This window comes from Sarcophilus harrisii, chromosome 1 (assembly GCF_902635505.1).
Source record: "Sarcophilus harrisii chromosome 1, mSarHar1.11, whole genome shotgun sequence".
NCBI lineage: Eukaryota > Metazoa > Chordata > Mammalia > Dasyuromorphia > Dasyuridae > Sarcophilus > Sarcophilus harrisii.
Genome location: NC_045426.1, coordinates 291,968,153 through 292,031,122, shown reverse-complemented (window position 1 = coordinate 292,031,122; position 62,970 = coordinate 291,968,153). Strand labels below are relative to the sequence as shown.

General features: G+C 34.2%; 1 protein-coding gene across 1 annotated transcript; it reads right to left on the bottom strand.

Moving 5' to 3' along the window:
* Positions 1–13,916: 13,916 nt before the first annotated feature.
* Positions 13,917–32,756, bottom strand: LOC116420429 (transmembrane channel-like protein 1). The gene is made up of 4 exons (XM_031945321.1): positions 32,559–32,756; positions 29,840–29,921; positions 18,918–19,024; positions 13,917–14,175 (listed from the first exon to the last, which is right to left on the bottom strand). Exons 1-4 carry the CDS (start codon positions 32,754–32,756, stop codon positions 13,930–13,932), a joined length of 633 nt encoding a protein of 210 aa, XP_031801181.1. The 3' UTR covers positions 13,917–13,929.
* Positions 32,757–62,970: the final 30,214 nt, after the last annotated feature.

Sequence of the window (62,970 nt, the reverse complement as noted above, 5' to 3'; positions counted from 1 at the left end):
ATACATATATACATACATACAAGCAATTTCACAAACTCTATATGCATGAATATACTATATGCATAAATGTAAGCACTGCCAAAATTATTTAAGCTTCCTCAATAGGTCATTGCAAATTTTAGCAAGATTAATTCATGGTGCTATGTTATTCAACATAATAAAAAAAATTGTAGAAATATAAAAAACAATAAATTTGAAAGGAAAAGGGAAATATGGAAAGACTTGTGAATGATGGAAAGTAAATTCAATATTACCAGCGCAGTGAATATAGAATACAATCATATTTTGAAGAAAACTGAGTGAAAAACAACAGTTTCTGATATTCAGAAGAAGACCCAAAATAAATGTGTGTGTGCGTGTGTGTGTGTTTGTGTGTGTGTGTGTGTGTGTGTGTGTGTGTGTGTGTGTGTATGTGTGAGTATGTAAAGAAGGCAATTGGGGTTAAGTGAGTTATCCAGTTAAGGGAGTCATCCAGCTACTGTCTGAAATTAAATTTGAACTCAGGTCTTACCCCAGGGCCATTGTACATATCCAATTAACTGCCCCTAAACAATACACATTTAAAAATTTTTGATACCAAGATATACAACATAATATCTAATTAAGATATATATTGTTTAAATAAAAAAAAAGTTGTACTTTGTGTTTGATTACATTATTGGCTAATTGTTAATGGTTTTAAATATCAAATTTAAAGTAACAATAATAATCATAATTTCTCTAACAAGATTCTTTCATTGTCTAGACAACTAAGTATAACTATCCCCAAGTGACTCCCTCAGGGAAAATTTCTCATTTCAGTACTTTAAAGATCTGTTATCAGGATGAACATACCAGCCACCAATACAGACCAAAATTCCTTACTAAAAGGTAGTAAATGATCTTCATGAGGGGGCAAAAATTCTATTACTCTGTAATTTACTTACTTAGTAACCTCTTCAGCCTTAGCTAGGCTGATTCTTAAAATAGTAGACAAATAGTATATAGTTAGCCAAACCTTTGTAAAACTCTACTTCAATTAATTTATAGAAATGCCATGATGATTTTTACAATGGAGTCCAATTAGAGCATAAAAGTAAATCTCCCTCTTTATGAAGACAGTAATAATTATTACAATTCATCCTTTCTGAATAATCAAAAATGTGAATTAGACAGTCTGACCTCTTGTTTATCATAGTAAACTCATGTTTACAACTTATGAAAACAAGAGTTTGTAAGCAAATAAGTGTAAAGGTATTTTAAAGTAAATATTTAACTTAAAGGAATGCTGGGGGTGGAGGGGAGAGAATGATTGTATAACATCTTTCATTCATACATTTACTATCTGTATCAATTTGGCAAATTAATCCACCCCTTAGAGATCAGTTTCTTCTTTTGTCAAATAAAAGATTAGGTTAGATAACCTTTAATGTCCTATCTACTTTTAAATCTATGATCCTATACTCAACAGAATAGCAATTATATGGAGCAGAGAATAACAGTATTGAGTTCAAATCCAGCATCAGACATTTATTAGCTATGAGACCCTAGATAAATTACTTAAGTTCTGTAAATAAGGGTAATCATTTGCAAAATAGGGATAATAATGGCACCTCATACTCATAGGTATGAATATAAAATGATATAATACTGTGAAATGTTTTTAAAGGCTTAAAGTGACATATTAATGCTGTTATATATGTGTGTGTATATATATATGTACACATATATATCTATAGATATAGATATGTGTGTGTATATGTGTATGTATGTATATATTACCAGAGATAGTTAGCTACCTGGATTTATTTTAGGTTCCTTTATACAATTTTAATGGACAAGAAAGGAAGCTGCAAGATAAAGGCAGAACGATTCAACACCACCTTACTTCCAATAATGACCTACACATCAGAGAACTAGACCATTCTAACAAAAGACAAATAAGAAAAACTCTTGGGGATGAATTATGTATAATGAGGTAATTAAAAAAAGTGGGTGAGAAAAGGTAAAAAGGAGAAATTAATAAAAATGGGGCATGAAAGGAAAAATTAGGGAAGCTGATAGGGGTGGAGGACTAGTAATGTTGGAACTCTCCTCTGGATTGAGAAAGAAATAATGTAAACATCTGAAGAGATTTAGGAGTCTTCTTAACTTCTAGAGAAGTGAAAAAAACTGGGGGATAGAACAGAAGAGGGACTTTTAGAGGGGTATATAGATTAAGATAAGAAGTGTAGGATGAGTAAGATAAGGGAGAGATTTTTAGAGAAGTGGCTAAAATGAGTTTTAGGTTCCTTTATACAATTTTAATGGACAAGAAAGGAAGCTGCAAGATAAAGGCAGAACGATTCAACACCACCTTACTTCCAATAATGACCTACACATCGCAGAACTAGACCATTCTAACAAAAGACAAATAAGAAAAACTCTTGGGGATGAATTATGTATAATGAGGTAATTTTAAAAAAGTGGGTGAGAAAAGGTAAAAAGGAGAAATTAATAAAAATGGGGCATGAAAGGAAAAATTAGGGAAGCTGATAGGGGTGGAGGACTAGTAATGTTGGAACTCTCCTCTGGATTGAGAAAGAAATAATGTAAACATCTGAAGAGATTTAGGAGTCTTCTTAACTTCTAGAGATGTGAAAAAAACTGGGGGATAGAACAGAAGAGGGACATTTAGAGGGGTATATAGATTAAGATAAGAAGTGTAGGATGAGTAAGATAAGGGAGAGATTTTTAGAGAAGTGGCTAAAATGAGTAAGAGAGAAAGGGGAAAAAGGGTAAGAGGGCCAGGTAATAGAAATAAGGTAAAAAGAGACTGAAAAAGGAAATATGAATAAAAATAAAGATGGAGGGAAATTCAAAAATTAGTAATTAAAAATTTGAATGTGAATGAGATGAATTTACCCATACAAAAGAAATGGAAAGGAGAACAAATTAAAAATCAGAATCCAACAATATGTTATTTACAAGAAACACATTTAAGAATAATACACACACAATTAAAATAGAGGGTTAGCAAAGAAAGAACACTAGGAAATGAATGTAAACTGCTTGCATTTTTGTTCTTCTTCCCAGGTTATTTATACCTTCTAAATCCAATTCTCCCTGAGCAACAAGAAAACTGTTCAGTTATGCACACATATATTGTATACAAGATCTACTGTAATCTATTTAACATGTATAGGACTGCTTGCCATCTTTGGGGAGAGGGCAGAGGGAGGGAGAGGAAAAATCGGAACAGAAGTGAGTGCAAGGGATAATGTTGTAAAAAATTACCCTGGCATAGGTTCTGTCAATAAAAAGTTATTTAATAAAAAAAAAGAGGGTTAGAATAGAATTTATTATGCATCAGCTGATGTAAAAAAGGCAGAAACAGTTATCATGACCTTAGACAAAGTTATGGCTAAAATAAATTTAATTAGAAATGAACAGGGTAACTACAGTTTGATAAAGATAACATAAACAATGAAGCAATATTAATATTGTATCTATATGCATCAAACACTATAGGATCTAAATTTTTAAAAGAAAAGTAAATGAGTTACAGGTGAAAATAGATAGTAGTGCTATAATAGTGGGAACTTTAAACTTCTCCTCTGAGAACTTGATAAATCTAAGCCAAAAATAAATTTTAAGAGAAATTTAGTAAGTGAATAGAATTTTAGATAAACCTGATAAGATAGATATCTGGAGAGAATTGAATGGAAGTAGAAAGAATACATCATTTTCCTAATGGTTTATGGTACCAATACAAAGACTGACCATCTATTAGTTCATAAAATTTTCATAGTTAAAAGAAAAAAAGCAGAAATTTTAAAAGCATTCTTTTTGGATCATAATGCAATAAAATTAAATTTAATAAAAAAAAACTAAGGAAACATATATTAAAAAGTAATTGGAGATTAAAGAACCTAATCTTAAAGAATGGCTGGGTTAAAGAACAAATCATAGAAATAATTATCAATTTCATTAAAGAGAATGACAATAATGAGAAACATACCAAAACCTATGGGATATAGCAAAAGCAGTAATTAGGGGAAAATATATTTGTCTAAATGCTTCCATCAATAAAACATAAAAAAAAGCTAATAAATTGGTCATACAATTAAAAAAAACTAGAAAAATCTAATTAAAATTTCTAATTAAACACTAAATTGAAAATCCTAAAAATTAAAAGTGAAATTAATAAATTGAAGAATAAAAATAACTCATTGAATTAATAATTAAAATTAGGAGTTGGTTTATGAAAAAAAGGGATAAATAACTGGTTAGTTTAATTTTTAAAAAGAGAGAAGAAAACCAAATCACTAGTATTAAAAATGGAAAGAGTAAATATAGCATTAACAAAGATGAAATTAAAACAATTATAAGGAGTTCTTTTACTCATTTATGTGTCAACAAAATGTAACAATTAAAGTGCAATGGAAGAATATTTACAAAAATATAAATTGCCCAGATCCGCAGAAAAGAAAATAATATATGTAACTAGACTTATTTTAGAAAAAGAAATTGAAAAAGAATTTAGAAAAAGAAATAAATGAGCTTCCTAAGATAAAAGCATCAGGAGCAGATGGATTTACAAGTGAATTCTATCAAATATTTAAAAATCAATTAATTTCAATATTATTAGGTAAAAAAGGACTTTAACAAATTCTTGTTATAGAACAAAAATCACATAAACTAGGAAGAGTAAAAACAGAAAAAGAAAATTATAGACCTATTTCATTAGCAAATATGGAGGCAAAAATTCTAAATAAATCTCTAGCTAAAAGATCACACTAATCTGTTACAAAGATTAACCGTTATGAGCAAGTAGAATTTATATCACAAATCCAGGGTTTAACATAAGAAAAACTATTAACATAATTGTATCAATAATAAAAGTTTTTTAAAAACCACATGATATCAATAGATGCAGAAAAAACTTTTCTGCAACACTCATTTCTATTAAAAATACTTGAAAGTATTGGTATAATTGGATTTTTCCTTAAATTGAAAAAAATTATCTTAAAACTGTGTGGGATTTAGAAGACCCTTACCCAAAATTACTACTCAAAGAGCATTCAAAATAGAAAGCAGAAAGGTCATTTATTATACCTCCAGAGGATGAGCCCGTTCTATCACGAGATAAGGGAAAGAAAAAGTTCGTGGTAGGAGGGCTCATCCTCCGGAGGTATAATAAACAACCTTTCTGCTTTCTATTTTGAGTGATCTCTGAGTTGTCTTTTTGGGTAAGGGTCATTTAAATCCCACACAACTGGGGCTCTCTGGGATGGGGTCTTTGGGAGAGATGGCTGTGTGTACCCCAAACAGGGACAGGCACCCTTGAGTAGTTTTCTCCATGGTCTCTGGTTCTGGGTGAGCAGCCACCCTCCCCTCTTAGACAATGACCTGAGGCAGGGATACACAGTGGAAAGCAGAATTGAAGATTGAAGGAAGTAGAGTCCTGATGGCCAGCATTGCAGCCTGAAAGATATGTATATGTGTAAACTCCAGGTAACTGCTCTTGGGAAGTCTGGGGTTCTATTGGCTGACTTGAAGGAGACCCCGAGGGATTAGCCCTCCTAAATTTGTTTTTGTGTTGGACCCCAAGGAAAGGATTTTTCTGAGGAACCTCTTGGGTGGCTGCGGGGCATGAGGAGAAGGGTCTCTGCCAACACCTGGACTGGGTCTAAGGCAGTAAAATGTTGGAATCCTTACAAAGTGCTAATTTAAGCATGGTACTTAGCAAATCCTCTAGCTCACTAATGTATTTAAGTACTCATTGGAGTTCACATGTTTGGGAGATTTCAGGGTTTAATATGAGATATCCAAATTCACACCTCCCTTAATCCCTGCCTCCAGAAGGAGGAGTCAACCTTTGGGAGATCATATATATAGGTAAGCTCTTAGAGCTTCAAGTTAGTTACTTTGGAACATTGCCAGGGCTCAGAGAGGAGCACTCTCGCAGATTGAGAGCCAGGAGCACTCAGGGAAATACAAAAGCCCACAAGCCCACTCTCAGAGGCGAAGTCAGATCCATTACATCTTCCACTTTTGTGCTGGCTGGAGGCTGAAGGGAGCAGAGGCAAAGGACTTGCGGCAAGAGCTCTTGGAACCAAGGAGAGAGAAGGCCTCCAGAAAACTAGCCGAGTCACAAGTGAAGGAGATAAGATTTTGGAAGAGACAATAAAAGACTGTACTTTAATTCCTGGCTGCATTTGGGGTGATTATTGATTTGAACATCAGTTCAAATCTTGGGGCTACTTCCCCAAGAAACCTGTTGCCAGAGAGAACGTTCATGTTATAAAAAAGAAAAGAACACCACAGTAAAATGGGATAGAAGTAGTCCAAGAATTTGTATCAGGACATAAGTTAGGGAATTCAAGACTGGGTTGAACTTCCCAGATATAAAAGGGAAAGAAAACTGGGGGATGTTCCCAGGACTATTTGGGTATGTCAGACTTAAATCTGTATGTAACAGGTGAAAATAGAGTTTTACGTGTGTGTATGTCTGCTTTGCATTGTTTTTGTTCTGTGTTAAAAGTTAGGAAGCTGGTAAGAGGTAAGAATTCAGCCTCTGTGTTGTAGGCTTAGAAAAATATCAGGCTGAATTGTGGGAATTAGAATTCATTCAGAGTAGTAATTCTTTCAGAGTGGCTCAGAATGTATTAGTCTTAGATCATGGTAAGGTAATTTGGGAACTAATTTGGGCTTCTCTTTCTCTCCCTTTGCCTCTGGTTGACTACAGCGGCTTTGCAGGAAGAGGGGGAGAGAAGGGGAAAAATAAAAACATAGGTTGAAAGTTTGGAAAGTTTTGAGAAAATAGAAGAACAGTGTGTTATCACTCCTGTAAGCAAGAAGCCTATTATCAGAATTCAGGCTTGTGCAATCCTGCCAGATTCTCAAAGTAAAACAAGGATTGGTGCTTAACTCTTTCCTGGCTTACTAAAGAAAAGAAATTTGAATGGAATATCTAGGTAGATTTTAGAAAATTTCACAGAGTAAAGTACTGGTTAATTTTAAAATAACTTTAAATTGGTATTTGCGTCTTAAGATTGGAAACTTATGATTGGAAATAAGAAACTACAGATATTGGAAGGGAGGAACAAAAATAGAATAAGAGAGGTAAATAGCTGAACACAGGAGCTCTCTGACCTGTTGGACTTGTGGGAAAACTAGGCATGTTTCTAAAAATTGTCCTAGGAGAAGAAAGAAAAATAATATTAGTAAGTTTGCTTTCATAGAATTAGAGAACAGAAAGTTTAAGAAGGCTAAGCTGGGTAATTTTTTGTCTGCAATATTTGATTAAGAATTTTGGGAACTTATTATATTTTAAAGAGATACTATAATTTTGAAATTGGGGGAAATAATTTTACAGTTATTGTAAACTGCACGTTAGATTTATTCTGAATATAAAATCTTAAAAATTTTTTGAATATTGGGGCCTTTACAACTCAAGAGAAAAACTTTTTTTTTTGCTTTATTATTAGGTTGGACTTCAAATTAAAAATACAGGTTATTAAACCAATGCCAGTAGCTTACCTTAAGGGAGGTCGTGTTTGCATCTCCCTACTTAAATAGTATATTGCTTTTTAAAAGTATTGGATAATTTGTAAACTATATTATAAGTTTTATGAAATTTGGTTCAAAATTAATTGTGAATCTTGAAGTTTAAAATTTAAAAAAAGGTGACAAAGAAAAGGGACAAGAGAGATTGATTTACAAAAGCAATTAATAGTTTAAATGGAGCATCTAGTCAGAAGGGTTATTGGTTTGGGAGTGTTTAAAGTATATTGGAGAAGGTTTGAGCAAATAGGCATTGGGAGGAGAGAGACAGAGAGATGGGACAAGAGAATGAAGGTGATTTAAGAAGGATTGATTAGTAGGAGCAAATGATTTCAAGAAGAAATCAGTGGGAAAAAGAAGGAACTGATTGGAAAAGGTAGATGGCTCTGAGACAGGATGTGTTTTTGCAGAGGAGGGAGGGGAGCAGCAGTGGAAAGCTACAGCCGCTTTTGGCTGAAGAAAGCAAACTGATTTAAAGGGACAGGCAGGCTCTTACAAGATGTTAATTGATTGAACATTTGTTTCTTTAGATACATAATGGTTTTCTTGTTTAAAGAATATGATTAGCAATGTGATCTATAGTTTGAAACGGTTATTTCAAAAAAGTTTAATTGATGTTTTCAAGAACTTTTCAGATTCTTTTATGTGAAAATAGGAAGTTTTAATTAACTATATTGATGCCAATTATCTGAAAGGATCTCCAAAAATAATAGTTTTTGCATTTTTGTTGTGAACAATGTGCAGTTTGGGATTTTTCTGTGTATTGGGTATTTTAAAATCAAAATGATTGTTATAATATTCAACTTATTAAAGATTCAACATCTATTTGGGTATGTAAGAATTGTGTGAATTTTCTGGGATAAATTTCTTACTGTTACCAACATAACATGGTTAATAACTGTTTGGGATTTATCTGAAACTTTGGAGATAAAATTTCTGGGGCTTATAGTTAATAGTATTTGGGAGTTTTAAAGCTCCACTCTCTGATGTGCTGAAGGTTGAGTTTTAACTGTTTATGTTATGTTATAGTTATGTTCTTACATTTTTTCTTCCTGTGACTGATTTCTATGATCAGAGCAATGGTCAATAGAAACTGTTAATGCAGTTCAATTATGTCATACCTTGTCATTTCCAATCTGTTTATATGTAATCATTATATACTAAATGCTTAGGCAAATAAGTATTTAGCCTGGTCATCTGTCTGTTACTGGATATTTGTGTTTTGTTTTTAAAAGGTTTCCAACTAATGAGAGGACAATTAACAATGGCCTGTGAAATCTAACTGCTTTTTTATTTATTGGTAATATAGCTGACAGCTGTTTGCTTGCCTTGTAAAGCAAACTCAACTGCTGGGTCTTCACATTTGGCAGTAGTCCAGTGAATCAATCTCAGACTGTTCTAATCTTGTTAGATTTGGTTTTATGTTGTTCTAGATTTTGGTCAAATTACAGATTATTGAACCTCTTCTGAGATATGGATAAGTCCATCTGAAGCTTAGATTGATGCCATACCCACACCCTGGCATGGAGTAAGAGCCTTTGCCCATTTCTTAGCCTGAAGCAGCTTAGATTGAGACCATTGCCCCTGCTCCTGATGTAATTTGGACTGATATGAGGGAAGTATGATGAATTATTGTCAAATTTACAATTATTGTTAAAATTACAACTGTATTACTGTGTGTTTAACATTTGGGATGGAAATTGTTAAATTGTGTAACTATTGCTGTTATGGATATATAGGAACTTTATATATGAAATGGTTTTTTGATGCTTTACCTTTGAAATCCCTTATTCTGTTGGAATTGCTCTGGCAGACTCAGTTTTTGGGACTGTTTTTAGGAAATCTTCAAGATACAGACACATGTCTTGTGACTGGCAGTCTCCGGCCCTGTAACCCCAGTTTCTTAATTGGTATCTCAGCATTTTCAAAGGGTGTTTCAGGCCCCTAAAGTTCACTCTTTGCCTGCCTTGATGCATACTGTGCATACGCTGATAGCTCTGTTCAGAAATCTGTATCCTAGTAGCAGCCCTGTCTGTTCCTCTGAGTGGGGACAGGTGGAGCTACTCCAAGCCTCATCCTTCTCCCCTGGAGTGGGGTGCCCCTCCTAGCATGGGCAGCATGGCTGGCTTGACCTCTGCTACTCCTTATATAAGCAGAAGCTGAGTTAAGGGCACAAATGACTGAAGACCACCTAACACAGTGAAATGTCCATCTCAAAGTGAATTCTCTGGCTGAGATCAGGGCCTTTGTACTGCTGATAACTCTGGGGTTGTCAGGAAGAGACTTGCCCTTGCCATAAGTTCTTACATTTGGGTTGGTCAAAATTATGGTGCTGAGACATCCCAGGTAATTCAATAATTCAAATATTCAGAAGGAGAGTGTGTGATGTTGTACATCAGTTTCCCTAGATTGTCATCCTTCTTTATTTATCTTTGTATTTTTATGTCTGCCAAATGCATTTATCTATGATAACTGTTTCCAAGACAGTTGGTGGAAGTAATTTTTATGGTATGGACTTATTGCAATCAGTGGTATTATCCTGTTGCCACTATGTCTACCCTGTATAATTACATTACTAACCAGAATAGTTCAATGGTTCCCTATCAAAATATTGCATACAGAACATGCTATTAAAATGATGCTTCTTCAGAGAAAAGGCTGGAATTTATTAGAGAGGGATGATCTTGATGGTGAACTTGATAAACAATGTATAGCTATGTTAATTGATTTTGAACAGTGTGTAAGTTCTTCATAGAAATAGGATAAAAATCATTTACATATAAAAGGGGGGAATTATGTGGAATAGAGAGATAAGGTAAAGAACATACAGGAATGTGTGAATTCTTTTTCTGTATTTTATTTTCATTATTTCTGTGTTTCCCCTATGACCTGTATAATATGTGCAGGTCCATATGTACTTGAGCTTTGGCCAGCTATATCTGAAACCTGAAGGCCTGATTTTCTGTTTCCTAGAAATCAGGTGATTTCAGGGAAACAGAAACCTTCCATTCCAATCCAATCTCTCCAGTTAGCAACAACCAATTAGATGCCACCCCCTCCCTTTCTCAATGCTGTCTTACTTGTGATGTAATCTCTTGTATAAAAGCTATGTTAAATTTTTAAAAGTTTGTATAAAGAAAACAAATTATTTCAATTTCAAAATAAAAGCAGAAAAGTGGGGGGGAAATAAAGAAAGTTTATCAGATAAAGATTTCATATCTGAAAGAATAAAGAATTTAATTGATAAATGGTCAAAGGATATGAACAAGCAGTTTTTCCACAAAGAAATTGTAGCAATTTAAAATCAACTTTGAGATTTCATTTTATATCTAAAAAAATGACTAAAATGATAGAAGGAGAAAATGACAGATGTCAGAGGGGATGTTGAAAAGTTGGGACACTATTGTTGGTGGAACTGTGAACTGATCCAACCATTTTGGAGAGCAATCTGGAATTATGTCCAAAGAGTCATTAACCTACTTGTACCTTTGACCCAACAATACCAGCATTTGGTCTGTTTCCAAAGATAATTAAGAGAAAAGGAAAAGAATCTATGTGTTCTGAAATGTTTGCAGCAGCTCTCTTTGAGGTGGCAAAGAACTGGAAATTACAGGGATATTCTTTAATTAGGGAATGGCTGAAAAAGTTTTGGAATACTACTGTACCATAAGAAATTATGAGTTCACTGGGTTTAGAAAACATGAAAAGACCAAAGTGAGATAAAGAAATTACCAGAATGAAGAGAACATTATATACAGTAACAGCAATATTATTTTAATAATAACTTTGAGTAAGCAAGTTATTTTGTCTATTATAAATATCCAAATTAACTATAAAGAACACATGAAAAAAGCTCTAAACTGCATTTAGAAAAAGAATTGATAAATATAAGTATGTATAGAATAATTATATATATGTATATATGTATATTTATTTGTGTCTAAGGGTAGCCTTCTCTATGGTGGGCAGGGAAAGGAGGAGGAAAGAGAAAAGGAGAAAAATAAACTTGCATAATAATTTTATTGTGTATTTGAAAGGAAAAAAGTTGTGCATAATAAATTTACAGTTTCTTGGTAAATCATCTTTTTTATTGTGCTATGTTAGGTGAATATTTGTTTTACTCCATAAATTAAAATAAAATGAATTTGTCAAAAAAAAAAAGCTTGTGGTTTCCCTACATGCAATGAAAAACAACAAAAACATGCAAAACTCCTCTATGTAACAACATGACAAATCAAAAACAACCCCAAGAAAGGTTATAGCCATATATGTTTTTGAGTAAGTTTGACATAAAAAATGTATATATACATATACATGTATGTGTATATACATATACATGTATATGTACATACACACCTATATACATGTGGGGAGGGATCAGGAAAGACCACTGGTAACAAACAGTCAAAGGCTAACTAACTAAGCATGGATTTGATAATTTAGAAGCCAATTGTCTAGTATGATTTGGAGATCCCTTTCTCATTTTTTTTTTAAAGGAAGGTCCACCTTATGTGGGTGATAAAGTATTTTATATTCTTTTTGGAAATATTGATTCCATCAAGTAATTGTGCTTATTCTATATCTTGATCAGAGCTTTAACTAGAAATTTCAGTGCCCAGGAAAACATCACAAAAGATCCCCAGAGCAAGCAGAATGAAACATGTTGTCAGATTAACTTTTAAAATTAAATAAAATCAATGTTGAAAGAGTAGGTGGAATAAAGCAAATCAGGCTGGGGAGGTGTTCTAAAGCCAAAAGGCAACTTCCCATTTTTAACAAATTATTCTTGCTATCTGTTAAGCACTTCTTTTTTATGGCTATTGAACAAATATCACTAGCATACTCTAAATGCTATTGCCCTGGTATTAAACCCTGATCATCCTGCCCTAATTACTCTATTTTTTTCTCCTTAGAAACCAGGAACACCTTTTAAAAAGTATACTTCTATCATTGCTGAAGAGTCTTCTACTCTCTTTCTTCTTTCAGAATCAATGGTTATTGTGCATTATTTAGTTTTCAGAAGATTAAAGGCAATATAATATAAAAGCATAAGATTTTAAGAAGGAAGACAGGTTTAAATTCCAACTTCATCATATACTACATACATAATAATAATGACATTTACATATTATTTGGAAGTTTTCAAAGTTCTTTAAATATATTATCTGATTTGATCCTAACAACAACCATTTTGTTGCTGTTATACCCATTGTGCTATTGAGGTGAGGTTGAAAGAGGTTAATCAACTTAGTTAAGGGACAAAGTTACAAAGACTCTAAGGAAAGATCTGAACTCAGTTATTCCTGATTCTAACCCTTGGGCTCTATTACACTATACACAAGACTCATGAAAATTAACAAAAATGTCTATAAGAGATTTGGAGTAATGTCCTTTGAGTATCCTTTTGATTCTAAATCTGTTCTTTTCATTCCCTCAAAAAGTCAAAGTTTATTGAGAGTTACAAGGGCATAGTAAATTGTATATTAAATTGTGTGATATAAAAAAGGAAGTAGAAGAAATCACTTCTAGCCACTGATGAGTTGATAACATAGTGGGGAAGACATAGCATCAAAGTTAAATATATGAAGTTTTCCATTTAAGTATTCTCTTGTCTTCCTCCTTTCTTCATTTCCCATTCATTTCATTGTTGTTTACTTTCTTTATGCTACTTTCCAAATATTTCATGAAATGACCAGACAATACCCCACAAACCCTCAACTCAGTTAAGGTACAGAGTTACAAAGACCGTAAGGAAAGATCTGAATCCAGTTATTCCTGATTACAACTTTCGTGCTCTATTACACCATACACAACACTCATCTGCTCCAGATGTAATTTTGAACATAAGATATGGTTCTTGTCTTATTGACAAAGATTTAAGTCCAATTCAAGAAATATTCTCAGTAAGTAGATATAAGCCAGTAGAATAATTAAAATATTCCTATCATCAACAAGTACTATAATATTGTACAGGGAGGACATTTGGGAAGGAAGGGGTGGTTCTTTCTTCCAAGTCTGAAAATTTTGATTCTGTATGCCGTAGGAGAATTTCAACCATTCTTCACCCCCAAAATAAATAAATAAATAAATAATAAACATTTGTAAACTCTCAAGGAAAATCAAAATAAATTGGACTGTTTTTTTTTTCATTTTCTTATCTTTAAAAACATGAGGTATTTAGGTGCTTACAGGATACTACAGAAGATAAGGGATGGTTGATCCATGTTTTCAAGGAATTTATAATCTAGAAGAGTACAGATGTTTGTTTCTTTTCTTTGAACTCCAAGTATAGGTACATTCTGTACTCTACTATCTCTTCACTCAGGTTTCAACAATGTTTTCACTCAAAAACTTACTTTCAGAGCTGGCTAAATTTAGAATACACTACAGCTGAGAAAATTCTCAAAATTGGATTGGATTTCCAATATGATGGAATGAGACTTTTGCTTCTGAAATGCTGAATACATTCTGGAAACCACATCCCTGAAGCTCCAGAAATTTAGGTTCATTCTGGACATTAGAGGAATGCTTCTTGGGAAAGATACTTACATTGAAGTCATATAGCACACCAAAGTTCTGGGCAGTTGCTTCTTCAGCTCTTGGGACTGTTTTTCTAGGTAAACTTCCATATGGCAAGCCCCATAATGCCTACATATAGAGAATATGAAACAATAGTTACTGTCTAGAGGCATGGCATAAGAAATATAGACAAGCTTAATTTATCTTTTTCAAAATATATTCTTTTATATATTTGAAAATTGCTTGTTAAATGCAATATTCTGGCCAAAATGTTAAAAAGCATAATTTACATGATTCCAACATTTTTTAATGGAGAGTTAATTTCCCATTTTTAAGACTTTCAGAAGTGACTGCTTTCTGTCCCTTTAATTATGAAATGATCTCAAAATAACTACAAAGTAAATTTTAATTTATATCAGGCTTTAGAGTACTAGTTCTTAACCAGGAGCCCATGAAATTAGTTTTTAAAATATTTTAAGAACTATAATTCAATATGTAATATTCTTCTCTAAAATGTAATCATCTCTTGTTGAAGTTTCCTTGTGGTCTCTGGAGGCAGCCTTCCTTTTAGTTCAGTAATCACCCCCTTTGCAGCCAGGTGTTAAAGTCCAAATCCTTTATTGTCTCAAAGTCTTGTCTCCTTTCCTGGGACCTGGTTAGCTTTCTTTGAGGCCTATCTCTCTCCTTGGTTCCAAAAGCTTAAGCTCCTGAGGCCAGTCCTTTGTCTTCTCTGCTTCTGCCAGCTTCTTGAGGTCCTCCTGAATGTGTCTTGGTTTCTGTGGGGGAGGCAGGAGGACTGCCACCACTTCTTTGTCTTCCCTAGTTCTGATTCTGGCTGAGCTTGTCTCCAAGCTTATATCCTCTCTCATCATGGGTGCGAATCTTGTGGCACTATAGTAAGTACTAAGTACATGTACTGAACTAGAGAACTGTTAAGCGCCCTGCTAAACAACCATTGTCTCTATCAATTCCATTGACTTAGCACTTTGTTTCAAGTTCTGGCTCATAACATCTCCCACTTTCTGTTATTTTTGGAACATAGGTGGTCATGACCCCCCTGACTTCTCAAGGAGGTGAGAACCCAAAAAAAGAGGTGATCACACCTTCCTTGATTGCGCAAAAAAAGGAGTGAAAACACCATAAAAGGAGGTGATCATGCCCTCCCTGAGGTCTCAGGAAGGGAGATGAAAACACCAAAGAAAATGGGAAATCAAATCAGATTAGCGGGTTTCTGAAGGGCTTCACTCTTAAAACAGGTATACATAAATCCATCAATATGGGAGATATTACACATAATTACATAAATTACATAAGCACATAGTAACATAACACAGGCTAGTAGTGATGTAACAAATAACATGAATCAACATGAGGAATTATACATGTCCATATGACCTAGAAATAATCCAAAAGGAATCTATTGTCCATTATTGACCATAGTTCATTTGCCAGAAATCCAATAATTCCTGCAAATTTTGAAGTCCTGCAATAGTCTCATCTTGAATTAGGGAATCCAATGATTCCTTCAGATTTTGTTCTTAGGTCTTCTTTGTTTCGAGGTTTTTCTCTTTTTTTGTCTCTCTCCAGGTGCTTGTTGCCACCCATCTGTTTCCTTCTCCATCTACTTCCTTCTCCATCTGCAGGAATACAAGCAAACATTTTCTCCCAAGCAGTTAACCTATCTAGTGCCTTCTATTTACCACTTTTTCCTCATTACCTGGCAATTACATTGGAGCTGCTTGGACTAGACACTGCCCTTCTATTGAGTTAAAAAGCCTGTATTCTCCCCAATTGTAATCTCTTTCTGCCATTTGATTGCTTTTTGGCTGATTGATCATGCAATCCCTTTCTGCCATCTGATTGCTTTTTTGCTGATTGATCACATCAAAGTCCTGAACTTCTAAAGACTCTCTGTGTGTAAACTCAGCTGCCATCATGCCCCACCTGTCTTTTGTATGATATCTTTAAGCTGGGCCTCTCATTTCCTTGGGTCAATCTACATTCTGATGCCCAGTGGAAGCTCTTGTGGCATTTTGGACATAGGATTTTAGGTCTTCTCTCACCCTGTCTTCTCATACTATCTCTATACCTACATTGGGCTCTCAGATATCCTATTTTCCCACACTGAAAGCATAGACAAATCTCTCTAGAAGTCCCTTGCCAAGAGGGACCCTGTCTTCCCATGTTCATCATAATCTGGGTATAATAAGCATATGTGCCCACTGTGGCACAGCATTTTATGATCTCCTCTAAAAGAGCATCTTTGTGTAGTCCCCATATAATTCTTCTGCAAACCTTATTAGCATTTTCCTTAGCCAGTTGTCTTATCGTTATTTCTGTAGCTGCATTCCCTCCACTGGTTCTTGTGACAGCTGTTTGCAGATGTCCCACAAAATCTGCAAAGGGTTCGTTGGAACTTTGCTCTATTTTTGAAGGCTTTACCTCCATCTTTCCCTGGAAGGAAACTCCATGATTTTATTGCAGCAGTAGCAATTTGCTCATACACTTCTATGGGGAAATTAATCTGTGCTGAATTCTCTGCGTACTAACCTTCACCTGCTAGTTGGTCAAAAGTGATTTGTATGTTAACTCCAATTTGCCTATTTCATTGGTCTTGAATCTTACATAATTCATGATATTCCGAAAGCCACAACAAGTTTTGTCCAGGTTCTAAACATGTCCTTGCTATGAATTTCCAATCATAAGGGGTTAAGATTTCATAAGCCAAACTCTCTAGTATCATCTTAACATAAGACAATGTAGCCCCATAAAGAGTGCAACCCTTTTTCAAATCCTTAATTTTTTACAGATCAAAAGAAGTATATCTTCTCCTTTGTTTTCCTGAAGAGTCAAGCTTTTCAATCACAGGGTATGCATTTATTAAATCAGATACATCCTTCATTTTTTGCTTTAACCATTGCTTTTTGTAATCTTATCATAGACTGCTTCATAGGAGGTGCTGATTGTGTTACTACCTCTCCCCCTCCTCCTTCTCCCTCCACCCATGAAGGATTAATTGAGGGGGGAGTGTCATGAGATGAGGAATGCCCATCAGAATTGTACTTAACTCCTTTCTTGTCTAATTCTTCATCCTTTTCACCTAGTTTATTTGGCTCCTCCCCTCCTGCTCTTTCTTCTTTTTCCTTATTCCATAACTTATATAATTTCCTAAAGCCAGTTGCATTAAATTATATGTATTAAGTGTGCCTTTGGAAATTGAATCAGGTCCATTATCATTGTAGAATCGATATAGTTATAATTATATGTATTAAGTGTGCCTTTGGAAATTGAATCAGGCCCATTATCATTGTAGAATCGATATAATTGCCCTCCTACTAATTTCCATTCCTCTAGATCCAATTCTTTTTCCATAGAGAACCAAGGAGATGTGTACTGTACAGTTTCTAAAAGTTCAGTGATCTGCTTCCAAATTATTATCAAACTTTGGCTTTTCATAAGTCTGAAAATGCTCTCTACACATTTTCCTTGAATTGGAAAAGAAGATTGCTTTCTAAATATCTGTCCCATTTTAGCTGAAACACTACTTTAACGCTTAACAAAGTTTCCTTGTCTATTTTTGTATTCACCCTAATTTCTGGGTCAAGGAGACTTTTCCACTGAAATCAGGATCAGAGGTTTTTCCACTGAAATCAGGATCGTGTCTGTCCCATGTTTGCATGCCAAAATGTAATATTCTTCTCTAAAACATACTATTCTCCAGGAGCAGGCTTCTTGGGGGGACTTCTGGGAGCAGCCTTCATTTCAGTTCAGTAATCACCACAAATACAGCCCAGGTAAAGTCCAAATCCTTTATTGTCTCAAAATTTTGTCTCCTTTCCTGGGGCCCAGTTAGCTTTCTTAGAGGCCTATCTCTCTCCTTGGTTCCAAGAGCTTATGCTCCTGCGGCCAGCCCTTTGTCTTCTCTGCTTCTGCCAGCTTCTTGAGGTCCTCTTGAATGTGTCTTGGTTTCTGTGGGGGAGGCAGGAGGACTGCCACCACTTCTCTGTCTTCCCTAGTTCTGATTCTGGCTGAGCTTATCACCAAGCTTATATCCTCTCTCATCACAGGTGTGAATCTTGTGGCATTATAGTAAGTACTAAGTACATATACTGAACTAGAGAACTGTTAAGCGCTCTGCTAAACAACCGTTGTATCTATTAATTCCACTGACTTAGCACCTTGTTTCAAGTTCTGGCCCATAACATAATATAATAATAATAATAACATAATAGCTAGCATTTGTATGGCAATTTAAGGTTTGTAATATACTTTATAAATATTATATTATATATATTCCCTCAAAGCCCCCTCTAGATCTTTTTCCATAATTAATGAACTTCCTTGAACCTAAAACATTTTCCTTTCTTACTCTTTCCTTCCATCTTCTGGCATTCACTGAGGCTAACTCCCTACTGATGAAACTGCTTTTCCTGACCACCATTTTCAGCACTGGCTACATTTTTTCTAATAACCCACAAATCACTGGTCATGTATTTTTTTGCTAGAGTATTTTTTGCTTCTCATTAAAATTCTTATTTTTGAAGATACCATTATTCTCACAATTTCCCAGGTTTTCAATCTCAGTGTTGTTTTTCACTCTTTATTTGGACTCACTTCACCTATTTTAATCTGCTGTCAAGGCTTGTCATGTCACAGGAATACACACATACCCCCTCTCCCCCCACCCCACCCCCCACACATACACCCCTGAGGCAAATTTGTTCAAAATCAGAGCATCCCCACAAAGGAAGTAATCTTCTGTCAGTCATCCTACTCTTCCTTAGGCATTAAAAAAATTTCCTTTTGAGAGTTATTGGTCTAGTGAGTAAGCTATTTAAATGTGATTTCCAAATTATTAGTCATAGTCTCACCTCAGGTAACATGATAAGGCTAAATGTCAGTACAAAGAGAACCATATTCACTCCATACATCCACCGCAAGAAATGAAAATAAGAGGCAACCGATGACCCAAACTGGCCTATAGGAGAAAAAAAAGAGTCAAAAGAAATTCTTATTTTTGCTACTTCTCTAAGCAAAGCTATAACATTTTGACTTAAAATATCACATGTGTTCTCTGATCCTAAAGCCAACACTTTTCTCTTGTTCATAAGTATAACTGAAAAAAAATTTGTCAACCAGCCCTTTAAATTATATGAACAGATATTCCTTGTTTGCCTCTATTTCACCTTATGGAACTTAAGAAAGCCACTGTTACCCATGGATGACTTGTAACCAAAGAATTTAATACTATGGAAAAATGAAAAAGTCCATCACTGGCTGATAAGTCTTTTATGGATAGGAATCAGACCTGTGATTTCACTAGTATAGCAAATTTCCTGGTGAGAACTCCATTTACTTCTAGTTCAGAGAAACTCCTAAGAATTGTGAGAACTTAATTTACCTGGGGTCACATAACTAATATCCAAAATCCAAATCCAGGGAATGGCCTACACTAGGAGTTCAAAGACACCTAAAGGACAAATAAATTCAGGGAGTCACTAAAGGAAGATGGCAACTTCAAAGAGAATGACCCCTCAAAATTGAAAGCAGTGCCAGTTTTGAACTATAGGAAAGAATTTATCCTCAGAACCTGAGCTTTTCCTTGGGCCAAGAAGAGCTGGAATAAAAAAAGGGTATTTTAAGCAGTACCAGGAGTTATGAATAACCCCCTTTTTTGTTACACAAAGTCCCTATGTGTCTACCTCAATACTATTATACTCTATATTTAAGTCTATTCTTTTCATAGGTATTTTAGAATGAGCCATAGGCTTTGAAGGGGAATGTTTTGTATCAACTTTTCTTTTTCTTAGTAAATGCATTTGCTAAAAAATGATTGAATCTATTGATTGATTATTATTGGGAAGCATACTAATGTGGACTTTGGAATTATAGAATGTGAAGAGTCACATGCAAGGGTTAATTGAGTTATCAGTTAAGCCTCTGGGTACCCAACCTGCAGGTGTTCATGCCAGTGTGAGTTGAAGGAGTGACAACAGAGTGGGTATTAGATTTAAACAAGGGAAAGTTATTTTCCTTTGTAGCTCAGATGTTGTTGCTACAGTTTCTTGCTATTCAAAGCTAAGCATTTCTTCTTTTTCTCAGTTATGCGATGCCTTTCTCCCAGAAAACCACTATAACTCTGGTTCTGTTTGTCAAGTTCATGTCCACAGACATTGTTGTTCAACAACTGTGGAGAAGAGGATGACATTTTCCAGTAAGTTCTACATTCATTTAAAACCTTAGGATAGTTCTCTTTATTTAGCATAATGGTTAACTAAAAGGAATAAAATGGCCTATTGAAAATAGTAACAGCCTACACCCCAACCCAGTCTTCCCCAAAAAAAGCTTAGGAAGGGAAAGAAAAACAATAAGTAGAAGACAATTGAAATCTTATAGTAATTCTGTGATTATTACTCTAAGTTAAAAAAGAATATAGTTGTTAGTTTCTACCCGAGTTAGATACATTTAATTTAAATTCAATAATTTAATAAAATTAAATTCTTGAATTCAATAAAATCAAATGTTTAGGCAATAAGGAAGCTAATAATGGTAACACTATTAATAATAAGAAGAAACAGTTACTGCCCTCAAGAAGTTTACATTCTTAAACAACAAAAATATAAAAGTCCCAACAAGCCACACATTTATCAAACAATTCTGTCCAATTTTACATTACCAGTTCATGTCTTTCTTGTACCTTGACCCTAAAAGTTAGCATAGGAAACGAAAATTCCAATGTCTCTATTGCTCATTCTCATTCCTAAAATATCTGTCTCCACTGAAATCCACTGAAGGGCCTGTCAGCCCCATGTTGGGTGCCAAAATGTTGGATGTTTTTCTTCTTTAAAATAATAAGAGTTCACTCTGGGGAGAGGGTTTCTCGGGGAGGTTTTCTGGAGGCAGCCTTAGTTTCAGTTGAAATAAATAATTACTCCAAAATGCAGCCAGCTGGTAAAAATGCAAACGTTTATTTTCTCTTTCCAAAATAGTCCGGTTAGTTGAGGGCTATCTCTCTGCTCAGTTCTAAGAGCTCTTGCAGTTTTGTCCTTGGCTTCTGCCTCTGCTTTCTTCAGCCTCCAGCCAACACCAAGGTGGAAGATGCAATGAATCTCTCTTGTCTTTGAGAGAGGGCTTGTGCGCTTCCTCCCAGAGTGCTCCTCTCCGACCCCTGGGAATGTTCTGGAGAAATTCCCCCAAACTCTAAGAGCTTCCTCTATATATATATTCTCCCAAAGGTTAAATCCTCCTTCTGGAGTCAGGGATTATGGGTTATCTCCCAGAGTGCTCTCTGGTCCTAAGAACTTCAAGGGAGGTGTGAACACAAACAATATTGTCTATCAGTATTAGCAACCCATCACCCTGCAAGGATTCGCTCTAAGGTGTGAACCAACAAGCACTGTATCAATTCTATTGAGTTAACATCAAGACTCTGACATCACCCTTGAGTTTTCACCTTGTTTCAAGTTGAGTTGACACTAGGATTCCAACAATTTTATTTTCTGGTTTGATTTGCTTTTTCTTGTACAACAAGATAATTGTATAAATATCTATGCATATATTGGCTTTAACATATATTTCTACCATGTTTAACATATATTGGACTACTTGCCAATTAGGGGAGGGGATGGAGAGAAGGAGGGGAAAAACTGAAACATAAGATTTTGCAAGAGCTAATATTGTAGAATTATCTATGCATATGTTTTGAAAAATAAAAAGCTTTAATAAAAATATTACAAGAATATGTTTGAGGGAGTGGGGCAGGGAAAAATATCCAGGAACAAATATGATGTTGTTATCAATGTTGCAGATTTTTTTTGTTTTTATTACTTTTATTTATTACAAGACTACCAGACTACAAGACTACAAGATTACAAGACTAAAAAAGAAGAAAGAGTAGGCTGAAAACAGAGAAAGAAAATTATAGACCAATCTCCCTAATGAATATTGATGCTAAAATCTTAAATAAGATATTAGCAAAAAGACTACAGAAAATCATCTCCAAGATAATACACTATGATCAAGTAGGATTTATACCAGGAATGCAGGGCTGGTTCAATATTAGGAAAACTATCAATATAATTGGCCATGTTAATAACCAAATTAACAAAAACCATATGATCATCTCAATAGATGCAGAAAAAGCATTTGATAAAATCCAACATCCATTCCTATTAAAAACACTTGAGAGTATAGGAATAAATGGACTTTTCCTTAAAATAATCAGCAGCATCTATTTAAAACCATCAGTAAGCATCATATGTAATGGAGACAAACTGCAACCATTCCCAATAAGATCTGGAGTGAAACAAGGTTGCCCACTATCACCGTTACTATTTAATATTGTATTAGAAACGCTAGCTATAGCAATAAGAGCTGAGAAAGAGATTAAAGGAATAAGAATAGGCAATGAGGAAGCCAAATTATCACTCTTTGCCGATGACATGATGGTATACTTAGAGAACCCCAGAGATTCTGCTAAAAAGTTATTAGAAATAATCCACAACTTTAGCAAAGTTGCTGGTTATAAAATAAACCCACATAAGTCATCAGCATTCTTATATATCACTAACAAAATCCAACAGTCAGAGTTACAAAGAGAAATTCCATTTAAAGTAACTACTGATAATATAAAATATTTAGGAATCTATCTGCCAAGGGAAAATCAGAAACTTTATGAGCAAAATTACAGACCACTTTTCACACAAATTAAGTCTGATCTAACCAATTGGAAAAATATTAAATGCTCTTGGATAGGGCGAGCAAATATAATAAAGATGACAATATTACCTAAACTAATCTATTTATTTAGCGCTATACCAATCAGACTCCCAAAAAACTATTTTAATGACCTAGAAAAAATAACAACAAAGTTCATATGGAAAAACAAAAGGTCAAGAATTTCAAGGGAATTAATGAAAAAAAAATCAAATGATGGTGGCTTAGCTGTACCAGATCTAAAATTATATTATAGAGCAGCAGTTACCAAAACTATTTGGTATTGGCTAAGGAATAGATTAGTTGATCAGTGGAATAGATTAGGTTCAAGGGATAAAACAGTCAACAAATATAGCAACCTAGTCTTTGACAAACCCAAAGATCCCAGCTTTTGGGATAAGAACTTACTGTTTGATAAAAATTGCTGGGAAAATTGGAAACTAATATGGCAGAAACTAGGCATTGATCCATACTTAACGCCGTACACCAAGATAAGGTCAAAATGGGTTCATGACCTAGGCATAAAGAATGAAATTATTAATAAATTAGAGGAACATAGGATAGTTTACCTCTCAGACCTGTGGAAGGGGAAGGTCTTTATGACCAAAGCAGAACTAGAGATCATTACTGATCACAAAATAGAAAATTTCGATTATACCAAACTGAAAAGTTTTTGTACAAACAAAACTAATGCAGACAAGATTAGAAGGGAAGCAATAAACTGGGAAAATATTTTTACAGTCAAAGGTTCTGATAAAGGCCTCATTTCCAAAATATATAGAGAATTAACTCTAATTTATAAAAAATCAAGCCATTCTCCAATTGAAAAATGGTCAAAGGATATGAACAGACAATTCTCAGATGAAGAAATTGAAACTATTTCTAGTCATATGAAAAGATGCTCCAAGTCATTATTAATCAGAGAAATGCAAATTAAGACAACTCTAAGATACCACTACACACCTGTCAGATTGGCTAAGATGACAGGAAAAAATAATGATGATTGTTGGAGGGGATGTGGGAAAACTGGGACATTGATTCATTGTTGGTGGAGTTGTGAACGAATCCAACCATTTTGGAGAGTAGTTTGGAACTATGCTCAAAAAGTTATCAAACTGTGCATACCCTTTGATCCAGCAGTGTTACTACTGGGATTATATCCCAAAGAGATTATAAAGAAGGGAAAGGGACCTGTATGTGCACGAATGTTTGTGGCAGCCCTTTTTGTAGTGGCTAGAAACTGGAAACTGAATGGATGTCCATCAGTTGGAGAATGGCTGAATAAATTGTGGTATATGAAAATTATGGAATATTACTGTTCTGTAAGAAATGACCAACAGGATGATTTCAGAAAGGCCTGGAGAGACTTACACGAACTGATGCTGAGTGAAATGAGCAGGACCAGGAGATCATTATATACTTCAACAACAATACTAGATGATGACCAGTTCTGATGGACCAGGCCATCCTCAGCAACGAGATCAACCAAATCATTTCTAATGGAGCAGTAATGAACTGAACTAGCTATACCCAGAAAAAGAACTCTGGGAGATGACTAAAAACCATTACATTGAATTCCCAATCCCTATAGTTATGCACACCTGCATTTTTGATTTCCTTCACAAGCTAATTGTACAATAATTCAGTCTGATTCTTTTTGTACAGCAAAATAATGTTTTGGTCATGTATACTTATTGTGTATCTAAGTTATATTTTAAAATATTTTAACATCTACTGGTCATCCTGACATTTAGGGGAGGGGGTGGGGGGGGTAAGAGGTGAAAAATTGGAACAAGAGGTTTGGCAATTGTTAATGCTGTAAAGTTACCTATGTATATATCCTGTAAATAAAAGGCTATTAAACAACAACAACAAAAAAAAAAAAAAAAAAAAAAAAGAAGAAAGAAAAAAGGGTTAAAAAGGGTCATTGAAGTATTTTCATATGCACAAAAGAAGGAAAATCAAAAGGAAATATAGATAAGTAGTATATATTTTAAATGTTGAATATATAATTATTAAAAGTTAAAAAAACAGTTTGTACATAAAGAGATTCATAGTTTTATCTATTATCTTCTTTTCCTCTTCCATTTAGTATGTGGAAATATTCTTTTTAATTGATATGTATTGAATTCAGATGAAAAAGAAAATGTTTGATGAATATGATATAAAAACAAAAACTTAATATTTTTAAAGATGGGAAATTATTCAATCTCTAACATGCTGAAACACTAATTTGGATTTCAAATAAGTTATGCTTTCCAGAATTCAAAGTGTCAAGAGTCTTCAGAAAGCTGTTAAGCAAAGTATTGTTACCTGTGGGTAACCCTTAGGTTTTATGCTTATGCCTTTCACAAGCTTAGTATGCCAATAAAACCCTCTGGAAATCAAAATACCATTCAGTTTCTTCAAGAATCTCTGTGAAGAACTCTGAGGTATATATTTTTCAAGTTTTTTTTTTCTTAATGTGGAAGCTAAAGGTCAGAGAGATTCAGAGAGTACCTTGCCCATAGATTTTCAGTCACCATTGGAATAGCAAACAATTTCTATTAAAAAATTCAGTCTTCACACAACAGTGCCTTCCAGTTTCAATATTTTAAGTGAAGTTGTTATAAGATTAAGTATTTCCCCCCCAAAAAAAGACTATATAGGCAATTTATTAAAAGATATATTTCCTAAGAACTTGGTAAATAGCTGGATTTTTTTCCATCTGACTCTTTGATGGTTTGCTGTCCAGTAATCATAAAATAATCAAATTCTGGAAGCATAGATTTATAGCTATATGAGAACTTAGGGTCATCTAAATGCAATGGTTCTCAGACTTTTATTCTTACTATCTTTATACCATTAAAAACTACTGGGGATCTGTTCAAAGAGTTTTTACTTATGTGGATTATGTTTATAGATATGTACAATATTAGAAATAAAAACAAATTTTGAATTTGTAGACCCTCTGAAAGGACTTCAGAGACCCCCAGGATTCTCTGGACCATACTTTCAGAACCACTGATCTGGTCCAACCCTTTCCTTCTATAGATGAGAAATAGACCCAGAAAGGTAGGCTCTATGATTTACTCACAATCATATAGGAAGGCAGTAATAGAGGTAGGATCAGAGCAGAAATCTCACTGATTTCAAATCCAAGGTTTTTTCACAGCATCATGATACCATTTCAAATGTGATCTTTTACTTGCTTAAACATCTGAAACTGACCATTTGATTGCTTAGTCAAGTCATTCATACATCCAGATTCCTTCTCTAGTCCATCTTTTACACAACTATTAAAATAATCTCCCCAAACTATAGATATAACCCAGGGTTCACCTCAGCTTCTTCTTCCTATTGGGTGCTTTCCCTCATCATTCAAATTCCCTTTCTGAATTATATTGTATTTATATCTTTCTTATATATTTCCTAGGTAAAAATCTAGGTTCCTAGACACAGAAAATATTTTTCATTTTGCATCCCCATAACCTATATTGAATTTAGTAAGCAATTAACAATTTTTAAAATTGAATTAAAATGTTTTGGGTGTCAGTTTATGAATTTGTCTTTATTTAATAGGACAACTTCTAAATAGAACCTAGGAAGTTAGTTGTATACGTTTTATCTCAGCTATCAGTTAAAATAATATGTTCTCCTTATAATTTTTATTTAATAGTTTGGGAAACCATAAGTTAAATATGATGTTTTTATAGTTAAAATTTTATATTGTAGTAGTTAAAAATTTTGTATTTATAGAAAAAAATCACCTCATGCAAAAATCAGTACATATGCAAGAAATCTAGAAATTGTTGCTTCATGTCATTATATTATTACCATTTCATTATATGACTAATTATGGTAAAATAAAATGCCCCTGAGAAAAACAACTTGTAGCTGTTGTATGTCTAGGGCATGTGTGTGATCATAAGGACTGTGGGATATATGAATCTTGACCTTCTTTGCTCTAACATGTCATAGGTATGTTTTTCATGAACAGATGTAGAAATTTGTCCTATAAAATTCTCTGTAATAGGTTAGTTAACAAATATAGCTTAGTTTTATACAAATGAAGTAAAGTCCCATTATAAATGAGTTAGACACCTTCACGAGAAAATCTGGCTAGATCATGAAGATGGGAAAAGTCCATCCTTATTTAAGTAATTCATTTTTGCTATAGATGTCCTGGTAGCTAAGACTTTTCCAAGAGCTGAGATCACTGGAGACAAGAAAGGGGATGGAATTATAGAGGGAAGCACTCTGGGAAGCAACTGGCTCAGATCAAGGATGGGAAATTGAAAACTCCTTAACAGTACTTAAAATAACCTTGTTAGATTAAGCTTTGTTTTAAAGAATATATCTTTTCATTATTCACAAGCCTTTTATCTGAAAAAATTCAGGAGAACATAAGATGGGTGGCAAGACTCAACCTTGAAGAAGTGGCACAAAATTCATTGGTCACCTACAGGATTAGTGGTAAGGGTCAATAAGAGATAGCTTCAAGAAGACTACACTCATGTCATATCAGAAGAGATTAGGTTGACAAACTAAGTCATTGATAAAAAACAAATTCCTCCGTATTGTTTATGAAGGCTCATATTCTTGAGCCTAGACTTTGCCAAGATGTTACAATGGGAATGAACAAGAAACAAAACAACTAAGCATGTGTGGTGTTGAGTGGGATGAATAAGGAGAAATGTCCATGAGCGTGGAAGGTATGGAAACAATAAGAAATGTCTCTAACTAAAGACTTAAATTCATAGGAAAAGTATAATATGACAAGTTTGAGCAGCCTTGAATTTCCCATAGCTTTTAGCTGAAGCTAAATGAATTCCTTAATGAATTAGAAAAATCAAGGTTTTCTCTATCAAGGCCACAACATAAAGTTGTTTCCCAACTTATCTGAATTTCACATATCTGAAATTCACCAGAAAACTGCAAAACTATCCAAAAAGAATTTGGAGATTACTTAAACCAACTTTTTTTATTTTCCAGAGGAAGAAAACAAGCATCTTGCTTAAAAATCACATTTCTAGTCAATGCAGCACTGAGAGTAGAATTTCTCTCCTCTAAACCCAGTGGTGGTTCTAATAGAATCATAGAATCTGAAGGCTGTGAAGAGACCTGGAAGGATTATATGAGTTGCTACATAATATTGCTGTGAAGATGTTGCCAAAAGCATCCACTGTATAACTTGTTTTGAAATGCTTGAAGTGTCAGTTCCATGATATGGTAGAAAAATCTTGTAATCAAGATAGGACTATTGGCTTACAGTTCTATGGTTTTGAACAATTCAATTGCTTAATCTTTTTTAGCCTCAGGTTACATGTCTGTAAAAAGGACACAATGATACAGCACTTGTCTCAACATTGTGAGAAAAATGTTTTACAAACTAAAATACTATGCCAGAGATTTAGAGCTTAAGGTTCAACTAGTCAAAATCTTTCACATAACAGATGAAGAAATAGAATCAAAATATCATGTGACTTGATTAACATCACACAGATAGTAAATGACATGGCTGAAATTTAAACCTAGACCCTTTGACTCTAGTACTCTTTCTACCATACCTCAGATAAAAATGAGCTATGATTAATTTAGTAATTTAAATTGTTTCCATTTTAAAACAAGAGATAGGACCAGAGACACACATTACTAAAAATTATCCAGTCATATCAAGGAAATGTCATCTAGGTTACTTTTTATTGAGACACTATTTTAATTACATACTATTTTACTTAACCAGAAGGAAGCCCTTTACCTGCCCCCCCCCCATTATTTAGAGAGGAAGGGTATGTGGGAATGAGTATCAGATCCTATTCAAAATCCCTGGATATTGAAACATTAGGAAATTGCAGCAAGATAGAGCTGTGACTTTTTGATTTGGGCTTTCAATAAAAACTATTTCTGTATTTTCTTGAATTCCCTTGATAATTAAGGAAATTACTTATAAGCTACCAAATTAACTCCTGATGAAGAATAAGGAGAGCAGAACCAAAAGCACAATATAAATAATGACTGAAATCACTTCAGTGACTCAAAACAACATAATTCAGGTCAAATACAATGAACATTAGTTCTCAGTAATAGAGATTAAAAAACCCAACACTTTTATGTGGTCCATTAAAAATGGTAAATGATAAGAGTTGGAAGTTACATTTGCTGGCAGTTATCATCTCTCTAGATTAAATGGTTTTATACTTTACCTTTTTTGAAGGGCTTAATAAAATGGATAGAAGAGTGGTTTTAGAACAGGAAGATTGGTTTAAATCTACCTTTGACCCACACATTGGTTGTGCAACCCTGAACAGATCACTTCACTTCTCAGTGCTCTAGAAAATCCTATAACCCTTTAATATTATAAGTTGTAGAAAAGGGCTGACATTTATTAGTAGTTTCTTCATGAAGAAGTTTTAAAATACTTATGAAATCATAGGTTGTATCCACATCTTTATTTCTAAGGAAAAGGCGAGTGTTTTTTTAAGAACTGATGTATCAAAAATTAATTTTAAAGTAATGGAATCTGTCTTAAAATCCAGAAGTACTTAACTTTATTAGAAAATTGATTTTCTCCATTATTTGTATGACTGCTTCCTACCTTCTCAATATATACTACATGGCAGAAATTTAAAAATGATCCCTAAAAGAGATTCTCTTTTATTAAAAATGTCACTGCTAATTATTAGAATTATTGTATCATATTCATAAGAATCACAGACATGTAATGTTATATTTGTCATAAAAATAAAATCTCTACTAAAACAAACATATGCTGAGGTATTTCATCCTTTATAGAGCAGAAAGTAAACACAAAGTCACATCAGAAAAATAAGTTTTAATCTAAGAAGTGAGAGTGGAGCTAAATGATTCTTTTTCCTGGGTTGATAAATACATAATATGTATAGTTATTTATATTCTAGGAAGCTTCGCAGCATGAAAAAGATGGCTATAAAAAAGGTGTTTTTTTTTTCTTTCTAATAGGTCAAAGAGAGGAAAAGGCATTTTACAAACTTAGCAAGTTTGGCTGAAATCAATAGTTTATCTTAGGCAATCTCCCTTCTGTTCTTCCCCTCCCATCACCAATATGATGAGCACTTACTTTCAACAGCTTTGATTTTATTTTCCCATGGTATACATGACTGCTTGAAGATTTCAAAATCACGAAGAAATTTTGCCCATTTCTGAAAAGGAAAAACACAACATTGGTTTTCAAATCACTGAAAGTCAACTCAAATGAAGCATGAACTCCACTAAGACTACATCCCATATCAAGTGTGTGACATGGAACGCTCAACCTTCTTGCAAAGTAAGAGGAAATAAAACATGAAGTTCCAAAGCCCTTTATCCACTACCCACCCATATTCCAAGACAAGAATACATTTGGTCAATTCAGTGTAGGAGAGCATAATATGGAATAGATTGCAAGGTCCTTAGGGACAAGAACTGTTATATATATATATATATATATATATATATATATATATATATATATACATGCATGCATGTGTGTGTACATACATACATATAAATATAAACCTAACAGTGCCTGGCACATAGTAAGCACTTAAAAATGCTTATTGAGTAATTAATTGATTAAATAACAGATACTTTTAAATCTCCAGTCTGGGGGGAATCTTTATGTGGATAAGATGAGAATTAGGGAATCATAGAAGGTCAGCATAGGAGGAATCTTAGAGGTCAACTAGTCCAAATCCCTCAGAGAAAAATCACTCTGTCTCAGGTCACATTGTGAGTTAATGACAGAACTAGAACAAGAACTCAGATCATCTGAGTTGTTAAACCAATTCCAACTTACTCTTTACTTGGTTCAGAGAAGTGCAAAGAATTCCAGAATTTCATACAATTATACAGACAGAACTAAACCAATAACAAGTTAGGTCTATGGTGTAAAATCATAAGCAATCATGTCCAAAGCAAACATATCCAAAATTGTGCATTATTTTCTACTTCAAACTTATCTCTAGCCCCTCCTTGAAGATGTTCCTCATTCCTCTCAGCTATTAGTGTCCTTCCCTCCAATACTGCCTTGAATCTATTTGGTATATATTCATATATTCACAACTGGTCTTCCCTAATAGAATATAAGTTCTCTAAGAGCAGGGACTATTTCACTTTTGTCATTGTATTCTCAGAGCCCATTGTATAGTAAGGATTTTTAAGAGAGCTAATATTTATAAAAAGCTATGTATCAGGTACAATGTCAAGCACTTTACAGTTATCTCATATGATTCTCACAGTAATCTGAAGAGGTAAGTGCTATTGTTATTCCCATTTTAAAGATGAGGAAACTGAGGCAGGCATAGGTTAAGTGATTTGCCCAGGATCATAGAGCTAAGTAAGTGTATGAGGCTGTATTTGAACTCAGGTTCAGTTCCAGAGCTCTACTGAAATACCTAGCTGCCCTTTGATTGAATACTTAAATGATTAATTGATTCAGCATGTATTAAAGGAAAGAAACTTGTGTAAGAAGTGTAAGATGTGTAAGAAATAGCAAGGGTATGCTGGAGTCTGCTCCAAATAGCTTGCACAAGTTAAAATTTCAGTGTATGCATTTACACTTCAGGAATCTGCCAACATTACAAATCAGAATTTAGTTTATTATTTTATTGATTATCTAGAATTAAGAAAGTAATAGACAATCTGTTCCTAATTCAATGAAACAAAAATGTGTCCTGTGTAAAATGTAAAATGTGTAAAAAACAAAAATGTGTCCTGTTTTTTTTTCAGCAAGTAGTTAAGCATTTATATAGAGTTATATAGCATATTCCTGGAAAGCAGGAAAGTTTACCTTGTAGTCTCACTGGAAAATAGGGGTAAAACCAGGTGTCTGAAGATAACACCTTATCTAGCTAATTTTGCATTTGCAGAAAAAATATTCTATCCCAATGGCATGGCCTACTTGAGTTAATAAGATTGGAGACATATTTTTCAGCACTCTTAAACTTCATGTTCCTAAGAAAAGTACCTCATTTTGCCCCACCTTTAAGAAAAGGAGATTTGAATGTCAAACAATAAATACTTCAGAATAATGCACTTGCTTTCTCTTCTGGAAGTATCAGTAGTATAAAACAACTTTTACAACAGAGAAAGCAAATAAATCCACAAGTATGAGAGAGAAGGCCTAACTTTATAGGCATAAAGGCATTTAGGTCCCTTGGCTTCTGACCTATTATTTTAGAGAATTTTGTGTAAGTTTCCCCACAATCAATAGAATTGGGTTTTTGAAACATTTTACAAATGACTTTGTCTAACTTCCTCATTTTACAATGAAGAGAAAAGAGATTCAGAGAAGATTGTGATTTGATCAAGCAAAACTGTGAGCTCCTAAAAGAAAAAAATTGTGTTTGACTTTCTTTGTATTTCTAGTACTCAGCAAAGTTCTTGGTACTTAATATTAGTAGGCCCTTAACATATGACTTGACATTACTTGACACAGAGAGACATTGTGGTATAAGTGTGGTGTTCTAGATCTGAGGTCTGAGGACCTGGGTTCAGCTTTATTTTTTGATGGTTGGTTGCTACTGCTTTTTATCTTGGGCAAATCCTTTAACCTCGCTGGTTGTCTAATCATAATTCCGTGAAAAGAAGCCCAAGGTCACAGATGTAAATAGCATATCCCTGGCAAGCAGGGTAAAAATTTTCCTGTACCATGTTACAGGAAAACGAGAATTGGATATGGGTCAGCAAGAATAGGTTCCCTTCCCAAATTTCTCACTAGCTACCTTGGTCACCTTGAGCAAGACATCTTTCCTCTCTGCACTTCAGTTTCCTCATCTGTAAAATGAGGACTATATGACCTCCAAAGGTTTTTCTTCCAGCTCTAAATCTGTGGTCTCAATGGCAAAGTCAGGATAGAACTCCAGTCTTCTGCCTCCAAACTCACTGTTCTTTCCATGAATTCTACTAACATTTGTAATAGTATTTGAGGCTTCTTTGACAGAAAAGCTAATATGCTCAACAAAGTAATTACTGTCTATTGTGCTATTCTTCTGCATTCCCCATTCCTTCCCCCACAAGGGTTGATTGTCAGAGAAAATTTAAATGGTCTTTTGGTATTCTAGATGTATTAAAAACAGCCAAAATATGTTTGGAAACTTGGGCTCTCTCTTTGGCTTCCAAGGATAAGCATATAAGGGATAATATTTAAAAGGTGTGTAATTAACAGGAAGATGCAGACTCATCTTTTACTATTGAAAAAAATCCATCTATAAAAATACTTACTTTTTTCATCATCATCTTGAATGCAAACCATCGTTTTCCTTTTCCTTTCCCAAGTGCCCCTTCATTTGCACTTACAAATTCTTTGGCTTCTCTTGCAAGAGGAAAAAAAAAAAAGAGAGAAGATGAGGAATATAAGCTGATGGAAATTACCTCCCCTCAACTAATTTTTTTAAAAGTCCATGTTTAAAATATAACTATTTCTAGGACATTTGAAGAACTTTTCCATCTAACAGTATCATTGTTATAGAGGAACTACAATTCTACTTTCCAAGGTGGTGGTGGTAGTAATTTGTACTTATCTTGCTCCAACTTACATTCTCTCTAGCCAAAGATGACTAATGTTTGCATATACTAGTGTGAAAAGATCCTAATACCTTTACTACTCCTAAATCCCAAAGATGAAATTGAGGTGGTATTGGTCCACAAAACCCCCTGGAAATCTGACTAGGTCTCTAGTCGTGTCATCCAGAGAATCACCACCAAAGACAAGTGTTTTATGGGTGAGAGATCAGAATCATGGACCACCAAAGACAATGTTTTATGGGTGAGAGATCAGAATCATGGACTTCAGAAATGGAAGGACTCAAACTCAATTTGACAGGGAATTGGCTAAACAAACATAAGCATGTCTGTAGTCATCTAATGATCATGTTATTCAACTGATATATCTTCCCCCACAAAAATTAAATCAAAAAAGGCATTTAAAGGAAGAGAAAAAAAAGTCATAATATTCCTAATTTATTTTGGACTTGCTTTTAATTTTCTAACTTGTGCTAATTTAATTTTCTAATTTTCAAATCCTTATATGTGAGTCTGCACTTATTTTAATGGCTAAATATAACATGTAAGTTCTTTCAAGCTTTCAAATTCTACCTAGGAAGAAAAACCTACTTTTCAGTTCCTGTGATTTACAAGCAATAGCTTATATAAATGACACAAGGAAATATCTGAAAACAGCTAAAAGGCAGGCCTCACCTACTCTGTGACTTCACCTATAAAGGAAATGAAAAGAAATTTCCACATCATTTTGGCAGTTTGTGAGCTGATTTTCATGCCAGATTCATTTCCTGGTTTTCGTTGGCAGAAACAGGAAACAAAGTTAGGACAGACTGACATCACAAAAAATAAATTTTACTGTTCTGTAAGAAATGACCAACAGGATAATTTCAGAAAGGCCTGGAGAGACTTACACGAACTGATGCTGAGTGAAATGAGCAGGACCAGGAGATCATTATATACTTCAACAACAATACTATATGATGACCAGTTCTGATGGACCAGGCCATCCTCAGCAATGAGATCAACCAAATCATTTCTAATGGAGCAGTAATGAACTGAACTAGCTATGCCCAGAAAAAGAACTCTGGGAGATGACTAAAAACCATTACATTGAATTCCCAATCCCTATATTTATGCACACCTGCATTTTTGATTTCCTTCACAAGCTAATTGTACAATAATTCAGAGTCTGATTCTTTTTGTACAGCAAAATAACGTTTTGGTCATGTATACTTATTGTGTATCTAATTTATATTTTAATATATTTAAAATCTACTGGTCATCCTGCCATCTAGGGGAGGGGGTGGGGGGGTAAGAGGTGAAAAATTGGAACAAGAGGTTTGGCAATTGTTAATGCTGTAAAGTTACCCATGTATATATCCTGTAAATAAAAGGCTATTAAATAAAAATAAATAAATAAATAAATTGCCCAGTTTGCAATCCAGAAAAAAGTTGCATTTAAAATAATCAAAAATAAGTTGTCCAATTCTGCCTAATAACATTTATTCTTGAACTTTGGATTCTTCATAAAGTATACTGTAGTTGGTTGGGGCCAGACGTTCACCTCTTAACTCCTATTTTACTTGAGCAGGAGTAATTTTATTTTTTATTTTATTTTATTTTTTTATTTATTTTTTAAAATAACTTTTTATTGACAGAACCCATGCCAGGGTAATTTTTTATAACATTATCCCTTGCACTTACTTCTGTTCCGATTTTTCCCCTCCTTCCCTTCACCCCCTCCCCCAGATGGCAGCAATACATGTTAAATAGGTTACAGTAGATCTTGGATACAATATATGTATGCAGAACCGAACAGTTCTCTTGTTGCTCAGGAAGAATTGGATTTAGAAGGTATAAATAACCCGGGAAGAAGAACAAAAATGCAAGCAGTTTACATTCATTTCCTAGTGTTCTTTCTTTGGGTGTAGCTGCTTCTGTCCATCCTTGATCAATTCCATCAGAATACATCCTCATACAGTATTGTTGTTGAGGTATATAATGATCTCCTGGTTCTGCTCATTTCACTCAGTATCAGTTCATGTAAGTCTCACCAGGCCTTTCAGAAATCATCCTGTTGGTCATTTCTTACAGAACAGTAATATTCCATAATTTTCATATACCACAATTTATTCAGCCATTCTCCAACTGATGGACATCCATTCAGTTTCCAGTTTCTAGCCACTACAAAAAGGGCTGCCACAAACATTCGTGCACATACAGGTCCCTTTCCCTTCTTTATAATCTCTTTGGGATATAATCCCAGTAGTAACACTGCTGGATCAAAGGGTATGCACAGTTTGATAACTTTTTGAGCATAGTTCCAAACTACTCTCCAAAATGGTTGGATTCGTTCACAACTCCACCAACAATGCATCAATGTCCCAGTTTTCCCGCATCCCCTCCAACAATCATCATTATTTTTTCCTGTCATCTTAGCCAATCTGACAGGTGTGTAGTGGTATCTCAGAGTTGTCTTAATTTGCATTTCTCTGATCAATAGTTTGGAAGACTCTTTCATATGAGTGGTAATAGTTTCAATTTCATCATCTGAAAATTGTATGTTCATATCCTTTGACCATTTATCAATTGGAGAATGGTTTGGTTTCCTATAAATTAGAGTCAATTCTCTATATATTTTGGAAATGAGGCCTTTAACAGAACCTTTGACTGTAAAAATGTTTTCCCAGTTTATTGTTTCCCTTCTAATCTTGCCTGCATTAGTTTTGTTTGTACAAAAACTTTTCAATTTGATATAATCAAAATTTTCTATTTTGTAGTCAATAGTGATCTCTAGTTCTTCTTTGGTCATAAATTCCTTCCTTTTCCACAGGTCTGAGAGGTAAACTATCCTGTGTTCCTCTAATTTATTTATAATCTCATTCTTTATGCCTAGATCATGAACCCATTTTGACCTTATCTTGGTGTATGGTGTTAAGTGTGGATCAATGTCTAGTTTCCGCCATATTAATTTCCAATTTTCCCAGCAATTTTTGTCAAATAATGCATTCTTATCCCCAAAACTGGGGTCTTTGGGTTTGTCAAACACTAGATAATTAAAGTTATTCGCTGTTTTGTCCTTTGAACCTAACCTATTCTATTGATCAACTAGTCTATTTCATAGCCAATACCAGATGGTTTTAGTAACCGCAAGCAGAAGTAATTTTAGCTACATTTTCCTCAAATTCATGTTTTTGTATAGGTACAGTTTTGGCTTGTGTTTAGAAATGAACCATTCATTGGCACATGAATTGAGCCTACAAAAAAGGGAAGTTCTGTGTAGTTTTTTACTCAAAATTATAAGGAATACATGATATGTATTTCTATATGTAATTGTTTGAATACTCAAAGAATTAGTAGCAAATTATGTGGAATAATTTTACATATACACACGCACACACACACATGCACACACACACACACACACACACACATACACACACACACCTCTATTTGGGCCTAACCTGTAGAGAAGGGAGAGAGAAGAAAAAAAATCAACTTACATGATAACGATTATATATTTAAAAGGAATAATAAATTGCTTATAATGGATTTGTAGTTTCATGTGCAATTATCTTTTTTATTATATTATATTATGGAAATGCTTGTTTTACTTCATAAATTAAACATAAAACAAATATACATAATTAATTTCATTGCTATTTTATGAGGTATGTTTTTTCATAAAGGAAAGTGTCTGGAGTTTAAAAAAAAATAAAAATCTTCAAACAGTTTGATGAATGTGATATATAGATACCATTAAAGCATATAATAATATAGACACACATATTGCCTCAGTTTTAGGTATTTAACAATGTGCTATAAATATTGTTCTACTAATAGTAGGGTGAGAAATGAGATAGGATAGTGAAGGAAGGTTAGTTATGAAGTTAGGAAGATCCAATTCAAATTTTCTTAGATATATGAACCAACCAATTAGTAATCATTTCCTTTGCACAAAGCAATAGAATATTTACTAGACATCTGTGTTTAGGGATCACATGATTTGAAGTCACTTAACCTCTTAGTGTCCCATAAAAATTCTCTATCACTTTAAATGATAGAAGTATAGCCAATCTGCATTGGTAGAGGGAATTGTCAATATAGATAGAATTACTGGTCTGGATCCTGCTCCTCCAAAATCGCTAAAATATGAGCTTTGAGTTGCTTTTCTAGTTGTGGTTCAGTCATGTTCAACTCTATGTGATCCCCATGGTCAGATATAGATATATATCCATATCTATGTGTCTAAATATAGACATATGGATATATAGATATAGAAATATACATATATATATACATATATATATATATCTGTCAGTAGTTGAAACATGCAGTGCATAAAAAGTGTTGGGCTTGGAGTCGTCTGCCTGAGTCGAAATCTCATCTCAAATACTTATCAGCTAAGTGATTTGGGGCAAGATACTTAATGCTGCTTGCCTCAGTTTCCTCATCTGCAAAACAAGTTGGAGAAAGAAATGGCAAATCACTCCACTACCTTTGCAAAAGAAAACCCCAAATGGGATCATGGAGAGTCAGATAAAACTGAAATACAGTTGAAAAACAGATGAAAACTCCATGGCCTGTGCTTATGAACTGGAGGTTGATGGAGGTGGCTTCAGAACAAGAAAAACTAATTGGACCAAATTAGATTTTAGCCCACACTAAAACTTAAATATTTTTGCTACATAATGAGAAGTAGGACTCATTGGAAAAGATTCACGCATTGGGAAAGATTGAAGGCAAATGAAAAGAATGAGATGGATAGATAGTATCATGGAAAAAATTAACATGAGTTTGGATAGACTTTGGGAGATAGAAGAGCTGGCATGAGACTCTGGGCAAGTCTTTTAACCCTATTTGCCTCAGTATTTTCATTTGTAAAATGAGCTGGAGAAGGAAATGGCAAACCACTCCAGTATCTTTGCCAAGAAAACCCCAAATGGGGTTACAAAGATTTGAACATGACCGAAAAATGATTCAACAATAGCAAGGCGACCAGAGGCAAGTCATTTAATTTTTAAGATTATAAAATTTAGAAGCTGCTTTAAAACTACAAATCACAAACAATTACCAATATGTTATCAGTGAAGGAAATTTCTACATTGGAATTTCCTTATATTGAGGAAATCAGAGATCAAGACTACCTACAATACCAAATAAGAAGAATATAAAGGACATCCCTTGGTCTTAAATCATTTTTATGTTACTTTCTAAATAAGTCTCCAATTGAAAAAATTTGAACATGTAACTAAACTGTGATAATACTACAACATTTTCTTCATTGTTATTATTGTCATTGTTCTAATTGTTTTAAGTTGCAAACAAATGACACTGGTCTATGAGCTATTCAAAATGAAGAACAGAATTTAGCTTTATAATTAAATTAAATATAATTTATATAGTCATTTGGTGTTATATGATAACTAGGCATAAATGTTCATTAGTTCATGTAAATCACTATAATTAATATATGAACTTTGACATAGTCTTCTGTTAGTTCTCCAGTGAGCATTTATAAAATGAACATATCAACAGATTTCCGATTGTTTATGTAATTAATCTTCATCAACCATCAGTTATTAATAATCCTGAGTAATAAGGATCATTCATATAAAGGCATTTATTGATAAGATTTGAGAATATTCTAGCCTCAAACTGGCCCACATTCTTCCTGACAAAGATCCTCTTGAATTGTACTCCATAAAAGTGGTATGCCAGAACTGTAATTCAGCCTCCACCTTTCTATGCTCAACCCAACCCTAGAACAATATGCACAGTTCTGAGTTGTAACCCCAGACCCTAGGACAAATAATTAATGGGGAGTCTACTTAAAGACAATAATACCTGGCCTCATGAAAGATTGATAAGCTTGTTGGGTTGGTAATTAGATCAAGAAAGTTTCTTAGGATTTGAAAAAGGCTTTCACAGTTACTTTTGGAAACACACTTTTTCTTAACTGACAAAATAGATAATTTACTTATAACATATAACTTTGATTACACAGTGAAAACTCTCTATATACTCTGCAGTTTCGAACACTTTCTCAACTCAGGATATATCTTTTGTTGAACTTTGAGTTAGCTGAGCTGTATTTTCATTTTAGATTTGAAAAGAACTACTACTTTTCTAGTAAAATATTGAAATTTCCATAATTATCATTCAGTGCAAGATAGAAACATGTTCTGATGTTTTGAACATTTTTTGCTAGAAATTTCAAAGATGAGTGAAAATTTTTCTTTAGTAATATTACTCCATAGTATTATTATTTTTTCTTATCTTATAGTACAGAAAACTTCCCAATGGTTCATTAATACTTTTCAGAAAAATCAATGGAATTCCCATGATAGTAAAAAGCCAGTTACACCAGTATAACAAATTTAAACTGAGTGAAATACCTGCAGCAAAATTGCATTACAACCGCAGGGAAGAGAGAAACTAATGAATTTCTTTGATATTTCCCCATTATTAAGAAGATGCAAAACCAAAAAGAGGAAGGAGAAATTTACAAAAGGAATTATTTATCCTAATTTTCATTTCAGGTCTATATTATATAGAGGGGATGTATCAGGGTACCTCAGGGTAAAACAAAAAAGCACCACTTCCTCTTCCCACAAGAATAACTCATTCTATGGTGTCTGTTTAGACCTAGCTTTAATGTGAACAGTTCTTGGAACTAAATAACCAGGGGTGTAATTACTATATGGGGAAAAGCAATAACCCTGAACTTGAGATCATGATAGAAGGATCCAGGTGTCAGGCTACGGAGGCCCCAGTAATTACATAGCACAATACTATAAAATAAGACAAGGGTATTTTAGCCCTGCAGTCTTTTGCAACAAAGGTTTACTACTTTATGCTACAAAGGCACGCACGTGTGTGTGTGTGTGTGTGTGTGTGTGTGTGTGTGTGTGTGTGTTCATATTAAAGCGATTTGGCTTGATGATCCAGTAGAAAAAATATTAATTGATCCTAACCCAATTCCTGACTCAGAGATAACAGATTCAAGATACAGAGACACATTTTTGAAGGATTTTTTTTTTAGTAATCCCAATTCAGAATTTTTTTCCCCTTCCCAATGAAGGGGAGAGGTGTAAGTGAGGGAAAAAATGCACATTAACCCAGGGTGGAAAAGTTTAAAACAAAAATTTTTAAATAGTATTGGCTATGGAATCAGAAGACCTGAGCCTAACTGCTTCTTTTGATGCTTTCTACTTACTCATTCTCAAGCAATCTTCTAACCTTTCTAGGCCTCACTTTCCACATCTATAAAATGTTTTTTCCCTATTGGTTTCTAAGGACTCTTCCAGTTTTAGATCTATGATGCTATCATAACTCCTTGGGAACAATGCAGTTTGGTAAAAAAGTGATGTTTTGGCATCTCCCTTTTTAAAAGTTTGTTTTTGTTTTTGTTTTCGTCAGCTAATAGAAGAGCTATTTTTCAGAATGATACTAATGTATTGGCTGTCTTGAGCTCCATTCTGGTTAAGCAGTTTATCTCATTTCATCTCTTTATAATCTCTATTGTGATTATAACCATTATCAAAAACATAAATTTCAAAATGTATTTTTGTAAAAGATATGAAGAATACAAAACAGTGCAATATCATCCCTTTGGGAGTCTTGAAAGGGATTGAAAAGTGAAGCTTGTGAGAAAATCGGAAATTAGTAGGAACTGACCCACACTTAACACCATATACCAAGATAAAGTCAAAATGGGTTCATGACCTAGGCATAAAGAATGAAATTATAAATAAATTGGAAGAGCATAGGATAGTTTACCTCTCAGACCTGTGGAAGAGGAAGGAATTTATGACCAAAGAAGAACTAGACATCACTACTGACTACAAAATAGAAAATTTTGATTATATCAAATTGAAAAGTTTTTGTACAAACAAAACTAATGCAGACAAGATTAGAAGGGAAACAATAAACTGGAAAAACATTTTTACAGTCAAAGGTTCTGATAAAGGCCTCATTTCCAAAATATATAGAGAATTGACTCTAATTTATAGGAAATCAAGCCATTCTCCAAGTGATAAAAGGTCAAAGGATATGAACAGACAATTCTCAGATGAAGAAATTGAAACTATTTCTAGCCATATGAAAAGATGCTCCAAGTCATTATTAATCAGAGAAATGCAAATTAAGACAACTCTGAAATACCACTACACACCTGTCAGATTGGCTAGAATGACAGGGAAATATGATGCGGAATGTTGGAGGAGATGTGGAAAAACAGGGACACTGATACATTGTTGGTGGAATTGTGAACACATGCAGCCATTCTGGAGAGCAATCTGGAACTATGCCCCAAAAGTTATCAAACTGTGCATACCCTTTGATCCAGCAGTGTTTCTACTGGGCTTATATCCCAAAGAGATACTAAAGAAGAGAAAGGGACCTGTATGTGCCAAAATGTTTGTGGCAGCCCTGTTTGTAGTGGCCAGAAACTGGAAAATGAATGGATGCCCATCAATTAGAGAATGGTTGGGTAAATTGTGGTATATGAATGTTATGGAATATTATTGTTCTGTAAGAAATGACCAGCAGGATGAATACTGAGAGGCTTGGAGAGACTTACATGAACTGATGCTGAGTGAAATGAGCAGAACCAGGAGATCATTATATACCTCAACAACTATACTGTATGAGGATGTATTCTGATGGAAGTGGATTTCTTCGACAAAGAGAAGGTCTAACTCAGTTTCAATTGATCAAGGATGGACAGAAGCAGCTACACCCAAAGAAAGAACACTGGGAAATGAATGTAAACTGCTTGCATTTTTGTTTTTTTTTCCCGGGTTATTTTTACCTTCTGAATCCAATTCTTCCTGTGCAACAAGAGAACTGTTTGGTTCTGCACACATATATTGTATCTAGGATACACCGTGACATATTTAACTTGTATAGGACTGCTTGCCATCTGGGGGAGGGGGTAAAGGGAGGGAGGGGAAAAGTCAGAACAGAAGTGAGTGCAAGGGATAATGTTGTAAAAAAAAAATTACCCAGGCATGGGCTCTGTCAATAAAAAGTTATAATAAAAAAATAAAGAAAGAATGTACCTTTTTGGATGCAAAACTTAAGTGGCCTTGACTATTCTATTCTATTATTCTGTTTCTATATAAAGTAGGCCTTCAGAAAATGTTTTCACAAAATCACTTCTCTCTAGAAAGTAATATTGCCAGCCAAGAGAGCATTATCTTGGTGCCTTTCTAACAATAAAAGCCTTTTTATCACACAAAAAAAGTGAAGCTTGGTAAGTATATTCAGCTGTATTGGTTTATAGTTTGTTTTTCAGTAACTCCTTTGACAAGTGTAGATTGAGTATCAAATCAAAAGATGGCACTCTACTTGGCACTAAGTTAGGTTGGGCAGTTAGGAAGAGAAAACACAAAGGAAATGTAATTAGGCTGACTATTAGTTCTTTGAAACTGGAGATAATTTGCTTTTCCCTCATTCCCATAGCCCAGATGAATATTGTTGTAGCTCAGGAAATAAGTTCTCCCACTTTGTGCTGCCAATTATATCTAGGAATGAAGCCTTGGATGTTTAATTATATAGAGAAGCCTCTGTGAACTTAAAAAAATAATTCTGACCCTTTCTGCTATGTTGATAGTAGATAGTGACTGGTTGACTTTCCTAAACCAGAAGATAGAGAAAAGAAGTGAATACATAAAACTGCTTGCATTTTTGTTCTTCTTCCCAGGTTATTTATACCTTCTAAATCCAATTCTCCCTGAGCAACAAGAAAACTGTTCGGTTCTGCACACATATAGTGTATCCAAGATCTACTGTAATCTATTTAACATGTATAGGACTGCTTGCCATCTTTGGGGAGAGGGTAGAGGGAGGGAGGGGAAAAATCGGAACAGAAGTGAGTGCAAGGGATAATGTTGTAAAAAATTACCCTGGCATGGGTTCTGTAAATAAAAAAGTTATTTAATTAAAAAAAAAAGAAAAAAAAAAAGAAAATACATATTGGTTTTAGATTCTTGAAGGGACTCAACTATGAATCATGTCTCAGTTCTTATGATAGGATTCAAGAGAGAGACTTTTACAAACTTTATGAACAAGAGCATGGTAATTAATTGAAATTACCATATAGATAAGGATCTTTGATTTCATGAGGGAATGTGAACAGCTCATCGCTTAATTACCACATAATTGAAAAATCCTGTGGAGTAATCTGAGGCACACAAAGTTTAAGTGACTAATTCAGATTCATATTACTAATGTAAGCTGAGATTGGAATTTTGGCCTTTTTTACAGAGCCCAGAACTCTGCCCTCTACTCCTGTGTTGGCTCTATTTAGGCCATTTTTTTAATTCAACTTGTGAATGCTTTCATTGACATGGGGAATACAAAGTGAAAAAATCCATCTACCAATGTAGCTCAATGTTTGCTTTGCAATCTGTAGTCTTAGAGAGTTGCTTTTGGTAGAAGTATTAACCATTGACAATAATAAGCCAAGAATGACTCAAACCAGATCAAAAATTAATTGGGGGGAGGGGGACAGCTAGATGGTGCAGTGGATAGAGTGCTGGCCCTGAAGTCAGGAGGACCTGAGTTCAAATTCAGCGTCAGACACTTAATACTTCTTAGCTGTGTGACCCTGGGCAAGTCACTTAATCCCAAATGCCTCGGGGAAAAAAAATTAATTGGGAAATATTTAACAAAATAAACAAAAATTTAATAGAATATAGATGATGTTGATAAGTGATATTCTAAGTCAGTATGTATCCCAGAGAGATTCTAATATGCAATTTGGTCCTCTTATTTCTTTTTGAGCATGAGAGCAATGGCTTAAGGTGCTAAGAAGTTCAATATCTTTGGCAGGGTCAAGTAGCTAGTACATATTAGAAGCAAGATTTGGACACAAGGCTATCTGAGTATAAGGCCATTAGGAAATATGCTTGTTAGTTCATAGGATACTAAAATTAGCCTGCTGGTGAATTTTGATGTGTGTGGCATAAGATGTAAATGTCAACCTCTTATTTCTCTGTCTCTCTGCTTCTGTCTCTCTCCCTTTCTGTCTCTTATCCTGTCTTTTTGTTTTTGTCTAACTCTGTTTCTCTCCCTTACCTTTCCCTCACTTAGCTATTTCATTCTCTTCTTATCTTCATGATCTTTTTTCTTTTATATTCCTATCTCCTCTTATGAGATTCAACATGCAATGAATGGATGCCAAAATAATCTCTATCATATTATAATTTGTCAATATTTGAGTTTGGAACTTCAGGAATTCTTCATGTAATGAATGGCTGTGAATTTCCTCTACCCTGCCTCTGCTATATTATATCTCCATCCAGTGTTGTCTTCTCTAGTCCAGTCTATCCACTTCATCCCAGTGTTTCCTCAGCTACTCTGAGTCTCTCTTTCTGGAAAGAGAAGACAAACAAAAGGAGGCATGTTCTAGCTGCCTGCCTAAGGAAATTTAAAACATCGCATGAATCTTCTCAGAAACATACAGCCTCACAATGATTTCTAATTTGTAAGATCTAATGGGATTTTCTCAGTCTTCACCCTTCTTGACATTGCTGCAGTTTTTGACATCGTTAATGACCTCTTTCCCTTGATACTCTTCTCTCTTTAGTTTGTGTGACAGTTTACACTCTCCTGGTTCTCTTCCCATCTGACTGTTACTTGTCAGTCTTCTTTGCCCGACTTTCTTTCATATCACTCTTGCTAACAATGGAGGTCCCACAGGGCTCAACCCTGAGCCTTGTCTCTTCTCCCTCATCTGTTGTTTTACTTGGTGATCTCAAAAGCTCCCATAGATTCAATTATTGTCTCTATTCTGATGATTATCAGATTTGTTATCCAGCCTGACTTTCCCCTAACCTCTAAGATTCAAATCTCAAAGTGGGTGTCAGATTCAATATATCCAAAACTGAATTTTATCTTTCCTCCATTATTCCTTTTCCCTTTAGAATTCCTCTATTACTGAAGACATCACCATCCTTCCAGTTATCTGAATGTAAAACTTAGTGTTATTCTCTATTTCTCACTCTCTCATCTCCCATATATAGTCTCATCTGTCAATTTTACCTTCCTAATATTTCTCATATGTCTCTCCTATTCCCCTTTGACAACTGCCATCAATCACATAAACATTCAAACTCAGCTACAGAGAGTACAACTCTGTTGGGCTGGCTACACTGTTTGAATGCCAAAAAGACTATTATATGGAGAACTCAACCAGGTGGTCACCAAAGGTGGTCAGAAAAAAAGCCATATAAGGACACTTTCAATGTCTCTTGTAAGAACATTAGCACTGATTGTGTGACATGAGAAACACTGGCACAGGACTGTCCAGCATTTCATGCCCTCATCAGAGAGGATGCTGTGCTCTATGAGTAAAGTAGACTTGAATTAGCGCAGAAGAAATGTGAGATGCACAAAATTAGAGAAGCCACCCCAAATGTTCATAGGGACTATTTGTGTCCAACCTGTGCCCTAAATTCTGAGCTTATATTGGTCTGATCAGCTACAGTTGGATACACTAACTTGAATCTAACATAATGATGTCATTTTCGTCCTTTTCAAGAATGAAGGACAATAACCTAATCACTTCATGCCTGCATTATTGCAATAATCTGCTGGTTGGTACCTTAAATCTTTTCTTACTAGTGAATCTTAACTGTCAAACTGATCTTCCTAAAGAACAGGTCTGAATATGTTACTCCAGTAGCTTCTTATTTCTTTCAAGATCAAATATATATATATATATATATATATATATATATATATATATATATATATATGTTAGCATTCAAAGCCTTTCATAACCTCTCCACATACTTAGTAATTCAAGTGATGTTTCATTGCTATTTCATAGTAAGGTTAAGGATAGTTATGGTGGAGTTAATCTGGACAATAATTGCTATTCAGCCTATGTGGGCAATGGATGAGTAGGCTAGAATCTTTCGTAGGTGGGCTTGGTTGAGCCCTCCTCAACCACCTAGGATAGTTGATAAGATTGCAAGAGTGATGAAGATTTTTATATTTAGGCACGGGGCAATTTGGAAGAGGATGGATGGGGGCGGAATTTTTTGTCATGTTAGAAGAATTATTCCGGTTAGGAGTGGGATTCCTTGTGTTACTACAGGCACTCAGAAGTGGAAGGGAGCGAGGCCTAGTTTGATTGATAGGGCTAGAGTTATTGAGATGGAGGCTCACGTGGGTTATTTAGGGCAGTTATTATGGGGATAATAGCTAGTGTATTGATTTCTAGACCTATTCAAGCTGTAAATCAATGGTTACTAAATAACATTAGGCATGTTCTGAAGATAAAGAGGCTTAGGCTTAGTGTTAAAATAATGAGTACATAGGGGGACATTAGTATGGGAAGGATGTGAACCAACATTTTTGGGGTATGGCCCGATAGCTTATTTAGGAGACCTTACTAGGATGTGGTGTAATGGGAGCACAAAGGGTTTTGAGCTCTTTGGTATGGGTTCGAGTCCTGTTGTCCTATAAATAAGGGGGCTTGCACCCCTATTTTTTTATCCTATCAAGATAATTCTTTTGTCAGACATATTTCTATATTTGAAAGGATTTCCATCTCCTATCTCTGCATTTTCACTGCCTCTCCCTCATGTCTGGAATTTTCTCCCTCCTTATTACTAGCTGCTGGCTTCTCTGACTTTCTTCAAGTCACAGCTGAATTCATATTTTCTACAAAGTCTTTCCACATATACATGCTATAGTACCTTCCCTCTGATTATCTCCAGTTATCCTGGGATTTCTTATTTGTACATTGTTATTGAACTGATGATGAATGTTGTCTCCCCCATCAGACTTGTAAACTCCCTCAAGAAAGGGTTGTTGTGTTTTCTCAGCACTTAACACAATATATAGCACATCATAGGCAATTAATAAATGCTTGTTGAACTGACAGAATGACATTTTATATCAACCAGCACCTAAGTAAAAAAAAAAAGCAGATGAAATCAAAACATTTTACTGTCCTAGATTCAAGAAAAAAAGATTTGAAAATGTTAACTAGGATTTTTTGGCATAGAAAAGACTCAGTTCTTTGAGGGAGAACCATCCCATCACAAAAATATACACATTCCATCATAAACTAGCATTGTAAATTTTCTCCTCCATGGGCCACTTCCTGTTTGAGTCTAAGAGTGATAAGTGTGGTGGTGTGTGTGTGTGTGTGTGTGTGTGTGTGTATTTGTGTGTAAAAGAGAGAGACAGAGAGACAAGAGAGAGAGATATCAATGAAGATTTTTTTTTGTTATTAGATATTTACTTAACAACTATATTTTTGAAAATAAAGAAAAAAAGTTTTGGTAATGAATTGAATAATGTGGACCCCTTGGTCTCACACTCTCTATACAAAACTGCTTTCAATACTATAAATGGCAGCAAATCCACCAGCTTCTTAGCCTATTCTCCAACTCATTCTGGCTATATAATGAACTTTTATATAGTATATTATAAATACCTAACTTTAAAATTTGGTCATGTTTGATATAGAACTGTTCTGTTGTAAAGCACAGAGTACATTCATTTGTAGCTCCTTGTCACTGATAAATGGCAAAAGAAAATGTATTTGTTTGTCTTGAGTTGTGATTCTATAAATATAGAGCTGTGGGTATGGAGTCAGGTGGAGAAAATTAAAACCATTTAGCAATCCGGGGGAGAATATATTGATGTTTCTTAGAATTCCGTTTCACTCAAACTTATGCCTCAGGATAATAGGGGAAAAAAAGTCCCTAGCACAGCCTATACTAAATTTCAAACATAACAAAATGTGCCAGAAAACTGGAATGCTGAATCTCCATATCCAACGTTCCAGTTTATAACATTTTATGCCTGTATACATGCATATACAAGCAGGCAGTCTCCCAACTTGCAAAGAGATTCTGTTCCAAATGCTAATTTATGTCTCTTTTGGGAAATTTGAAACAAAGTTTCCCATAGAAAACATATAATAATTAGTGGCTTGATTCCCAGACCAGCTTACAAAAGCCTATTTAACCCATAATATTAGAATTTTAGTGTTAAAAGTATGTTGGAATTTATCCTGTGTTCCATTCCCCTCATTTCATTATTTTCAATTTTTATTTAAAAATATTTTTAAATAAAATAAAAAGTAAAAAAAAAAAAAAGTCTAATTCTGGGTTTCCTTATCTCATCCAGGCTAGAAAGACAGAGACCAGTCACAGCCCAAATCCACTCTGATCTGTAGGGAGTTTTGACCTCCTCCATTTCTCACATGAATTGGTTTTCCTCTCTTCAGGCAACCTATGGCATGCATTTCTATATTAATCACTATATTAATGCCAAACAGTGCAAAGTCCTGATTGACATAGTTCCTTATAGCTTCAAACTCTTGAGCTCTAAAGCTCCAAAAGCCTCAGTCTCCCTAGTAACAGGGATTATAGGCAAATGTTCCTTCGTATTATAGATAAGGAAACTCAAGCCATGAAAACTGAATGATTTATCCCAAGTTATCTCATTAATTGCAGAAGTGCAGTAGAACATAGGTCTTCCAACATCTAGTTCAGCTCTCCTGTATTAATACAACTATTTTGCCATTAGTGTTTATTAAATACGGCAACAGCATACTGTAATAAACAACAAATTGGCCTTGAGGCCAGAAAAACCTGTGTTCGAGTCCTCCTTCTGAAATACATTGGTTGTGTGACCTTGAGCATATTATTTTTTCCTAGCTCTAAGCAGACTTTGATATTGTTGATCACTATTTCCCTCTAACTACTCTCTTTTCTCTTTTTTTTTTTTTTTTTTTTTTTTTTTTGGCCTCCACAGCCCCTCTTCTGAATCTTCATTTGGATTAGGCCTTGGGAATCCCTCCAAGACTCTTGGTCTTAGTGCTTCTTCTCTCTTGATGCTGTCTGATTTAGTGATCTCATTGGGCTCCATAGGCTTAAATATGCTCTCAATGCACTTGGTCCCCAGAAAAGAAAAGCCAAGAAAAAGCCAATTTCAGGTATAGAAATAACAAAACATGACAACTTAAGGAGGGGTGTGTGTGAAAGAATGAAGAATTAAGGATGATACCTAGGTCATAAACCTAGGTGACAGATTGGATATGAGGAGAAAGTAAAAAATAAGGAGCAAAAAATGATGAAAAGTTTGTGTGATTAGGAGAATGGTGATGTCCTTGAAAATAATAGGAAAGTTAGGAAGGAGGAAGAATTTTGGGGAAAAGATAACAAATTCTATTTTGGATATGTTGACTTTGGGATACCTAAGGGACATCCATTTTGAGCTGTTAAAAAGGCCAGTTGGTATTGTATTGAAGTATTGTAGTGTAGTTGTGTTGAAGTGCTGAAGTAGTTGTAGTGAAGTACTTAAGATAAGGAGAGAGAAAGAAAAGTTATGTTGTTTCTGCCTTTGAAATATCCCTCATATATGCCCCTTTCTCTCTTAACATAATCAGACTAGTACAGATCCTTCTCACCTTGTGCCTGCTCTATTCCAATAGCCTGCCTAGCTCTCCTCACTCCAGGTTATCCTCTATTCATCTGTCAGATTGATCTCCCTAAAGCACAGGGAGATTCCTGTGCTTCCTACTGCTTCTGGGATCAATTAGAAAATCCTCTGGCCTTTAAAACCCTTTGTAACCTAGTTTCTTTACCAAAATGTGACACAAGAGACATGATTTGAGAACACACTGTTGCCAAAGATGTGCTTGACACAGGATTGCCACCTTCAATTTATAACAATATCTGCAAAGTTCAATAAAAAAAGCTATGCCTGTGTAGTATATCGTGAGGGTAGAATACAAATGTAGTGACTCAATTATGAGACTATATCATTAAAATAAAAGCTAGTAAATCTGTTTCACTTGACATATCTAAATATAAATTATCTAAAAATATTTGGAGGGATGATTGAGTTGGATTTGATTTCTGAAGGCTTATTTCCTATCTATGATTTTTTTGGTGTTTTATGAGGTGATATTCCATGTACTCAATCATCATAGTTTTTAATAGTTTGAAAATGAGATTGGATTCTAAATAAGAGCTGCTTTTAACTTTCAGATAAGTATGTTTTATAAAGAGATCAAATGTTTCCTGGCTGAGGTGGTTTCTAGGTTCTTTTGGTCTTGTGAGAGTGGTACCTATTTTGTATTTGTTAAATTTCTCCAAGAACTACAAATAATCAGTGTCCCTTAATTTATTTACCATTTTTCAGAATCAAAATCAGTTTGAATAAATCAGGTTAAATCTGTAGTAATTTCATTGAGTGTCATTTTCTCATCTTTATCTTTCTGATTTTGAACTTTGTTATAATCAGTCGATAATCTAACCACATACAAACATGTTGGTAACCAGTCATTTCCTGTCTATTAATTTTCTGTAATGTTAGAAGAAGGATTTTTTGATTAAAAAAATCCAGCATGGTTTCATCAAAAACAAGTAATACTAGTACCAACTTCATTTCCTTTTCTGACCAGGTAAGGCAAAGAAGTTATTGGATTGGGGTATAATATAATACACATATTTTCAAACATAGCCAATGTGTTTATTTTTTTGATCTGCTATGCATATATGGTATAAGAAAGGGTTCCTATCAGGAGGTAGGGAGAAGGTTACTTAATACAAATTAATAGACATTTTATTTTAAAGAGCATTAAAATATTAAAAAAAAAATACTCAGCAACAGAAAGAAGCACAGAAGGGTCCAGCACTCTTTCTAATGTACCACCTAATGCCCCCATTTAACCAAAGGATTCTAGATTTCAAGCTAGAGATGACATTACAGAATATTTAGTTGCTCTCATTTTATAGTTTAAGAAACTGAACGCTAGAGAGGTTAAATAACTTGTTCTCATCACAAATGTAGTAAATAGCAGAATTGGGGTTTGAACTTAGGTTAACTGAATAAAAAAGGAACTCTGAAGTAAAAGAAACAATCATGGAATATTCCTGAATCTCTAATGATGGATTAAAATTCACATATATTGTATATATGTGTATGTGTATGTGTAAGGTGGGATTTCTAAATCTCCTTTGGAAGGGAGAGTAGAGATGAGGGGAGGAGATTTGTATTTGTTAAATTTCTCCAAGAACTACAAATAATCAGTGTCCCTTAATTTATTTCCCATTTTTCAGAATCAAAATCAGTTTGAATAAATGAGGTTAAATCTGTAGTAATTTTATTGAGTGTCATCTTCTCATCTTTATCTTTCTGATTTTGAACTTTGTTATAATTAGTCGATAATCTGACCACATACAAACATGTTGGTAGCCAGTCACAAACCCTATATTTTCACAAACCAGCTATTTCTAAAGATAATTTAATTTAGTTATGCCTATTTTTGCATATGGATCTTTATATTCATAAAGCATTACTGGCCTGAGGCTATTATCCTGTAAATATAAAATAGCATAATCATTAACTGGAATCCTGTTTTTCTTCTAGTCAAAACTAGTTGGAATTCTAGTTTAAAGGATAGTCATTTGTTAACTACCCAATGCTTTAATGACAGTTGTCATGTGTTCTATTACCTGAGGCGGGGACCCATTTAAGAAGCAAGTATACAAGTTGAATACATATATTGTAAGGGTCCATTAGAAAGGCCAGGAAAGCATAGTTAGGATGTAACACAGGCCTATGGCCTGGAGATCCCTGGACGTGATTGGCTATGAATACATAGGGACTACCTTCGTGGGTTCTCCAGCCATGGTGGGAATCCTAAACACTCTGAAATCACTTCAGGAACAGGAAGTGTCTCTGTCTCTGATTGGCTGTGCCTGTGACCTCATGGACAGATATAAGCTTAGTGAAGGAGGAACCTGATCCTTTTCACCGGAGCTCAGTGTGGAGCTCAGCCATAGGTCTGTGTTACATTCTAACTGCGCTTGCCTGGCCTCTCTACTGACCCTTACAACATATGAAATGCAACTACTATCTCTTTGAGATAGTAATCACAGTATTAGACCAAAATGAAAATAAAACATCAGTTCAAAAAAATAATTGGAGGTAACAATAGATTGTCCATGTGCCCCTATTAATTAATTTGCTAATAGCTGTTTCTTATTTAGAGACCATTAGCTCACATTCTTCTTAGCTGTATAAAGTAGAATAAACAATACTCCAGATTTTTTTTAGCAAGTAGTGAGAAATTTTTTCTTAATTATGAAAAAAGCACATACTTTAGGACTTGGATCTTCTTTTCCATCTTCCATGGTTGACACTTGACTGTAGCAATAACTTGTCTTTTTTCATCTAACTCTGCCTTCATTTTCTCCAATTCCTCTTCATCAATTTCATCATCTTCATCTCTTTAAGGGAGGAAGAACACATAAGTTAACAGACAGACAATTGAAGCTTAGTTTCAATTACCAACATAAAAAAGACTGATATTATCATTGCAACAATTACTTAACCTTATGTCCTTGACTTAGAAAATTGAATATAGTATTGTAATCACCAAATTTTATCATTTGTATTTGCAGCTTTCGCCTCAAATTAAAAAAAAATTACACTTAAGTGATACTTGTTTTTGTTTTGTTTTGTTTTGAATAAGTCTATTTTTAATATTATGAAACATTTCTTTCTTAGATAGATAGTCAAGCATAGAACCAGATCTTTAGGAGGAAATGGGACATATGAAGTTTTGAGGGAGCTTCCTTTTATCTTTTATCACTTATCCATCCTGGCCATCTCTACTTTCATTTTCTACTCAAATTATAATTGCCAACAAAAAATAATGAGATAAAAGTGGCATTATTTTCAAAATTTCAACTGGTCTTAAGGAAGGAGAAAAGTTATAAAGTTATTTTTTGGGATAACGGATTTAAAGGTATCAAGGACCTTAAAAATTAGTCCAATCTCTTCATTTTACAAGTGAGGATACTACATTTAGAGAGATAAAGTGATTTATCCAAGGCTATATAGGTAACCTTATGGTTATAAATAGTAGAGAAAGGATTTGACTCTTGGTTCTCTGACTTCAAATTCACTGCCTCTTTTTTTTTTTTAAAGTACTATTACTCCTTCTAAGGCTCAATTGGTAATTCAAATATATTTAATGAGGAGTGAAACTCACATATATTGTATTTGTGTGTGTGTGTGTGTGTGTGTGTGTGTGTTTGTATTTGAATCAACATGGGAGATTTCTTAATTATAGAGTAGTTGTAGTTTACTTTATCCTCTGTACTTGTATTTATCTGCTTTTAAAAAGCTTATAGAAAAGTAAGAAAACAAAATGTGAAAACAGAATGATATGTTTTCAAAATTAGCAGTGGACAAATATTGTCTCTCTTTCTGCCTCTCTCTTGCCTCTTTCTGTTTCCGTCTCTCTCTTCTGTCTGTCTCTGTGTTTGTCTCTAGCACTTTCTGTAATCTCTCTTTCTGCTCTGTCTCTCTGTCTCTGCCTCTGTCTCTGTCTCTCTCTTCTCTTCCTCTGTTCCTTTACATTAATCTCCTTTACCTAAACAATAAAAATAAAATGAGACAAAGGACAAAAGTCTATTTTCACAAAGCCACTTGTGCAGTTGGTTCTCAAATTGAGCAACATGGCATCCCAAATCATCAACAAAGGAAATACAAAAATGCTATATCTGTCAGAGGTACCAATGAGCCCAAAGTATTTCACAGTTTCTATATTTGATCATGCTATAGTACTTTCTTCATGTTCTAAAAAGATTTTCTGATTTTCAGGAAATTGAGTTTCCAGATATCTGGGAATCATTGAGATCCAGAATTTCAGGGACAGAAGTTCATGCTGAGCTTTATAGTCAGTCCAGAATTGGTGCTCTAAGAATACTCTTCAGGGGTGATTTTGGAATCCAGTTTAAGAATAGCTGAAATAAGGGTTCACTTAATAGTCACACCACATCTGGGCCTGCACTTGGTAACCAGTTAGGAATTGTGCTCTCTCCAGAAACCAAGCTAGTGTTAGGATATGTCTGTACCGTAGGGTCTTCTCCCAGTTTTGATTTTTTTTTTTTTTTGAATAGGCAAACTAGGCCATCTTTTGCCTCATTTCTTACCTAGCTTTAAATCACTGGGTGGTTGTTACCTAAGACAAACTGAGACATGGAAAATACCTTAGCTTAAAAAGACCAAAGTCTCCCATTGAATTTGGTGTCATGTTTTCCTGACCTATGTCTTGCTACTGGATTCAGATGACCCTGGAGGAGAGAGGGGGCTTATGAATTTGCTCAGTTCTGCCTCAATTCAATTCACTTGCAAGTCAAGACATCATCCTTCTAATATCACTGGCCCACTTTGAGAACAAAGGACAAACAACAACAAGTTGTTGACATACAACAAGACAACAATGTCTATCAACATCACTACAGACACCATTCATTACAGATTCTTTCGATTCTTTACTATTCTAAAACATTTATATTTTGCTGATCAGTAAACTTGTGTCAGGTAAAAATTAGAATTTAATAAATTTTTAGAAATATTATCCAAATTTTAGAAATATATCCAAAAAAAAAAAAAGAGAAAATGTTCATTTGGTCTATAATGCTTGGTCCAATTAAGTATAGTGGGGAAAAGCTACGGATGTTAAATTAGAGAACCATAATATAATCCAGACTCTATCAAATACTACCTATGTGACTCATTAAATTATTGAACTTCTTATCTCTAAAATACTTAGCTCTAAATCTACGATTTTATGATATTAGTCCTGACTGATTATTATTTAACAACATCACTGTTGAAAAGTGATCTTTTATATAATCCTTTATATATAGGGGAGTCATGATTAGGTTTGAGGTCCTGTGAAAAAGATCAGGGCTTTGAATGAACTACAAGTTTATTATGAAGCAACAGTGTGATGTAGAAATTTTCTAAAAATGTTAATGCTTTCCTATATTGTACTGAGAGAGCCTGTTGCTCAGAACAAAGAAGTTGATGCTTCCATTATTTGTTGTCTTAGTTAGGCTGCATCTGAAGCACTGTTTTCAGTTGTATGCTCCTTATTTTAGGAAAAAAATGTAGACATGTTGAGAAAAGAATGGATCAGCTGGTGAGAGGACTAGAGAATATGTTAAATAAATATCAGAGGAAAGAACTGGGAACATGCTCCCTAGCTTTGAAGATATTTGAAGAATTTGAAGGGCTGTGTGTCATTGGAGGAGGTGCTGATTCATTCTGCTTGAACCTCAGAGTCAGAACTAGGAACAAAAGAATATAATGTAAGGTCCTCCCTAGAATATAAGCTTATTGAGGACATTTTATATTCTCAGTGCCTAACTCATATTAAGTTCTTTTTTTATAATAGCTTTTTACTTTCAAAATTCATGCAGTTTTCAACATTCAGCCACGCAAAACCTTGTGCTCCAATTTTTCTCCCTCCCTTCCCTCCTCCCCTCCCCTAGAAAGCAAATAATCCAATATAAGTTAAACATGTGCAATTCTTCCACATTTATCATGCTGCACAAGAAAAATCAAATCAAAAAGAGAAAAAAGTGAGAAAAAATCCTAGCAAACAATAACAATAAAAGTGAAAATACTGTGTTGTCATCCATATTCAGTCCCATAGTCTTCTTTCTGGATGCAGATGTCTCTCTTCATCACAAGTCTATTGAAATTGGCCTGAATCACCTCATAGCTGAAAAGAGCCAAGTCCATTACAGTTGATCATCACATAGTCTGGTAGTTGTGTACAACATTCTCTTGGCTCTACTCACGTTACTTAGCATCAGTTCATACAAGCCTCTTCAGCTCTTTCTGAAATCATCTTGTTGATACTTTCACATTTAGTTCTTAATAGATGGTTATTGATAGATTAATGGATTGATTGTATCTGAAGAGAGGAAAAATTTGTGCTGAACATAAAAGAAACTTTTCAAGTTTTTAAGCTATCCAATAAAGCTATCCAAAGCCATTCAAATTAAACTTTCCAAAAGTGGAATCCACTTCACCCTTTTGAATATGTTATAAAAGTATTCTTGGATCAATATATATAATAATAAGTAGTATCTGAGGCTCTTTCCATCTCCTAAATGAATAAATAAATGAACAAATGAAAAAAGGATTCATTAAGTAATTATTATTTGCTAAAATTCTGACCTCAGGCTAACAGCCTATGGCCCTGTTAACATTTTAATTATTAACATTCAGACTGAAAACAATCTACTTTTCTCTGATGACTCAGATAACAATCTGTATTATGAATTGTCTTCTTTTGTAACTATTATTTAATATATATTGCAAAAAATATTATGGTAGATACTATAGTGAGCAAAGAATAAAATCATGATGATTTGGTAACAACATCTAGATGGGAAAATTTCAAGGCAAGGTTTTTTTATTTTTTTCTTTAAAAAGCAACATTTTCTCAGCTGTGTTTGAAAAAAATTAGTTTACTAAAATAGTCAAAATACTGAAAACATTTTTTATGCAATCCAGACTATGTAATTTAAAGAAGTTATTTGAGTTATTTTGAACCTTGATTCAAGCCCCACTTCTAATATATTAGCTGCCTGGTCCAGGTTAACTAAAACACCATCTCTTTCAGTTTCAGTTTCCATATTTATAAAATGGAGAAACTGATAACATCTACTCCAAATGAAGTGTGAAAATTAATTGATGTAAAAAAGTGTATGAAGCATTCTGGAGACTTTAAAGTGTGACAGAAATGTTATCTATTATGACTATTATTATTATTTGAAGATATTTTTCAGCTGTTGGTTAGATGAAAAATCTTATGCTGAACTTCTCACAGCTCTGAACACATACCTAAAGTTGGGTCAGGAAAAGCCAATGATATTATTAGATGCATTCTAAACTATATTACAAGGCACTGTTCTTTAACTGTCTCCAAAGATGTCAGCTTTACAAGCTCTGATCTTTATTAAGTTTCAAATATTTTCTTAGTGCTTGGGAAATTCACATGGGTATTGTTTTGGTCTTTGAATAAGGGCCCCCTAATTAATTAACTGAAATGAATATGTCCTCATTTGTTTACTAATCCTCTTCAAAACATGTGTGCTTATTGTTTTGTTTTCCTATTTAAAAATGCAAGTTTTTAGTGTTTGGGAAAGAAGATGGGCTCTAAATTAGAGAACAGAGTTACTACTTATCACAAGTCTATTACTCTTATAAGACAAAAATATCAACAAGGCAGCAGAATAGCGCCTTCCAGAGATGTCTCCATTTGTCTGGACAAAGGACTTATTTAGTTACATTTGTTATTTTACAAAATAACTTTTTAAGAAAGTCCTATAGTTCCCAGAGCTAGATCAATAGCAAAAAACCCCCAACCAACCAACCAAACCAAACCAAACAAAAAAACAACTCAAGAAGGAGAAGTAAGGGTCTTAAGTCTTGGGCTCTGCAGAGTAGTGTAAGGCCCACTCGGGGAATGGTTCCCCTATAAACCTCAATACGCACATAACATTATCCCTTCTACCTTGCAGCCTGTCCTTATCACTGTTTCTCACATGCAGAAGGACCTGAGGTTGGAGAAGGGTGTACCTGAGCCAGTTTTCTAGGGGGGAGGTTATCCTGGGAGAAATGGGAACTTCTATTCAAATTCACACTCTCTGTATTCCCCTCCATTTTAATCTTTATCTGTCTGTCTCTCTAACTCTCCCTCTCTCTGTCTGATTCTCTCTGTATCTCTATTACTGTGTATGTCTCTCTCTGTGAGTCTATGCTACTCTGTATGCGTCTTTCTCTATATCTCTCTCTGTGTGTCTCTCTTTGTCTCTCTCTCTGTGGGACTCTTTCTTTTTCTTTTTCTCTCTATTTCTCACTGCTCCTATTTCTTTCTCTGGCTATCTCTGTGTACTCTCTTTCCTCCAAAAGACTGAGAAAACTAGACAATATCAGTTAACCTTACATGAAAGTATTTCATGTAACCTTCTGAGGTTCATTAAACAGGGAACCCAAATCATTAAATATATTCTTATGACTCCTATACTATTTGTATCTCTGGTAATGAAGTGTACTCCAATAAAGTATGTTGGAATGCTTCTTTCCCATTAAAAGAAGCAAGATAATACAAGTATATTTTTATTATGGAAGAATTGGACCTATGATGTCATTTGTAATATGGAACTCCTGGGAAAGAATTAAGATATATAGTGAAAGGAAAGGAAAATTGAAGAAGGATAAGTTCTTGTTTATTTAACTGGCCTTATACTTATCTGATGCCTAGATTTCTACATCTAAAATAAAAAATTAGCTCCTCTCCAAGAAATGTTTCCCCTACAAACCTCAATACACCACATCCCTTCTACATTGCAACTTTCCTTATCACTATTTTAATATAGTGTGGATCATCATAAGAAATTAAATGGGAATATTGAGGGAGTTTTATAAAAACTGCAGATGATATAAAAAGGTCATCGGACAACATAGAACTCGTGAAAAACTCAACCAAAATTTTACAATAAGGTTCTATAAACACTCTATAAAAGAAAAAGAAACATTTAGATTTCTCCCCTGGTATGAAGGGAAAGTCAAAAAATTTCATTCAGATTTTTAATTCTGCAGGGATGTGCAGTCCCTACCTCCCACAATGTGCAAGAGATAAAAACTGTTCAATCTCTACATGCACTCCAGTACCCCCTTAGCACTTCCAAAGAGTAGCAATATCAATCTTAATTTACTTAGAGTATATATATGTGTATATATATGTGTGTGTGTGTGTGTGTATGTGTGTATATATATATATATATATATATATATATATATATATATATTTCTATCTTTCTCATATGACTTTTTATTCCAGAAATTAGAACCAAATTATTATTTTATATCTTAATCAATCAACAAGTATTTTTAAAACATCACAATGCCAGAAATTGTGTGGGGGTTGGGAATACAAAGATAAAAATAAAAAAGGCTCTACTCTCAAGGAGAACATATTCTACTAGAAGAAGATAACAAGTACGTGTATAAGACACAAAATAAATACAAGATGATTTTGTTAGGGAAAACTGGAAAATGAGAAAAACTTTTTTATTGGAGGTGGTCACTGAGCTGAGTCCAGAGGCAGAGATAAGAAAGGAGGCCATTTCAAGCTTAAAGAACAGCCTGTGCACAGTTAGGAAGTATGATTTCTCAGTAGGATCTAGTGTAGTCCTCTGCACAGCAAGAAGCTTAATAACATTTAGATTGTTTCAATAAAAACCATAAAGTGATATGAGTAATAAATTAAATAAATAGTTCTGCTTTATGTCTTCAGTGGGTACAGGCAGGACCTACTGTCATTTTATGAATGACTTTACAAAATGAATATAATTGGTCATGGTGGTATATCACCATAACTCCTGCTGTTGGGGGAGGTAGACACTGGTCAATTGCTTGACTTCAGGAGCTCTGAGCTATAGTAGGGAAAAAAGCCAATTTTCCAACTTCACTATATCTGGCACAAATATAGTGGAACTCTAAGAGCAAAAGGCCACCAGGTTGCCTAAGGTTGATATGACCTAGGTCAGAAAAAATAGAACAGGTTAAAGTTATGGTTAAAATTAAAGTCTGAAATTAAAAGTTAAAATCAGAAAGGGGAGAGCGTGATGAGTGATTATTGCACTGCCAATGTGGACAAGATAGGGAGCCCCAATGTTAAAAAAACAAAATCATACAAAAAACTGGGCATTATACCATGCAAAGATTAAAAAAAAAAAAAAAGATAAAAAGTCAAAACTTATCCTCTAGGAGTTTATACTCTAAAATGGACAAAGGAATGAATTAATGAATAATTTGCAAGTAATTATATAGATTAATAACTTTGAGTGATTTGGATCTGAGGAAATGAGCTAATGGATAGAAATATTTTATCTTCATTTTAATCCCACTCTAAACTGGTGATAGATGCCTTTAAAATAGATTTTATCAAACTTAAAAATCATGAGTTTCTCTTTTGCTGCCTTGGAGATATAACATATACCAAAATACCCACCATTTCTACAAGTAGCTTTGGCTACCAACCTTGTGTACCCAAGCATGGTAAATACTAATAACATCTTCTGGCTATGTCTTTATTTTAATATTAGTTTCTAATTAAATAACCAGGCAAATTAACTTACGCTCCTCTCTTCATTTTCCTCCTCCTCTCTTTTTCCCTTGCTTTTCTGGTTTCTTCATCTTCAGGTTCAGGTGGCGGGTCATCCTCTCTGATAACATCTCTCTTCCTTTTTCTCTGTGGTCTCATGCTCTTTCTTCGTGGCAACTTTTCTTCCTTCTCCTCTTCACCTACATGGAATATTTTATAATTCAATGAGAAAATTCACAAATACAATCAACATTCCTATATGATAATCAGGACCAGTTTTCTCATACAGCCTAAGAAATCCTTGTCCCAATTATTTTATAGCTCTTTTAAAACAAACAAAAACACACAAAGCAGGATGAGGTAGTAGAAAGAAATAAAAAGCTATCCTCAGAATGAGAAAGGCATGGATTCAAGTCTTGCCTCTGACATAAATATTCACTCTGTAACCTTGGTTAAGTCATTAAACCTCTCAGTGGCCTTTGACTACTCTCTAAAATTTTATATTTAAGAGTTTCAAGACAGATGCCTGTCTATAATAGTAGTTGAGAGTTTCCTCAATGAAATGTCTAGATGTCAATAAAATTGGAAGTTGTATTGTTTAAAAGAAAAAGAATCATAGCGATTTCAGGTGAAAAAAAATCTTTTTAGATAATGTTGTCCAACTCTTGCATACAATACAATTTCAAGTTTTGGATGAATAATTCGGTTCAAATATGAACTTTTATGATGCCTCCACATTCCAGTAATTATTAAAGTGAATGAATAAAAAAAATCATTTATTAGATGCTTATTATTTGCTCAGTGCTATTAATTAGAAAAATAGCTTAGGGTTAAATAATATATTATAAATACATTCTGCTTCTAAATCATCCCTTCAAATAAAGTCATTTTTAGTTGCAATGGATTCTAACCATTACCATTACAGCGGTAAAAAGGCAGAAGTGTCCACTTTATGTCTCACTATAGGGCAATGATCAAGAAGTTTGAGAAAAAGTTTAAGAGGACAAATTTGAGGATAATTGTCATCTCTTTTCCATTCCTAAATTAACCTGCTTTATTTATTGCTTCAAAACATTGCTAAATTTATTTTTCATATACTCTTAGGCACAAAGAAACAACAAGAAACAAACAAACACAAGGAAACAACAAGGAAAATAATATGCAGGAAACAATTCCATAAATTTTTTTTGTTACCAACAGCTATCAGTAATTGCCTTGTATGATCACTACTTTTCTTTTCCATTTTAAATTTAGTAGCCTTCAACAAAATGAACATCCAAATACACAAAATTATTTTATTTAAAATAGTATATTCTTTTATGCAAAATTTAAATGTATTCATTAACTTAAAAAAAATTTATTTCCATAAACTATTTCACCACATTCTTTTTCCTGTTTTCCTGCCTTCTCTCTTTTTTTCTCCTTTTCTTGTTTCCTACTTTTTTTCCTTCCTTCTCTGTTTTTTCTTTTCATTCATTCCTCCTTCCCTTCCTTTCTTCTTTCTCTTCATATTCCAAAATTTGAGTTATCATTTGAAAGTCTACTTTACCTGCATGTTGAAATTACATGAATAACATGACTAACCAGTTTTTATGATCTTCACACACTCTCAAACTTTTTCAAAATTGAAATTACATGCAAGAGATAAAGCCATTTCAGTTATCTCCATGGTATAAGATACCAAGAATTAAAATAAAGTAATGATTCAATGAGAAATGGCTAATAATGTTATCTTTAGCAAGCTCACTTAACACTCAGCATTCCTTTCCCTACCACCCAGCACCATATAACAGGGTTGTACAAATGGATTAAGGAACCCAATTCGATCCCTCTCCTCCCCACTAGACTTTCAGAAAATCTGAAAGCTGAAGTTTGCTCAATCTAAAATAGCAATGGAGTGATACTCTCCCCTGGTATGAAGGGAAAGTCAAAGAGAACTGAAAAACAGAATGAACAGGGACAGGACCTGTGTGGGTGTGTGCCTTAAGGAAAAAAATCCAGTATACAGCTGTGGCCACTTCTTTCTCCACAGAGATAATTTTGAGGCAGAACCTGAGTCTGTAAATAGAAATTTCAGTTTGGCAGGAGGCTGAGAAGGCTTTGAGGCCTAGCTACAATCAAATAGGAGTCAGAAAGAAAGTGATGAGGGATTTAAAGGGGAAGAGAGAAAGTGTATAATTTGTCAGATATTTTCAGTGATTTGGTCTGATTAAAAAATCCTGCCCAATTCCTCATAGAAATTTTGTTAGTCAAATTAGTACCAAATGTATAAGGAGCACAACTGAATCTTCATTATAAGGAGAGCAACTCTTAGAATTAGTTAGCATTTTGACATTTATGATACAAAGGTCCTTCTTAAACTCTTCTGAAACTTTTAGAGGCCTGCTTTATGTGAACTACATAATTTCACATAAAAATGGAAAATCAGCTACAACTTATTAAATGCTAATGTGCTTACAATGCATATTGTTGCTGTTCTTGGTTTTTACTGTGTCCTATTAAATAAGCAGCTCTGATTTGACAGGTCACTACATTCATAAATTTTGAGGCCCTGGCCTGCTTCCATGGACCTAGCTTCCCTCCATGGTGGCCCCTGGAAAATGAGGATTACTACAAAATTATATTTGGGGAGACACATAATTAATATGATGAATTATTACAGTGAACCATTCATTCGTTGCAACTCCATGAAGACATACAGTAGACAATTTCTAAATGTCCTCTATTTGAATGCTTCTTTAGAT

Excerpts from the sequence above, each read along its gene's own strand:
- LOC116420429 (XM_031945321.1), bottom strand. The coding sequence starts at position 32,756 with ATGCAGAAGAATAGCACAATAGACAGTAATTACTTTGTTGAGCATATT. Across the intron at positions 19,025-29,839 it reads TAAAATCAAAGCTGTTGAAA|GCCAGTTTGGGTCATCGGTT; the intron begins GTAAGTGCTCAT and ends TTTCTCCTATAG. Across the intron at positions 14,176-18,917 it reads GCCTTATCATGTTACCTGAG|GCATTATGGGGCTTGCCATA; the intron begins GTGAGACTATGA and ends CTCTATATGTAG.